This window comes from Gossypium hirsutum, chromosome D02 (assembly GCF_007990345.1).
Source record: "Gossypium hirsutum isolate 1008001.06 chromosome D02, Gossypium_hirsutum_v2.1, whole genome shotgun sequence".
Lineage (NCBI taxonomy): Eukaryota > Viridiplantae > Streptophyta > Magnoliopsida > Malvales > Malvaceae > Gossypium > Gossypium hirsutum.
The window spans coordinates 66,868,002-66,940,090 of record NC_053438.1 but is presented as its reverse complement, the minus strand read 5'-3'; the positions used below and the strand labels follow the sequence as shown (position 1 = coordinate 66,940,090).

General features: G+C 30.4%; 6 protein-coding genes and 1 pseudogene across 8 annotated transcripts in view; 5 read left to right on the top strand and 2 right to left on the bottom strand.

Annotated features, from left to right (window-relative positions):
* Window positions 1–4,748: 4,748 nt before the first annotated feature.
* On the top strand, window positions 4,749–6,235 carry LOC107909033 (uncharacterized protein At5g23160). Its single transcript, XM_016836398.2, has 2 exons — window positions 4,749–5,408; window positions 5,521–6,235. The coding sequence occupies exons 1-2, from the start codon at window positions 4,977–4,979 to the stop codon at window positions 6,007–6,009; spliced, it is 921 nt and encodes a 306-aa protein (XP_016691887.2). The 5' UTR covers window positions 4,749–4,976; the 3' UTR covers window positions 6,010–6,235.
* Window positions 6,236–18,216: 11,981 nt separating this feature from the next.
* Window positions 18,217–19,514, top strand: LOC107886896 (60S ribosomal protein L44-like). The gene is made up of 5 exons (XM_016810994.2): window positions 18,217–18,269; window positions 18,351–18,411; window positions 18,881–19,060; window positions 19,180–19,254; window positions 19,349–19,514. Exons 1-5 carry the CDS (start codon window positions 18,232–18,234, stop codon window positions 19,406–19,408), a joined length of 414 nt encoding a protein of 137 aa, XP_016666483.1. The 5' UTR covers window positions 18,217–18,231; the 3' UTR covers window positions 19,409–19,514.
* A 4,305-nt stretch (window positions 19,515–23,819) lies between these two features.
* LOC107886897 (uncharacterized) lies at window positions 23,820–27,180 on the bottom strand. The gene is made up of 3 exons (XM_016810995.2): window positions 26,492–27,180; window positions 26,154–26,284; window positions 23,820–24,900 (listed from the first exon to the last, which is right to left on the bottom strand). The coding sequence occupies exons 1-3, from the start codon at window positions 26,708–26,710 to the stop codon at window positions 24,096–24,098; spliced, it is 1,155 nt and encodes a 384-aa protein (XP_016666484.1). The 5' UTR covers window positions 26,711–27,180; the 3' UTR covers window positions 23,820–24,095.
* Window positions 27,181–29,830: 2,650 nt separating this feature from the next.
* On the bottom strand, window positions 29,831–39,914 carry LOC107886898 (photosystem II stability/assembly factor HCF136, chloroplastic). Its single transcript, XM_041089049.1, has 9 exons — window positions 39,416–39,914; window positions 39,095–39,330; window positions 38,681–38,811; window positions 38,169–38,301; window positions 37,566–37,688; window positions 36,869–36,943; window positions 36,319–36,434; window positions 30,265–30,349; window positions 29,831–30,077 (listed from the first exon to the last, which is right to left on the bottom strand). Exons 1-8 carry the CDS (start codon window positions 39,780–39,782, stop codon window positions 30,283–30,285), a joined length of 1,248 nt encoding a protein of 415 aa, XP_040944983.1. The 5' UTR covers window positions 39,783–39,914; the 3' UTR covers window positions 29,831–30,077; window positions 30,265–30,282.
* A 13,905-nt stretch (window positions 39,915–53,819) lies between these two features.
* On the top strand, window positions 53,820–54,954 carry LOC107887773 (L10-interacting MYB domain-containing protein-like; annotated as a pseudogene).
* Window positions 54,955–63,460: 8,506 nt separating this feature from the next.
* On the top strand, window positions 63,461–66,379 carry LOC107886899 (endoglucanase 5). The gene is made up of 10 exons (XM_016810997.2): window positions 63,461–63,690; window positions 63,796–64,008; window positions 64,134–64,334; window positions 64,410–64,496; window positions 64,586–64,750; window positions 64,869–64,992; window positions 65,077–65,574; window positions 65,665–65,706; window positions 65,792–65,836; window positions 65,917–66,379. The coding sequence occupies exons 1-10, from the start codon at window positions 63,493–63,495 to the stop codon at window positions 66,207–66,209; spliced, it is 1,866 nt and encodes a 621-aa protein (XP_016666486.2). The 5' UTR covers window positions 63,461–63,492; the 3' UTR covers window positions 66,210–66,379.
* A 4,161-nt stretch (window positions 66,380–70,540) lies between these two features.
* Window positions 70,541–72,089, top strand: part of LOC107886900 (MAP3K epsilon protein kinase 1) — a 17,497-nt gene continuing 15,948 nt past the window's right edge. For 2 of the 3 annotated variants that reach the window (XM_041089047.1, XM_041089046.1), the window contains exons 1-2: window positions 70,558–70,927; window positions 71,358–71,492. In XM_041089047.1, coding sequence (XP_040944981.1) covers window positions 70,868–70,927; window positions 71,358–71,492 — 195 coding nt within the window. In that variant the 5' untranslated portion in view covers window positions 70,558–70,867. Of the gene's footprint in view, window positions 70,928–71,357; window positions 71,493–72,089 lie in introns of all 3 variants that reach the window. The other variant, XM_041089048.1, reaches the window with a different exon arrangement.

Sequence of the window (72,089 nt, the reverse complement as noted above, 5' to 3'; positions counted from 1 at the left end):
TAATTAATTATGCCTTTAAAATATTAAAAATATTTCTTTTATAATTCTTAACAATTTAAATAATTTTTATTTTTAAAATTATTTTTATATATTTTTAAATTTTTAAAAATTAATTAATCACTGACGTGGCAAACATGCCACGTCAACAAAGTTAACAAATGTTAACTTTTCTATCCATTTTGGAGTACATGGACAAGCATCGTAAGTTTAAAGGCAAAAATTTAGATGGAAGGCTAAAATAAATTTCTTTTTTTATAAAGTTAGAGGGTTAAATAAATCATTATGCCTTAAATTAATTTAAATGAAAAAAATAGTATGAGCTTTTTTATATTTGGTAATTATATTAGATTTTATTTAAATAAAAAATTGAATTGGACTTTTATTAAAATATTATGAAAATAATTATTATTTACTAAATCAATATGAGTCTCAAATTATTTACCAAAATATTATAGTTTTGAACAATAACTTGAATTTTTATATATTTTTATATGATTGGTGACCATTTGAAATCTTAAAGTGAGAAAGATTTTATATTTTAACATACTATCAAATTTACTAAAATAATTTTCATTTCATATTATTTTGATAAATAATTTGTTTTTATAATATTTAGGTAAAAAAAACTCACGGGTGTTAAAATTTTTTAATATATTTTTTAAAAATTTTATTTAAAATGTATTATTTTCTACCCAATAAATAATAATAATTAAATGAAAAAATTAGGACATTTTAGTTTCATGTATAAACTTTGAATTTTTTTTTTACGATTTTGGGGTCAGAATTTTATTTTTTAAATTTGGGGTCAGATATTTAAACTTCAAAGATTTGTGTAATTGTCAACCATGATATATTGACATTAAAAATATTCTATTAATTAATCAACTAGTAATCTTCATACGAAGTTCATGAACCCACGCTTTTGACTTGACTAATCATGCATAATATTTTACAAAATAAAATAATTACATGTCTGAAAATGTAAATAAGTTCAGACAAAAAAGAAGTTTCCAAAGAAAAAAAAATTGTAGAAATTTTACGATATCTATATAAGAATTTGTTTTTAAAATCCCCATATTAACACTATCATATATATACGCCGATTGAATCTTAGTTCGACTGGTATTAGTATTATTGTCAGTGCAGGAGGACGTGAGTTTCAAGTTTGACTTTTGGGGTCATCTAGAGATGCGACCGCCTAGGGCCTAAGGCTGAAACTTGAAAGGGGTCCAAAATATTGTTTTCCAATTTTTTAAGAGGCTTAAAAGTTATTATTTTTTAACTTTTAAAGGTCAAAAAAAAAAACAATCAACTTTCAAGGGGCCAAAAAAAATTTTATTTTAGCTTTTACGGGCCCACAAATTATTTTTATCAGGTTTTAAGGGACCTAAAAATATTTTTCTCCAACTTTTAAGAAACATAAAACCCCGTTTTATTGTTTTGCCTAGAACTCTAAAAATGTCAAGAATGGGCTTGGTGGGTTCAAACGCATTATCCTCTTATTTAAGGGTTCGGGAGAAGCTATGGGTAATTTTAAGCATTATATCAAAAAGAACAAAAATTCATACATTTAAATTGATTGGTGAAAAGCTTAGGCTTCCTTAGATTTTATTTTCATTTTCTTTAACATGAAAAATATTGAAGATAATTGAAAGTTTTAAAAAATATAAATACAAATAAAAATATGTGAAAATTAAAAAAATAATTAAAATATTTTTTTCCATTGTTTTCATTAAAAATGTTTTATAAAACTAGTAAAATAATTGACATTGGTACAAACTGAGAAAAATATTTTCTTCAACAATTTTTAAATATCAAATCTATTATCTTAGTTCAAATCCATTTAAGTATAAAATCATTGTTATATTATTTCTCATGTTTTTATTATAGGAAATTAAATATCCAACATGTTTTCATTGTTGAAAAAAAGATTGTTTTTATTTTTATTCACTAAACATTATTTTTCAATTTTTTTTAAAAAAATATAAAATAAAATAATATTTTTAGAGCCTAAAGAATGCTTAATTAATTCAACCCTTCAACTCAATTCTTATCCGCCTAACTCAAATGAGATGAATAATTAAATAGATTAATCGGCATGCATGTCATCTTGAGGGTTCTTCCAAGAGATAAAAATTTAATGAAAAAAATCGAATATAAACACTTTAGATACAATACTTCCACCATTGAGTGGCGGATCAGCTTCCCTCAACATGTTTTACTATTGTAGTCAAGATTTATTTGTGGACTTGTAATTTCTTTAAAGCTTCATGTAATATATATATATATAGTTAAAGTAAAATCGTAATGGTTTTTGGTATCATATTTAGGCCACTCTTAATAATCTATCACATGGGTATTGGCTTCTAAAGGAAGAGGAAAGGCACCTAGCTACTATGCATTAAATTTCATATTTTTTAACATTTACATAATTATATAATAATCATAAATTTTAAAAAACAAAATAAGATACAAATCACAATATAAACAAACATTATACGCATACAAGACATCTTAAGTTCATATATAACGCATTATTAATATGTCAAAATTATAAATATATAATATTTAATTAATTAAAGAGGTATAAGTAATTAAATTAGAAGAAAAAAATTTGCGTAAGGAATGGCTTACATTAGGAAGATCCTATAAACTAAGATTTGTAGACGTCAATAAAATTTTGCCACATCATCAAATTTTAAAGACATGAAATTGTTATTAGACACTCATGTATAGAGAAATTATTTTATAGACCCTTCTCACCACACCATTCATGATCTATTTCCAATTATTTAATGATATTTCAACAATTTTTTTCATGTCATTGACTCATAATTTTGATAATTTTTTTTACCCTGAACCCCAAATCCTAAATTTAATACCTAAAACTTCAAACCTTAAATCCAAACTCTGAACTCCTAGCCCATAACTCCAAACTCCTGAATCTCAAACCTGAACCTTGAACCTCAAGGTTTGAGGTTTGAGGTTTAGGGTTTGGGATAAAATAATTATCAAAATTATGTGTCAATGATATGAAAAAAATTGTACAAAAATTTCTATTTTTTTCAATTTGGTTGCACAAAAATAAAAAGAATATTAACTTACGGAAAAAAATAAAATGATTAAAATTTGTAAAAGAATAAAACATGTTTGTTTATAATTTAAAAAATTAATTATTTTAAGTAATTTAACTAAAATTAAATTAAGTTGAATAATATATTAGATATAGATGAGTGTATAATAATATTTTGTTATTTCTTAAAATTTAATGATGTGGCACTATTTTATTAACGTCTAAAAACGATACTTTTTTAAAAATCATCATAATATAATTTATTCCCTACCTTTATTTTTAATAAAATACTTTGCAAAATTGTTGGCAACAAAAGGCATTTCATCGCCATCACTCTCGCTTTTTAGACGTGGGAACAACTTCAACTTCACGACTACTTTCACATTTGTTGATGTACGTCAACAAAGTGAGATGACATTGAGGTAAAATAGAGATTAAAGTACAAAAAAAATTGTATTAAAATGAATTAAATTAAAATTTGAACTTTTAAGAGGAGCCAACATTGGGATTTTTTTATTTAACAAATAGACTAATGGGAATTAAATTAAATTATTAATATTTAAGAGGGATTAAAGTTGAAATTGGGAAAACACCCCAAATTAAGCCTTTTACTAAATTTATCACATTTTGATTTTCCATGGTCAAATTTTTTAACTTTGATCTCTTATTTTTAAATTTTATTATGAATAAAAAAGTGAAGAAAATAGGGTAAACTATAAAAATAGTCATTTTTGTTTGCCTCAGATTATATTTTAGTCACTTATGTTTGAAATGTTATGTTTTAGTCACTTACGTTATCGTTTTGTTACAAAGTGGTCACTCTACCGTTAAACTTCGTTACCTCTCTAACGACAGTCTGACGTGACAGTCCAAATGGGTTTTAAATGCCAACTTGGATATCTAGTTGTTGGGATGAAATAGGTTTTAATTAAATAAATTTAATTTGGATTGCCATGTAGTACATCCAAGTTGACATTTAAAACCTATTTGGACTGTCACATAGGATCGTCGCTAGGGAGGTAACGGAGCTTAACGGTAGAGTGACTACTTTGTAACAAAATGATAACGTAAGTGACTAAAACGTAACATTTCAAACGTAAGTGACTAAAATGTAAAAATAAAAATGACTATTTTTATAATTTACCAAAAAGATATTATAAAATTTTCAATATAACAGTTTTTAATATTTTTTTAAAGATTTTAGCTAATTATAATATTTAAAAAAAATTAAAGTTATAAGCTCCAATTAAAATTGGTTATTTCACATGAACTCAACTCAAACTAATTAATTATTTAAAATAATTTAAGAAGAAATTTATGCATGAATTATATACGATGCCAATGCAATCAATGACGAAATTAACCAACATTTTCATTTTACTTTTACAAGCTACTTCCTATAATTTGGTAAGAAATGAACTTCTCAAAAAACTTCCTACATATATTTCACAAATTCCTTGTTAAAATTAATAAAAAATAAAATTACAATTTTATTATCCTACATGTTAAAATTACAATCTTAAAATTATCCGAATTGTAAACCATAGAGTTAAAACTTAAAAAATTCTGCTGTCTGAATATTAAATACTTTATGCTCGTTGATATCGATGGCAATAAAATAATAATTATTTTAAAAATTTGTATTATTAAAAAAATCAACATGGCATTTGTAATTGTTTTAGTGCAGAATGGAAAGCTGGCAATAGTAGTACGTAGAATTGGTGAAAGCTTGGACAAGGTGAAAACGTGTAAGAACAACGTCTTTCGACGGTTAAGTCCAACACTTCTCTTCCAAATCAAACCTAAATTTCTCATCATAAACTTAAACTAATCATATTTATTAAATATATGTTTTATTTTTTATTTGAATATTTTATTAAAAACAATAGAATAGTAGCCAATAATGTTTTATTTAGTTATAGCGACAGAGGGCCAAGACCGTTCCATTTGGGTATTCAAAGTCCTCCATGCCGACTCCATCTCCTCTATGTCTTCCATGGCGGAACCCCAAAAGAAAACCCACAAAACCAGTCGCTTTCTAGCTTGTTTTGGGTTTTCATGCAAGAAAACCCCACCGAAAAAGCCCATCCAAACCGGTAGCAAAAACACACCGTCGCTCTCTTTCCCGATGCTTTGTTTTAGACCCGGGAAGTCCCGGACCAAAACCGTTCCCGTCGATAACTCCGACAAGACGGACACCGGCGGCGAAAACCATACACCGTCGAAGCTGAGCAAGAAGAAATCGTATATCAAGCTTATCCCTTCACGTCAAAATTCAAAACCTGATCGGCAACTGTCGTTCCCCAATCAAGCTTCGAGAACGAGACCTAACGAGGTGCTTTTTTTTAAGCTAAATTTAGCTTTAATTACATCAGTTGCAGGCAAAAAGGCGATCCATGTCGTCTCTTACAACTTTTTGAGCCTTTTTTGTTTTTACTGCTTTGCAGGGACCTGAACCGAATATTCTCCTCGGGAACAAGAAACTTTCGGACCCGACAAGAACCGGTTCAAGCCTGCCGGGTTCACCGATAGTCAAGCCCAAAATCAACCCGAAAACACAGTCCAAGTTATCCCACACGGTTTCGTTACCGGTCCTAGAAGGCAACCAACGTGTGGGGAATCCCCGGAAACATGATCGGGTCAATTCAAAACAGCACCAACGGAAAAACAATGGGGTGATCGGAAAATTGGACTCCGCCATGGGTTTGTCCATTATAATGGTGACTTTGGTAATAATGTTAGTTTGGGGTCGATTATGTGCCATCCTTTGTACCTCGGCTTGGTTTTATTTTCGGTCTCGTTATCGAACCATTAATAACGATAACGATATTGAATCTATGGCGAATTCAAATGAATCAGATTTGAATTCCAAAGAGTACAAAAAGAAAATAGTGTTGGAAGGATTGTTGGAAAGGAATCACAGGGTTGGGTTATGAAACTTTTGTACAGGAATATTTTTTTATATTTACAATGTGCACGTTAGATGTAACTATATGTGTTTTGCTAAAGTGAACCTGTTGGCCATTTTGTGTAAACTAGAACTGAAAAAAGGGTTAATGTATTCTAGAATCATAGTTCAGTTTGGTTTAATTTATTCTACCAAGCCATGTACTCTTTGAAATTTTGTAATTTAATTTATCGAATTTTAAGTTAAATTGGTTACACATATTCAATTTTAATTTAAGCTAATTAACAATGTTATCAATTCGAGTTTAATTAAGTACCCAAGTTCGAGTCTCATTATGTATAATTACGATTTATGGGTATCTGTCCCATCATATGTGTATACCATGTGTAGGTTTTGTGCATTTGATTCCATACTATAGTTGGTTTAATATTATACTTGTATTGTATTTGTAATGCTGGAACTCTCCAAAAAAAAAGTAAAGAGATTAAATTCGTGGAATTAAAAGTAAATGGGCTAAGTTTCAAAAGTGTATAGAGTATAGGGACTGGGAGCAGAATTAAACACCTTAGTTGTTTTCCCCTTCAAATTTGGTACTTTTTTTTAATTGGGCAGTTGAGGATATCACATGATTGACATGAAGCACGTGCCGTCGACTTAGTTAATTACTACTAGGGTGATTTAGGGTGAGTTTGGATGGGTGGTGCGTTTAGCTGCGGTTAGTGTAAAAACAGCGGTGGCGGTGAGATTAGATACTGTAGCGATACTGTAGCGTGAGACAAAAAGTAAGTTAAACGCACCACACCGCAGTCAATCGCCCATCCAAACGAAACCTTAGACAATAGCTTGTGTGGCTTAAACATCGGCGGTCAGTTTCAGTTGTCTGCTTTTCCCTCACCTAACATTAGCGAGAGAATTTAAGAGACAAATAACTAAAAAAAAAAAACTATACTCCAAGAATCTATTTAAAATTTCAATTTATTTGACTAATATTTTTCTTTTCTCATCACTTATCCGCAGATAATAATAATTTATCCATTTTTTATTACAAAAGTTTAATGCAAAAACAATGGATTTGGTGTTACCAACTTCATTGTTTTTTTATTTTATGTTTCCTTTTTTTCCTCTAATAAATCACACATCAAGTAAATTTTATATTAAAATTAGAAAAAAAAATTGGGGTCGGAATTAAATTTTATTTTTACAATAATAAATATGTAATTTTATTATTTTAATAGACTACATCTTTATAATTTTTAAAGAATTAAATTAACTTTTTATCATTTTCTGAGGAGTTAAAATGTAGTCTTGTCGTTATTAATTTAAAATTTTATAAATTATAAATGGTTTAAATTAAAATTTTACTGTTTTAGAGGGACAATGGCCCAGAAACTCTTACAACATGTTTGGTTTGGTTCAATGTATTGCTAATCCCCCTCTAATCCGTTACTTTCCTAATCCCCGAAATTCTTTGTTTTGTAATCCCGGCCTTCTCCTCAGTTTACATCCGTTTTACATCTCACGCCCTAATTTTCCCTCCTAACTCGAAATCCACCTCCAGCCTCTCCCTCCCAACATCAAACAGAACCTGCGAGCGAAGTCACCTCCACCCGACTCCACCGTCTCAGGTCTCCGGCCCCATTGTTTTGGTAAGTGCTTCTTCACTGTATCTTTCCATCCTCTTTTTTACTGTTAGGAATTTTAGCTTTGATTTTTACTGGAAAATCCGGCAACTTCGGTTATTCCAACAAAACCACTCACCAGAAACCTACTAGACCTTGTAAATTTCCAGTCCACCAGAAACATACTATTAAAAGATTACTTGATCATTGCGGTTTCAGTTTCACATTTATAAATGGAACTTTTGAATTTATACTTTATTATTGTACTTTCTATTGCATTTTTAGCAATATAATTTGTGACTGAAAGCATGTAAAATAATTCCATGCCTTTCTTCTATGTTTAATATCCCCTTTTTCTCTTTTGCTCCCTTTCACTTATGGGCCTCTTCATTGCTATATGACTCATCTTTAAGACGTTGCTTTTCTCTTAATTTTATTGCCTTACTGTTTACCTTCTGGTCTGGAGTGTGAGAAAGTTATCTTATTTCCTTTCAGGAGGAGCTAGAAGGAAAATTCTTTAAAGACAGAAGACTTTTTGATTTGCAAGGTTGGTTTTGCATTTGTTTTCATGATGTTATTCTTTCAATCCATTGTCTCGAGGCTGATTAGCATTTTCATTAGATATAAGCAAAATATGCTTGATTTTAGTATAAATTCTCAAATAAAAATGAAATTAAATATTTTGCATTGTTAGGGGCAGATATTTGTTTCATTGAGCCATTTTCTTAATTTTTTTGTTGCATATGACACATAGATTCCTTTTCCATGATCTTTTAGTTCCACAATGCTAATTTTGATGGTGTCTATATAGGAAACCTACGTTGCGTGGTATAGAGACGTTTATTGCTAACTGTAAAGAAAAAGGTTTAAGGATGCGCGCATATTGAAAATATGGGGTTTGAAGATAATAGTTTAGTTAAGAAGTATGTTCAATCACTTCTCAGAATCCTGAAGAAACTGGTTTCACTATTAATGGATTGATGACATCAACCTAAGAGAAGTATGGGAATTTTGATATTAAAGAAGGTAGAAAAGAAATGGGTTGTGTTTGCTAAAAACTAAGCACAGCAATCATAGTTCTTAAGTTATTCTGGGGCCTTATACTATAATTGTGAATAAAAGAGCCAAACCATCAGGGTTTCTGGTGCTGACTATGCTGTACTGATGTGGTTTAGGGGAGAAAACAATAGCAATTAAAAGAATTAGAGCTGAACAAACGAATAGGAAAGATGGAACTCTAGAAAACTTAGGTTATAGAAAACCTCTAACTTTTCTATTAATTCAAAGGAAATAATCAGAATAATAATTATGGCTGTAAAGTCTAAAACTTATTTATATAGGATTTCTCTCTTGCAAGTTTCTAGGCTTACTTGCAAATAAAGTTTTATTCCTAACCCTAGCTTCAAACCCTAAAGATAACTAATAACCCTAGCCATCTATAATACATCTAATACTTAAAATAAATATTGTGAAATAAACTGAAATAATAAAATATTATAATAAAAATAAAAGCTGCTGCGTCATGAACTCTTCAAAGAAGGGTTTAGGTCGTTGAATATGAGTGCCTATGCTGATATAATGCATGCATATCTCAATAGATGGTTGACTGGTTATGTAGTGTTGGCATAAATGCCACTACATGTTGATTCAAATATGTGCTTTATTGGTTTTCAATTCTGGATCATGCCCCAATTGATTGAGACAAAGAATTGATAATTTGCATTTATTCAGCTGTATTTTTTGCCTATGTTTGTTTTTCATAGGCATGTCTGTCCTGAAACATTGTCAAAATTTCTTCCGATGAAATTAGGACATACATTTATTAGTTGCCCTTTTTTGCGTTTCAACTCTAAGCAAAAGGAAATAACTTTTCTTTGAAACAAATAGTTTAACCAGCCACAGACACATGTAGAAACCTATGATATCATGTAAATTTACTAAAATAAATTTGGTTTGCACACTGTTGATATTATAAAAATGCCTTTTTTTGGCAAAAAATGTGTAGGAGAGTCGATATACATATGTTGTTCTGTGCTCTTTTCAATTTTAGTTGGTAGTGAGGTTTATATATATATATGTTGCATAATGATAATGGGATCGTACCAGAGCAGAGAAATATGCATTCCTTAGTGAGTTTGAGAGAGGTGGAGGGAAGGAGGAAACTTGCTTACAAATGCATCCTACAGCAGTTGACCAAACTCATATTAACCACTGCTTCAAACATTTTAATACAACGTTATTCGAGTAAAAGCTATTTTAATAAGACATCATGTAATTAAAATTTAATTTAATGCTGACTTATCATCCACATGTATAACAAATGTTAACTTTTCCATCTATTTTAGAATGATTTGATAAAAAAAATACAAATTGGAAAAAATAAAAAATTAAATGGTTCGTAAAATTGAAAAGCGAAAATATTTTTCTTTAAGTTTCGGTTTTAATTCCTGTGGATAAGAGAGTTTTGTTTCGATTTGGAATCCAAGTCTACTCAATTCTAGAGTCAAATATAAAGTTACAATTTACATGCTTGAAACGTATGCCATTTATGACTACACTAGTGGCTTATTTAATTATTAATAATATTTGAGATTAGTTAAAATTTGATATCTTAATAAGATTTTATAATATAATTTGGTTAACATTAATATTGTTGTCAATATAAGAAAACGTGAATTCAAACACATTAATACGTTTTTATTTTCCTATTTAAAAATTAATAAAAAACCTTTTATCATCCATAAAAATTGTTGTTATATAATATACAAAACTAAAGACAGTGTTTAAAATGTTCATATCATATCCTATTTTAATTATTTTTTCTATTATGTTTATGTCTAGTATTTTATTGGGCTCCGAACTAGCATATTCATATACATTGCTCTAAAATATACAATGTTCATAAATTTGCATCTATAAAGTGTGAGGGGATTGATACTGAGTTCTAATTTTAATATGGTGCAGTAATGGCTCGTATGCCCTTAATTGCACAAAGTGTGAGGCGTAAAAGAATTGGTGCTGCATTGACAATATGGTTGGAAATTTGTAGAATTGCGATTTGGTTCTTATTTAGAATGGGTGCCAGCCTTAGCCTACATACTTATAGACCAAGGATTAGGTCCTATATTAGATTTTTATGCACAACGGGATTATGTGAAGAGGCTTGTATATGCTAGTGACGAGACTTGTATTGAACAAGTTAGGATGAATAGAACTGCCTTTTTTAAACTATGTGAGATGTTAGAGTCGATAGGGGGATTGAAGTCGTCAAGGTTCATGCTTGTTGATGAGCAAGTAGCAATGTTTTTACATATCATCTCCCATCACCTGAAAAATCGAGTTATCAAGCATCACTTTAGAAGGTCCGGGGAAACTGTAAGCAGAGCATTTCATAGTGTTTTAAATGCTATCATACGCTTACAAGATGTCTTATTTAAAAAGCCGGAGCCAATTACAGCCGATTCATCTAACACAAGGTGGAAATGGTTTAAGGTATTAGACTGAGTTTTATATATATCTTGTACAACATTTAGTTGACTTAGATTTAAATTAGTATTCTAACTCAAGGTTTTATATCATGTGATATAGAATTGCTTAGGTGCTCTTGATGGAACCCACATCAAGATTAGGGTGCCAACAGTTGAAAAACCTAGATATCGAACCCGAAAATGTGACATAGCAACAAATATGCTAGGTGTTTGTACACCTGAGATGCAATTTGTTTATGTTCTTCCTGGTTGGGAATGTTCAGTTGCCGATGGACGGGTGCTTCGAGATGCCATTAGTAGAAGACATGGACTAAAAGTTCCTCATGGTACAGTGTATAGTTAGTCTAATTTGAATTATTCATTAAGATCAAACTTTGTTTGCTGAATTAATCATTTTTTAAAAAAATTATTTTATAGGTTGTTATTATCTAGTTGATGCTGGATACACAAATTGTGAGGGATTTCTTGCACCATTTAGAGGACAGCGATATCATCTGAACGAGTGGCATCAGGGTTATCAGCCAAGTTCTCCGCAAGAGTTTTTTAATATGAAACATGCCTCAGCACGTAATGTCATTGAAAGATGCTTTGGCTTATTAAAACTTAGATGGGGAAAACTTAGGAGTCCATCATTTTATCCTGTAAGGGTGCACAATAGAATTATTATTGCATGTTGTTTGCTACATAATTTTATTCGAACCCATATGAGTATTGATCCCATTGAAGCGGAGGTGGGAGAAGGATTACCTACTAATGTGGTGGATGACGATGAACCGAATATCACAAATATTCATCCATCGGATGCTTGGGCTACTTGGAGGATGGAACTAGCCAACCAAATGTTCGATGAATGGCAAGCATCTAGAAATTAGTTAGGTTTAGGGACAAATTGAGTTTGAATTGATTTGTTGATGTTATTTTATGTATCTAGTTTATTAAACTTTTGTGGTCTTTGATTAAAATTTTGTATTGTACTAAACTTTGTTGAATTATAATTTAATTATCTTTTCATTCAGCATGTGTTATAAATTTAAATTTAGTATTGAACTACCGATATAATATTATAAACTGTTCACCTTTTGATTCATGATATTCAAAATAGTAAATAATGTTAATTTGTTTTTTTTTTTCTTACGAACAATATGTCAGGTGTTCCACCAACGGGTGCTTCTTCTCAAGCTTCTCGAGGAAGCAAAAGAAAATGGGTTCCAGAAGAGGATGCAGCCTTGGTTTATTGCATGGTGGATTTGCACAATGTAGGAACATTTAATGCTGATACCGGGTTCAAAGCCGGTTATTTGAACGAGCTAGAGAAAATGCTAGAAAAGGCTTTACCAAGAGCAATGTTGAAGGCGAGACCAAATATTGAATCTCGGATTAGGTGCCTAAAAAGGGAATGGTCAGTCGTCTACGACATGCTTAATGGTCAAAACAACAGCGGTTTTGGTTGGGACGAGCATAGGCAGCTCGTTGTTGCTGAAGATACAGTTTGGGAATCCTATGTTAAGGTAAAATGTATTTCAAGTATTTATTTGTTTTTTTACAAAACTTATAACTAATATGATTTCCTCGTTTTTTTTAGAGTCACAAAGAAGCCTCTCAGTTCAGACATCATTCTTTCCCTTACTACAACCAGCTTACTGCCATATACGCAAGAGATCGGATGACTGGAAAGACGCTCAAACAGCTGCTGATGTTCTTGAAGAAATACATGCTGAGGATGAACGTACTACAGATATGAATGAAGAGAGAAACACATTCTATGACTGCGAAGCTGACGTCTCTTTAGACGACATGGATGTTTCTGGTACGGATCCGCGAGGAGATAGAGACCAAGGGGGTTCCTCATCTTCAAACAAGAGAAAGAAGAAATCTGATGCTTGTGATAATGTGTATTCTTCATTTGATGAGGCTGCCACTTTGTTGGGGGAAAAAATCCAGGCCGTTGGCGATCAAATCAGTAGGAGTATTGCCTCCAAGGTGGTTGTTCAGCAGAAGTCAGAAGAACATCAAAAGATGGAAGAGAAAGCTTCAAATTTATATTCAGCCTTATGGTCAATTGAAGGTTTAACCGACGATCAACGGTATAATGCTTTGAGTAAAATTCCCGATCATCCAGCTCAAATGATCATTTTCTATAGTTTACCTTCTGTTGCCCGATTGGAATGGGTCAGAAGATTTCTTTCTCACCATTAAATATCAATGTTCAAACTTTTTGATGTTGTAAAACTATATAAAATATGGATTATGATGTATAATTTCATTTTCATCTAACCTTTTCTTAATATAAGTTAATTATGTTTATGCAGAATATAATTCTCAAGTTATATATTGATTTTAGTAAATTCATATAAAAAACATTTTATTATTAAGAATTTTATGAAATTATATATCACTATTAAATTATATTTAATATTAATTATTTTAAATTGTATAAATTCATATAAGAAAATTTATTATCAAGAATTTTATGAAATTTAATATTAATTATTAAATTATATGTAATAATTATTATTTTAAATTATACAAATTCATAAAATATAATTTATTAGTTATAATTAATTTAAATTATTTTAAATCATATATTTTAATTAAAATATATTTAATATTAATTATTTCAAATTTTCATTTACAGTATCATATATTATGATTTGAGTAAATTCATATAAGAATATTAATTATTAAGAATTTTATTAAATTATATATTTTAATTATAATATATTTAATAATAATTATGTTAATTTATATTTTACAGTATCATATATTATGATTTGAGTAAATTCGTATAAGAATATTAATTATTAAGAATTTTATTAAATTATATATATTAATTATAATATATTTAATAATAATTATGTTTAAATATGATTAAATTATTTATTATTGATATTAATAATCTTATTAAAATTTAAATAACAATAACAATAATAATTTACCAAAACAAATTTCTGCTAATTATAAGAATTTTATTAAATTATATATTTTAATTAAAATATATTTAATAATAATTATGTTTAAATATGATTAAAAAATTTATTACTGATAATAATAATCTTATTAAAATTTAAATAACAATAACAATAATCATTTACCAAAACAAATTTATGCTAAGGGTATTCTAGTCATTTTAGTTTTTTTTCATTATGCTATTACACCTCTATTCCATTCAACCAAACACGAGATTACTATTACGCCTCTATTACATTACATTCAACCAAACAGTTGATTTTCTATTACACCTCTAATCCAATACAACGATCCAAACGCACTCTTAGTGGCTCGCTCATATCTTCATTTGATACCCCTTTTATATGGTACCAAAGTTGATGTTTCATGTGATTCTTATACACATTTTGAGTTTAGAGGTGGTGCCAAAATTTTCTCTAGTCTTTTTTCTTTTAATGGACTAAAATATAATTTTATTAATTTTTAAAAGGATTAAAGTAAGAATTTTGTATTTTTGAGGAGCTAATATTATATTATAAATTTTACCTGCCTCTAACACCGATCTTATCTATATATTTTTTCTTATACGTGATGAACCCTTAATACCAAGATACAATGTGAGAAAAATAGAAACACCTTTAATTGCATGTTTGTTAAATATGAAAATATAATTATATTAGGGGCCGTTTGTTTGCATGTAAAATATTTTCTGTAAAACATTTTTATTGTTTTACGGTGTTTGTTCGATAGAAAATGAATTACTAAAGGAAATTATTCTCTAAAAAAGGGTAAAATCAAATCTTTTTTAAGGAAAATATATTATCAAAAATTTTTCCGTAAGACATTTTCTAAAATGATAAGGCTCTGTTCACTGTTTTCATTGTTGAAGAAACAAAAAGGGGAAACTTTCAGTGTAATAAAGGGGAAGCTCTCTTTACTGTCGAAGAAAACAATCCTTTATATTCTAATTTTATATTTTTAACAATTTAGTCCCTAAAATCCAAATTTTTACTATTCTACAATTTAATTTCTCAAAAATAGATTTTCTTATTCTACAGTTCAGTCCTAAACCTTGTTTTGTACAAATTTGCAAAACAATCCAGTTTCTAAAATTTCCAAATTTTATAATTTAGTCCTTTCAACTAAATTTGTCAAAATTTCCAAAAATTAGTCCTTGATTTTTGAATAGTTAAACTTTCATATTATATTTTTCAGAATTGTAAGTTCTCAAATAATGTAAATTAGTCCTAAAACTCAAGTTTTGAAATCTTTACAATTTAACCCATTTAGTTTCAAACTTTACTATTTTATGCTCAACTTTCCAAATTTTCATATTTCATAATCATATACTTTAGTTACTACATCAATGTTTTAGATTTCACTACTCAAACCCTTATAATTCAAAAATTTGCAATTTTTACAATTTGGTCCTTACTTCAATTTTTATTAAATTAAATCATTTTTCAACTTACTCATCCAAATAATATTCAAAATAAATATTTGCCACTTTCAACTTAATTAAACATAAATTTATAAATATAAATTTATATTCCCTAATGTACGAAATTAACAATTAAGTTTAGTTAAGTAAATTAAGATTGATTAAAACTAGAACAAGAGTAATTAAAATATAAATAAACTTTATGAAATAAATTCAATTAAACAATGAAAAGATAATAAAATCTCAAATATTTGTTTGTTTTATTGAAAACAACTTTTACGAAATATTTTCAAGAAATCTGCCAAACAACATAAAATATTTTATACAGATTGATCCAAACACTAGAAAATATTAACTTTTATAGAAAAATAAATCATTTTTCTGAAGCCATTTTCAGTGAAATAAATAAAGCCTAAATCATCAAGTTTCCTTCTTTACCAAAATACATTCTTTAGTTTTACTGCTCTTCGTTACATAAAATCCTTTAAAAAGTGATACAAAGATAGTTTTTTTTTTTTTAATTATCAACTAATAAAATCATAACTCCCCTGAATATCTTCAGATCATAACATTAAAATATAAAACAAGAAAAAAACTAAAGTTCATCAAACCAACCAAACACCAAAATAGCGCAAAGACAATACTTAGCAATAACTAGAACCAAACCAACAGCTCCAGCAGCTTCCCCTTTTAGCTTGCAACGCAACATATGTAGTCTCCAGCTCTGCTATCCTAAACTATTGCCTTTCTGGCCAAGTCTTTTACAAACCATTCATCAAGATCTCTATAAGCTTTGTCATAATCTGGTGTATACTGCTCATCTACCCCAAAATGCTTCTGATGATTACTGATGATGGCTAGATTAAAACTGAACTACTGACCTCGAATCAGGCTTGACACAAGAAATAGTGTATTATAGTCCTTAACTCTCCAAAATTACATCTATTCTTTGCTTCTGAAAGCTTGTTTCCCTAATGTTTTTCTCATTCATGAAGCATTTTTCTACCATTAGCTTCATCCTCTTTGCACAGTCAGTGTTCAAGAATTTTGGCTTCTTAAGCTCAGAGTAAGATCAACATCATTCAACCTCTTAGCAGAAGTTCATGACAATGTATAGTCCTTCACACACATAAATATATATATATATAATATTTCGACAGTTGTTTCCATTAATTTTGAAATAAAAGAATTCTTCTTATATGATAAAAGCTAATTAAAATAAAATTTTGATTTAGTTTAGTTTAGTTCAACTTATCTTCACTATAATACAATGTTTAATTGAGTTGCTGTTATGAATCAATTAGGTTCAACTAATTCAGTTAAGATATTATCAAAAATTTATTTCTTTTATTTTTATAAATGAATAAAAAATTATACGTGATTATATTTGAATTTCAAACTTTTAACCTAAGCATCATTTGGGTTCAATGGCAAATCCAGGCCCGACCCTCCTAAAATGAAAATTTTTTATTCAAGTCCGTTAAAATTTGAAATTTGTAATGGTAAAATTACACTTTGACCCCTAAAAATGATAAAAATTTGATTTAATCATTTAAAAATTATAAAGATATAAGGTATTAAAATGATAAAATTACATTTTTACTATCATAAAAATATATAATTTAATTTCAGCCCCTAAAATATTTTCTGACTTCGCACCTATTTGGGTTTTACATAAATTTTTAATGAGTATATTTATTGAATGATTTTTTTATACAAATTGTGGCATAATTTAATTACAACTTATTAATTAAAAAAAATAGAATGGTCTGTTTGATTGACGGAATTGATTTTTCGGAAAATCATTTTCAACTTTTCCAGCGTTTGATTGGCGGAAAACATTTTCCATTTGGAAAATGAACTCCAAAACAAGGGAAAATGGGTTACATTTTAGGGAAAATGTCTTACCCTTTCAATTTCCGTAAGACATTTTCCGTGCCCTCCTCTCTATCGCCTCCTTCATTCCTTCCTTAATTTCCGGTAGAAAATTGCTTCTGTTTATCAATTTTCCAGTAATTTATTTTTTTAATTATTCAATACTTATTTTTTTAACACAATTACAAATAATTTATTTGATATTAGTTTTTTTCAATTTATAACGATTAATATTGTAGCTTAATAATTGAGTATTATTATAAATAAATCATTGCAATATATGTAAAAACAATTTAAAATATAAAAATTTATTAATATATATTAATATATGTAAAAACAACTTTTCTGGAAAATATTTTCAGTAAATCTGCCAAACAGCAGAAAATATTTTCTAATAAATCATTTTACAAAAAAGTAAAACATTTTCCAGAAATTATTTTACGGAAAACATTTTACTCGCAATCAAACAAACCATTTTGGATTATTTATTCCCTCAAGGTTAAAGGAGTTTCGTCCTTCCAAGGAATTGTGGAAAACCAAGTAAGATATAACATGAAACATTTAGGTATGGATTAGTAGGAATATTGGCATTCATTTTGGATGGGTTGGCCCTATGGTTTACATGTATTAATTTATAGTTATGTTAGATCTTAGCCCACACTCGGATTCGCCTATTTTAAGATTCTTTTTTGAAAATCAAAGCTTACAAATATGAATAAAATTCTTTAATGAATCCGTCTCCGATTATATTTGTATCGATGAATCAAAATGCACGATGAAGTGAACAAAATTTGAGGAAGAAAATCGTGTAAAAATGTCTGCATGTAAAATTTTACTTATTTTAGGGTTGAATATTGATGATGGGCTTCTAATTCTTGGATATGTCGAAGACTAATTGGGCTGCTAAAGAATTTTCTGGGTTAGATCATGGCAATCAATTTTTGTTTTTGTTTCTAAGCCCAAAATCCAAACCCTAATCCAAAATCAATATATTTGTTAGGTTAATTAGCTGCCACCACCGGATCAAAACTGAAGCTTCTCGCTTTTCAGCCGCAGCCATGGTGCTTCCTCTTTCTTTTGTTTGGTTTGGTTTCCTTCATCTTTTGAGCTTATTTATGATCTGATTGTTTATGTTTTTGCCTGCAAAGTGCTTGTAAAATTGAAATAATCAAGTTTGTATGAGAACATTTGGGTTGGGGAGAAGAGGATCTAGGGTTTGGGATTTTTTTCCCAGAAATTTATTGGTGAAGTTATGATAGTTTTATTTTTCTTTTATGTGTTTATATTCAAGAAATGATCACTAAAGTTGTAGATTTTGCCCAGAAATCTGAAATTGGCCTTGAATTAATGACCTTAGCCGTGGGTTTTCCTCAAAAATCCATATATAAAATATGTGATGAGATTGTTGAATAAGGTTTAATTCTTTTTCCTTGGCAGTACTGTGTCTTAATTGTCGTCGATGAAGTGTTTGACGAAATGACTGCTATAAATTTATTGCTTTCTTAGACTAACTGTGACTGTTGTTTGAAGGTGAACGTACCTAAGACCAAGAAGACCTACTGCAAGAGCAAGGAGTGCAGGAAACACACTTTGCACAAGGTCACACAGTATAAGAAGGGCAAGGATAGTTTGGCTGCACAGGGGAAGCGTCGTTACGACCGGAAACAATCCGGTTACGGTGGTCAGACCAAACCAGTGTTCCACAAGAAGGTAATATTTTGTGTCACTTTTATCCCATGGATGGATATATATTTCATGTTTATTGTTGCTTGAGATTCTCCAAGCTTTGTACATGTATATATGTATAAATTTGTGTACCATTTGAACAGGCAAAGACCACCAAGAAGATTGTGCTAAGGCTGCAATGCCAAGGTTGCAAGCACGTTTCACAACATCCGATCAAGGTCGGTGCACCTGAAACCCCTTTCGTATTTCTGTGTTCTCGTTTTCCCATGTTTGATGAGCTAATTTTCGGTTGTTTGTTACCCGTTTTTGCAGAGGTGCAAGCACTTTGAGATTGGTGGAGACAAGAAGGGGAAAGGAACATCTCTGTTTTAAACGTGTTATTCATGGTATCTTGTTATGTTTGCTTTACTTTATATGGAGTAGTTTGAACTTACAAGACTGTAATGGAATTTTGTTAAATTTGCTTAGTTTCTTCTGATGATGTTTTGCAGTTTTCTAACTGTTACCAAATGTTTCACTGGCAATTTTGAGTTCAATTTGTTTTAGTAACTCTTGTTAATAATCTCCACTGTGTTTTTCTCTGAAAAGAGGAAATCAGCACCAAGTCATGCAGGTGGGAATGAATTAAAAGAAGAGAAGAAAACAAAACAAAACAAAAAAATTCAGAATTTTTACTTTACATTTAAGTGATTGTTTTTCTACCCTTTGCTAAAGGTTTGATTTTTGTTTTAATTTTAGAGAATTTTAAACTTTTGGTTGGTTTAAAATCCATTTTTGTTAATCGAGCAATGTTCATGAAGGTTAATATATTACTTGGCACTTGCTTAATTTGGTTTCAATGTTAAATTTAGTATTCTAGTTCTTTAAATTTGATATTTGAATTGTTTTTCTTCACAATTAATTAGTTTTAACATTTAATTTGGTCAAAAAATTTTTATTTCAATATGCTTTCTTTTAGAGCTCAAATGCGGTTTGGGTCAGATATTCGGATATCAAATTGCACATTGAAATTAAAATGATGACATTATGAGGGAATTTTTGGTATTAATTAATGAAGTTTTTAAAGTGTTGTTTGTTGAGTAGATGATGTGCTCATTTTTCACTTTCCTTGCTCTTTCTACGACGCTCAGCCTGAAAAATCTTGAAACATCATTTAAAGGACTACAATTATGCCTCGAATCTTTGGGATATCTTCAAATACCCTTCTGGGTTCTGCATGCTTTCTCTGTTCCCTTTAGCGACTGGTTACGCATCAATCTTCATCACCAACATCCAACATTCCTTGGTACTTAGTGTTTGTTTATCTTTTGAGGGGAAGTTGGCTTGGTGGGAATGGGTTAATATTCAATAAACCTATCCGCAAGGAATCCATCGTCCGAAAGGCTATTCCTCTTGCTGTTAAATATCATGCAATGGCAAGCAATATTAAAACATCATCAACATCCTTCTATTGAAATTAAATGGAAGCCTCTATGAGGTTTAAAAAATAAATTTGAATTATAAAAAGAAGATAAAAGTGATGGACTAAAAGTTTAGGGTTGTGAAATAACACCTAATTTGGGAAGTTGACGAAAAGTATACGTAAGGTTTTTGTAAGTGTATTAGCTGGTTGATTGACCTCAAAAGTCTTTCGTTCAACATGATTTTAGATATAGTGAAGATCAATTTTGAGGTGCTTCATCTTGCTATGCAGAATAGGGTGTTAACAGCGACATGTGGCCTCAAGAATATCGCAAAAAAATTGAGGAGTAGAAGAGAGGGACTTGATGCTCTTACAAGAGATGCAACACCCAAAGTGTTTTAGTAGCAGTGACACCAACAACCTTATATTCAACTTCAAGGGAGGATTTGGCTAGTATGCTCAAATAAGAGAATACAGTCAAGGGTGGAAGCACGATCTATGGGGTTCCTAACCCAATCCACAACTGTATATATGCTAAAAATGTTTTTAGAGTAACGATTGACTCGTAGGTCATAATCTGTAATGTTTTCAAGTATGGAAGATTCGCTAGAATATAGCTAGTGATGGAACCATGATCTTTTAGGTCCCCAACCCAATTTGCAGTTGCATATATTGTAAGAATGTTTTCAGAGTGGCAATTGATTTATATGCCATAATCTGCAATTTTTTTCATGTATCGGAAGATTCACTTTACTTCTTTCTAGTGAGTTTTTGTAGGATAGTGCATATTATTTCCAAAATATGTAATATCCGAACGAGTGAAGGAATACTCTATAGCATCAATAAGATTAGTCTCATTATGAAGAGTTCGCTACTGAGGAAAAGGTAATTGAAGAGAGCACACCTTTACAGTCTTGCATATTTGTTTCATTTAACAAATGAAGAAAATACTTGGATTGGGTTAAGAATTAGTTAAACTTTTTAATTTTTTAACCAAACTTTTTAATCCTTTAACCGTTAACTAAACCGAAATTTATATGTTTATGTTTTTGTTATTGTTAAAATAAGTATAAAACATATAAAAATAAATAAATTGATAATGTTCGTTTGACCGAATTATTTGAATTAAAACTACGTATAATTTGTATTATTAATTACTAAGTTCGATTAATTCGGTTAATTACCCGATTTCAAACCGAATTAATTGATAACCGAATTTTTAAAAAATTATTAACCAACCTCTGACCGAATTAAATCGATTAACCAACCGAATTATATTGATTCGGTTGATTAATTTAATTTTAACCGAAATTTTAACATTCCTATTCATCAACACCCTCCCCTGTAGGTTGGTTCAGTTTTTAACTTGATTGGGAATATTGGAGTTGCAAGTGCAAGGGCGATTGTAATGGAAACTGGATGATAGGTGCACATCATTTCATTGGGACTGCAGCCAACAGGGTTGCCAAGCAACACGACGACCTTTCCCTTACTAAACAACTGAAGTGGACGCCACCTCTATCATTAGCTGTATTAAGAATATAAATTTGAAAATTTTGATGTTTGATCCTATTGTTATTGATTGTAGGATTTTGCTGAATGATTATATAAAAACCACGAATCATGCAAAAATATAAATAAAATTAACTACATCATATAATGGTCCAATATGCATGCAAGAACATAAATTAATAGAAGCATTATATGAACTACAAATGAAATTTAATAATAAAACAAATTAAATTAAAGAAAGGGACTAAATTGAATGACTTAAATCCAAATTAAGGATCAAGATATAAACGCTAAGGTAGGGAAGGACATAATTGTAAACATATAAAATTGAAGGTTTTAAAAAAACAATTGTTCCCAATATCATTCAAATCCTACAAGTTTAAATTAATTTTAAGTCTACCTAATAATTATCAAAACTATCATTTTATCATTACACCACAAACTTTTTATTTGATCTTTAGGAGTTACACTTAAATACCAACCTTTAAAATTATTGTTTCAAGCTTAGGTGGACGTTAAAAAATAAAAAAAAAGGGTTTGATTGAAATGACAAGTCATAATGTCACGAGCGGCAGATCAAATCCCATGACGAATGCACAATAACTATTCTAGGCAATTGATCAAATGAGGCTTATTTGACTCACTTTAATTAGTCTGATTCGTACAACCTATGAAAAAATTTATCTACTTGAATTTTGGTGGCCCAGTGAAGCATTTTAGCATAACTAGAGTTATCAACTGATTATTGTAAATATAAAGGATAAAAATGTATAGAGTTTAAATCCCTTAAGAATCTCATCTTACAAATAGGCACTACTTTTAACTGATAATGTAATTCAATTTTATCGTTAGATCTAGGAAAGCTTAACTATAAATAGAGGTCTTCCCTTGATTTGTAATATTCCATTGTACTTTATTGTTGAGCTAAAAAATATATTTGAAAGTGTGCTACTTTCTTATGGCTTTTTAGTTTTTTCATTTGTTTTCGTTAATTTCGATGGCTTAAAGTTAAACTAATTTAGGTATATTTAAAATAATAATAATAAATCTAAAATTATATGGTTTACCATATTTAGGTTTTAATCCCATGACACCAACACCTCGTTAGATACGCCATTATTTTAAATTGACTTAATTGTTTCTAACATGGCGATTGAAAAAAAGATATTATATCCATTTTAAATTACATTGTGAGTGGTTTCGATTTAGTTTTGCTTCAATAAAAGTTTGCACATGGGTTGGGTTTTGATTTGATTGTAAAAAAGAGAAATTCAGGTTTGAGAAAATCAATCTTCTCTTTTCTCCATATTTTTTTGGTACAATGTGATTAGACTATACACGGACTCCATCAAGCAATAATTGAGCAGTTGCATATGTATTATCTTTTACCTTATTACTCTCCCTAAACCCATGTTTAATCTATAGTAAATAATTTTATTTTATTGAAATAAAAGAAAAATCTCGAGAGAGAGCGGACAATTGACAGTTTGGGATAAACCAACAACATTTCTTTACCCAAATGTAAATAATTATTTGCTTTAGCATTGATCAGTTTTTAACCACAAATAACCACATAGCATCGTTTGTGTACTCCAAAGCAATTGTAAGTGATTTCAGGACAAACCCAAGTCTCTCACCGGCACACAACAAGGGAAACTGAGATATCGCGTAATGAAACAGAGCCAATCATTTGAATTCACTTTAATCTATTTTATTATTTTATATACATAACCTGGTCCAATCATTACCGTTCTTTTTCAAGACCAAAAATCAAAAAGCATGTTTATGAATATTCATTATTTATTATTAAATTTTAATTTAACATAACACAATGATTGGAGAGTAAAATGTAAAATTGTCTAAAACATATCAAAGAAACAGAACTGGTTCAACCATTACCACCCTACAATGAAAAACGGGTCAAAAGTGGAGCAATATATTACACAAATTACATATATATATAGTTCATATTAACTATGTCAAGAGAAGCTGTTGTATCAATGGACTTCATTTTTTTTTCTTATTGTCCTTTTCTTGTATCTGTATAAACCCCTCGAAGAAGAACTAGCAATGGAGGCCTCATGAATTGCAGTCAAAATTTGGTATATGTAAATGGGGAACACAATGCAGGCGAGGAAAAGGGAGCTAATCAAGTGCTGCTTTGTTTTTACGAGCAGATATTGGCTTTGGCAATCCATCAAAAATGGGTTTTGTAATGCTTACCGTTGAGAGTGCTTGTAGATCAGGCTTCAAGTTCCATTTGGATGTTGGCCATAGGGATGATAGGCTACTACTGTCCTGGTCTTGTAAGCTCGACGTGCTTGATGACTTCCTCACTGCAGTAAATCCATCGACCACGTAACCATCTCCGAGGCCTGTTGCTGTGGTGTTGAACCCAAATACTTCGGCATCGGCTCCTGGATTAGTGCGAGTTGCTGCCTTGGATCTCTGAGCCAAGCCTTTTGCCGTTATTGTTGAAAATCCTCCATTACTGGTGTTATCCTCTTTCAATATCTTTTCAGGAGCACGGGGATTAAAGTCGGCCTCGGATTTCTGCCGTCTTCTTATCAGTTTGTCATTTGATTTATCAGGGTCATCCTTGACTTCTGCAGCAGATATGATGTCTGCTGCAATTTCACCATTCTCGTCATAAAATCCGTTAGTCACACTTCTACATTTCCGATGAAGCTTCAAAGGTGGATCAGAAGCAGAGGAGCGTTTAAGTGATGGACTATCCTCCAGATAATTACCTTCTCCTTTCCTGTATACAGCCATCTCAAAACCTTCAGATGCCACACTTTTTTCTGATGGTTTAAGGCCATAATAACCTTGTAATGAGCTCATTGCTGGAGAGACCCTTCGAGGAGGAGTCTTCAGTCTCAATGACTGGAATGAGCCACGCAAATCAGAAGGCAAATTTGGACCTGGGGACTGGTTGGCACTGCTTTGTCTGCAAAGAGTTATCTGTCATAGTAAGCTTAATTGAGAAGAACAGATCAGAATTAAGAACCAAAGAGATCAGAGATGCATCTTGCAGGATTTCAGAGGTGATAGAAATTAGAAAGAACTTTTAACAACTCATTGAAATATTGACTATCAAATTCTTAAGAACAACCGCCTTCTTGCATAACATTTCTTGTATGGCCTAAAGTGTTAAATCTAAAGGGTCATTACTATCTCAGAATCTTGTCCCCGGAAAAAAATCATATCAAGCAAAGCAGCAACAAATGAAGATTCCTAGCATGCATTCAGCAAATCAACTGAAGAACTGCAGTTCGATTAATTTACACACGGGAAGCCAGCTTCCACTACAGGCCAGTAATCAGCTGTAGGATAACTGTTGTCACAATCTCCTCCAACCACTTTGTAGCTCATGGCTATCTATGTTATGATTAGCATCATGTGAAAAATAATACCGTTTGATGCCATTTACCACTTCTAATAGTGAAAACTTTCAATGGTCATGGATGCTAGTAATAATGCCATCCAACACCAAACCACTTAAAACTCGATTTGAGATCAATTCTTGAAACGTAACAAATGTTTCCTCGCATAAGATAGCAAGTCATAGGCTTCAGAATATCTTCTCTCCAGAACTATATGCATCCTTAAGGGAAAGGAAACGCTGCTTAGATAAGGAATGTTCCAAAAAAGCAACTACTATGATGTAATTAACATTTGAATGGTAATCTTTACATGCAAATTCCAGTTGGTTCAAACAAGACTGTTATGTTGGATGAGTAAGCATTCATTATCAGTCCTGATGTGAAGGTCAATAACTTCAAAACTTAAAGAAAAAAAACATTGCTGGAATTAAAATATTAAATAAATCCTTGTAAAAGTTTGTTCTCAATGCATTAAGAATACAGCAAGAGTGGCAATTTCTTAATGACCAAACTACAAAGATGTTATAAAGAGAAAGAACTTAGTTACGTTTAACATCAAGATGATTACTTAAGGATCTCACAACTTTGCTATAAGTATGATGAAACAAATAAAAAGTGCATCGATAGTCTGAAGAAGGCAAACCCAGAAATAACAACTCAAGTCATAATCATAAGAAGACACTATGAAGCTTAACACACGCAGGTGCCAATACGGAAATGTGTATAGTAACCATCTTAACGCTGAAGTTAAGGGAGTTTTAAGTAAATTTCACGAGTGATAATAAAAATAGCATTAGCATTAAAGAAGATATAATACCCTGGCGTTTCGGAACCATTCGACAAGCAAGGTGATGGCGGATGCCGCCCTGGTAAAGGGATCTGAAGCGTCTTAAGAGCAAACATTTGAAGATCAGTAACCAGACCATTCATCTTTTTTATGTCTGCTACCTGATTATTTCAAACCCATAACAACAATTTGTCAATAACTCCAAAAAACCATAGACAATAATGGTATACTCCGATAAATAATATAGATGTAACTTCTAGGTTAACATTGGTCAATTTCCCCAACTAACTTCCCATATTATACAAGCATGTCCACTTGTAAGGAGGAAAAAAACCCTAACTTATTAAAAGAAGGATGAGTATAGTTACCTCAACACCATACTTGATTGCAACACCGGCAAGAGTATCGAACCGGGAAACCGGATGTTCGATAAAACCGGCACTGGGTAACGAAGAGGAGGGCAAGCTTTGATTCTTTTCATTCTCTGAAACACTGTAATCATTGGAAAACCTACTGTATTTATCATTCGTATAACAACTGTAGTCTCCATTCGCAATGCTATTCCGCCTCTCCCTTTCCATCTGCATAATCCCCCCAAAAATCCCCAATTTTTTACCCTAATTTCATCGATCCACTGTAATCGACCTTTTTTTCTTCTTCTTTTTTCCGATTCAATCGAAAATTAACAAGTCTAGAGTATCGAAAGAGAGAATCCAAATGAATTTCCCCCCGATCGAATTGAATCCAAATGGAATCGAAATGAATAAAAAGCAAAGCAACCAAAAAAACCCAAACTTTCGAAAGTAGTAAAAAGAGAACAAAATTGGGTTCAAATAAGGAAACGTAGATCTAAAGGGAAAGGAAGGATCGTGAAAAGGAAATGAAAGGGAACAATGGGTGAAAGATCAAAGATCCTCGCGTTCAATATTTTCTGCAAAAATAAAGAAATTAAAAGAGTTGTAATAACTGGCTGGCGTTGTACGTGTTACTATAGGAATGCTCCCACTGTAACCTAGCCTCCCTTTTTGGCCAGCTTGGCTATCCCTTTTTGTCGGTCGGTAGTATTTTTTTTTCGTCTTCTTCTCTTATACTATTTTTTTCTCAACCGCACAAAAGTAAAAATAATAATAAAAAATTAAATAATTTATTTTTTATAGTATATTTTTATCACGTTTCATGAAAACTAACTGGCTCTAATTTTATTTTATTTTATTTATCCATTCTGTTTTGGGTAATTATTTTCTCTAACTGTCAAAATCATTAAAATATTTGTCATATAAGTTTACATAATTTTTTAATTTAAAATTTAACTTTTGTATTTTTATTTTCAAAAACGTAATCTTTTTATTTTTTATTTTTAGATATAATTATTAACACAATTAAATTTATTGATTTGATATTTTTAAATAAAAATATCGAGTTAATAATCATCTAATTAAAATTATCATGTTGTAAAGAATATAAATTTAATAAAATAATTTTAATAATGTTAATATTTGGACTTACATTTTTAATTCGAAAAGTAAAGAGATTAAATTTATTAAAATGAAATTAAAATAACTAAATTTTAAATATACAAAAAATACAGAAATTTAAAGTATATTTTTAACATTTTTTACTTTACTAATAGTAAATAAGATAATAATCTCTTCTATTATTATATTAAAGATAAATTATTTATCATTTAATGAATCTCCAATGAATGACCAGAATTTTATTGGTAAAGAGAGTTTTAGAAGTTTTCCTGTTTGAGCCTCATTATGTTAGGGTATGAAAATTGATAATTTTTAGGACAGATGATTGGGTACCAAAATAAGGGACTTTGATCTCTTGTTACCTGAACCCACCTCATAATTTTGAATTGATTAAAGTGTTTAAGATGACTAATGGGATTGCCGATTGAATCTTAACTTGACTAGCATGGGTATTGTTGCCTATTGCAGGAGGAAGTGAATTTGAGTGCGTTGAAACTCATTATCCTCCTATTTATGGGGTGGGGAAGGGCTATAGTTAGTTCTAGGAATTGTATAAAAAAGAATAGATATGATCAGAACTTATAATGAAATTGTTAAAAGAAAATGTTGCAATAGTCAAATGACCAATGATCCTTCCTGTGGCATTTGTGAGTATGAGGAACAAACATTCAAACAATAAGACGGGTGGTTGGTGTCTTCCTCCAGATGTTAGGTTAAAGTGAATGTGGATGGAGTAGTTGATAGGACAACCGGCAAGGCTGCTATAGGTGGTGTTTTCAGGGACTCATATGACTTTTGAATTTTAAGATTTAACAGATGCATTTGGAGATCACCAGCACTAGTGTCAGAGCTTTGGGCGCTGGTTGAGGGTTTAGAAGAAGCTTGGCAACAGGGTTATAGGCTTGTCATTATTGAAAGTGATTGTATGGATGCGAGACAATTAGTCAAAGGAACAACGGACTTATCTCAGATTCACCACAAAAGTAAATTGTTTTGCCCAACTTAAAGAAATTTTGATAACTACATCAACATTCCAAGAAAGACTTTGAAAGATGAAAATGTTTTTATTCTTCCAAATATGCCGAATTAATCTTTTTATTTAAATATAAATTAAAGAAAAAGTGGTGAACAAGATAAATAAATAGGTAACTACTTATCATTAAATTTGTTAAGTTAATTGTATGTTTTTTAAAAAATAATTTGAAATAAAATGAAAATTACTATATTTAATTTTCATCCAAAACAATTCAAAAACACAAAATATTAAAATAGTAAATTAAAAATTAAAAATATCAACATATATTTCTACCAAACAACATAATTATACTTATCACTTAAATTTTGTTAATTAAATATAAATCAATAATTAAATAAATTATCTAACAACCAATAATGTTTTAACAGCATTTACATTTAGGGTTTGAAAGTCTTTCAACTTTTGACCTTTTATCTCAGTTTCCTAATCAGCTTTTTGTTGACTTTTTTTTCAAACAAATCCCAATGTTTTCACCAACTGGGAAAGTCGTCTCATGGTGGACAATGGAAACAAACCAAGGAAATTTTTTATTATTAAATGTTAAACATTATAACATGACAACCAAGCTTAGAAATTAAAAAAAAAAATAGGACCAAAGGGTTGTTAGATGCTTAAGAAAATAAATATGATGTTGTTCAGACTAAAAAAGAAAAAATTAAAGTATAAAATTAAAGAACCAAATTGCCTTTTTTAGTCAAAGCAAGGACTAAACTAATGCGCCGATGGCAGTGTGTAGTCTGAAAACTTGCCACAATTTTTTACGTCTTAAAAAGATTTTTTTTTCTCTTAAAAATAAGCTCAAAATTTGAGAATAAAAATATTATGAGAATTCTTATAATAAGAATCCCGTAAATTGATATTGTTAAAAATTTTATTAATTTTTACCATTAAAAATTTATCCTTGTACATTAAAGCATCATATACATGACATGTCATGTACCATTATTTAATTGTTCCATTAAGCATGTTAATTTTTTACAATACAAATAAATAATTTTTTTATAGAAAAAATTAATTTACATTTTTATTTAATGTACAAAGACTAATTTGTCTATTTTTTTAAAAAAATCGGGATAAAATACAATCTAAGTCCTAATACATGAACCTCTATAGTACTTTTACTGTTAACAGTCATGTTATCTATACGAGTATGTTTAACTTTCTTATTAACTATTTCATGAATTTAGAGGATTATATCACAAACTGATATCCATGCACATATATGAATTTTCACTTTGACAGGTATAACATTTTGTTTCTTTTCCATTTAGCAAAACATTTGCAGGAACCTAATGGAAGAGTAAAATATATAATCACATTGACCAAAAAGAAAAGCAAAGGAATAACATAATCACATTAATGGAATTTTTTTCCCCTCTCAAATATCACCACCAGGAAAGTAGTTTACATCAGCTATACAAAATTGCAAGCATTGTCGGACATCTGCAGAAAATGAAATGCAAATACCATTAATTTTGATGCTAAATCCAAAGTTTACCATGAACTTGTGAATTTTTGTTTTCCAGGGGAAACACTTTTAGTTGAGCTGTTAGAATATGTGATGCATAGACTGTGAAATGATAAAACAAAAATCATGTTTAAAATGTAAATAGAATTTGCAATTGATTACCATGAATGGATAACAGCTTTATCCAAGATACCGGAGCAAGACGCCGTCATTACCCAGCACAAATCCCTTCTTGTCATTAATAAACCTGCATATAAGATTTACATATTAATTGGACTGAAGGATATGAAACTTGAAAGATTTAAGGGAATAATACTGGCTTTGGACAATTGATGTTACTCTCTTTTTCAATTTTGTTGAGCATCCAACATAAAACCAACTGATCCCAACTTCAATATAAGACCATAGGAAATCTAATACTTAACAGATGTGGGCCTACTCGTGGACAACCTCACTAGGGGTTGTCAACCTCACATAGGGTTAGTGATACGAGTCACAAAAGCCCAAATTCTTGAAGGCGAGGCCCAATAAGCAAATTCCCAGCCCAATCAAGAAATCCATCCATACTTAGTTGAAAATCAGGCCAAATTGTCAAAGTGGCCCAAGTTGTAAAGTTTTATTTTTATTTATTTATTTATTTATTTTACTTAGTTTAAATTTTTATATTCAGTCCAAGAGTCCCAAATAAAAGACCCTTGGCCGAATTTCCATATTAAAATAATTAGGAGTTTTTTTTTTAGTTTTAGTTTTAGTGTTCTAATTAAATTAGGAAAACATTTGAAAGGCCTATTTATATGGCTTGGCCAGCCACCCTACATTACATTACAATTACATTGAAAATTTCAGATTTGATTTGAGTGAAAATTCTCTTTGAGTTCTTCAAGGATTTTCTCTTGAGTTTTCTTTAGAAGTTGTTTTAACAATCTTTTTGATTGTGGGAGCCATCTTCAACCTTCTTCTTGCCATTGATATTCTTTGGAGGGGAGATTAGAGCCGTTTGAAGGGAGTTGTGAGATCTTTCGAGATTTCAAGGCTTCTTAGGACTTATCTTTTAATTTCTTACTGTCAATTCTTTCTTTATTTCTACTTGTGCTGAATCATTATCTAATCTATTTTCTGTTCTTATTGTGTTTTCAGCCTTTTTCTATCTTAAGGAATCAGCCCAAAAATCCCCAATTTCTAGGGTTTTTCCATACTCTTTTTGGGTGAAATTAGATTGTCGAAATTTGGGGAAAACTATCTTGGTGTTCAATTGGGCAGAATCACAATCTCCTTGAGGGTTTCAAGAACCCTAACACTTATTTCTATTCTCAATTTGATTCTTTGCTGATTTGGAGATTTTATTTCAGATCTGAAAATTCAAAAATCTAATCTTTTAATTTTCTGTTTCGTTTCAGATCTAATTGTTTAGGGTTTTCGTAGGAGTTTCTCGTGACTTGGCAACTCGATCTTGGTCCGCGCGCAACCCCGTATCATTTGGTATCAGATTTTGGGCGTTTTGGGTGTTCTTGGTTGATTTCTAAACTGATCTCTATTTTTTAAATTACAAACAGCAGTTTTACCCAGAAAAATTTTCGAAAAAAATTCATTTGAGTGGGTAAACGTTTTCTGATTGATCTGAAATTTTACATACATATTTTTGGCACTGTTATTGAATATACAAAAATATTTCCCGCAAAAATATAAGTCGAAAAAGTCAAAAAATTGAAAAAAGACGAAATCCAATAAAAAATTAAAAAAATATTCAGCGGGTTGAATTTGGTGCCCAAATTTTCCAGATCAAAAATTAAATATATAAGGACACTCCAGATTTAATTTCGTGATTTTTGGAGATCGGGAACACCTCGAACGAAGTTGTCAAGTTACTCCACAGTTTTTCGGGTTTTCTGTTTTCAGCAATTTTTATTGATTCTTAGCTGTAGGTTTTCATTTGTTTACCTTTATTCTTCCTTTACGTTATCTAACACCTTCTTGTTTCTTGTGTTAGTAGGATTTAAACGTGTGCACAACTTCTTCCTCGGTACAACACGAATCAATTGGTGTCTCGTCAGTTTTTGGCATCCTAGTGCAAATTAGGATTCTTTGGTAGTTTGGTTCACACTCTCTAATTGGTTGATATAAACTCTGATAAAGAACTCACAAGATTGAATTCGACCTCATTGAGAATTTGATTTTTCTTTTTGAGTGATTAATGGTGAGGTTTGCTAACTTTTATTTTTGAGTGTTGAGTGTTTATTTTTTACAGGTTTTGAAGATGTCTAAAGGTGATAATAATGATGCGCTTATGAAAGTCCAACAACAGTTAGACAGACATACTGCTGCAATCACACAAATAAATGCTACACTTCAAGCATTGAATACTACTTTGAATGAGGTACGAGTGAATCAAAAACATCAATATCGAGATCCAATTAAGGAAGATAGGGATAACCAGCCCCATAGGTGCAACCCTCAACGTGTCCCTAGAATGAATGATGATTGTCATGATCATGGACAATCATCTTTGGCAAAACCAAAGAGCGAGCAGCAACGAGAACATCTCTTTCATACTCGCTGCCATGTACAAGGTAAGCTTTGTAGAGTTATTATTGATGGTGAAAGTTGCTCGAACGTAGCCAGCACGACGATGGTGGAAAAGCTTTGCTTAACCACTACCAAGCATCCACGACCTTATCAACTACAAGGGCTTAGCAACGAAAGCCAATTTAAGGTCACTCAACAAGTGCGCATCGCCTTTTCTATCGGTAAATATCAAGACGAAGTCGTGTGCGACGTAGTACCTATTCAAGCCTGCCATTTATTGCTAGGAGAACCATGGCAACTGGATCGAAAAGTCACTCACGATGGTCGTACCAATAGGTATTCTTTCAAGCATCAAGGAAAGAAACTTACCTTAGTGCCGCTCACTCCGGAACAAGTCCATGAGGACCAAATCAAACTGAGAAATTCTGTTAAAACAAGTGAGGAAAAAGAAAAAGAGAATGAAAAAGAGCAAAAAGAGATTGAGAGTGAAAAGGAATGTGAAACAGAAAAGAAAATTGAAAAAGAAGTTGAAGAAAGAAGAGAAAATGAGTTAGAAAAAGAAACAAAAGAAAAAGACGAGGAAAGGCTAGTGAGGAATGTTTCCACTAACCAAGATATGAATTTTTCTTGTGTTGCTACTTTTCAGGTTCCCGAAAGATCGAAAGATAACTTTCAACTTCAATACCTCTCAAATGAAAGACGCTTTCATACGATCAACTTAAGCAAAGATGAAATCACACTACATGATCTCGAAGGTAAGCGAGGTAAGGAAATTTTAGAAACCGAGTCCAGTGCAGATTTGAAAATTATTGATAAAACTTTTGGTGACTTAGTTCTTAAAAGATCCCATCATTTTGATCCGATTAATTGTTACTCTTCGATTGTGGTTGATAAAGTCATTACGAAAAGAAGCGTGATTTGTTATTCTCTTGATTTACCTTGTGTAAAATCCTTGAATTTGTCCAAATCTGTTTTGGAGAATAAGGTAACGAAATTTGCCAAATTTGTTTTCAATTTATATTCTTGCCTTAAACAGTTTATGTGGTTGTACATGAAGTTTCAGTTCCATTTGACAAAGGTTAACTCAACAACGGAGATTCGACTACACTATGCCCCCGATGAACGAAGGTTTGTTTTAAATGAAAAAGGTAAAATCGACCCTTATTCTTTTGCTTATCGAGGTAAGATGCTTGAAACCTTTGAAACACTTTTGTACTCCTCGGATAGTGATAAAGATCGTGTTGATGAACACTTAGATCGAAACATGCTTGACTGTCCTATTTTATTTATTGATGATCTATCTGTTTTGATGGTTGATAAAAAGATTCTTGTTTTTGATAATGCATGTGTGAGTGAATCTATAGACCGTCGATTAATGCATGGTATGATTATGCAACTCTGTGAACCATGTGAATCTTTTCAAATACCTACTTGTGACGATTATGTTTACCATTTGATTTATTACTCGCAATTTATTCATGGTTTGTGGGAACAATGTGAGACGACTGAATGCCTTAAAACATGTCCATCTTTGTTTCAAATATTTGACGAGGCAGTGGTGAGTAAATTAGATTGTTTGCATGGTAATCTGAATCTGTCCATTCACATGCGTTATACCTGTTCTATTATGCTTATAATTGGACTACAAGCTTGTTTGTGTTGCTATTTACTATTTCATGGCTATTCTTTTCAGTGGACTCAATTGCCATTACTCCCGTTCGATAGAGGAAAGTCGAGTTCATTTGATTTTTCAGATTCGAGGACGAATCTTTTTGAGGAAGGGGGGAATGATACGAGTCACAAAAGCCCAAATTCTTGAAGGCGAGGCCCAATAAGCAAATTCCCAGCCCAATCAAGAAATCCATCCATACTTAGTTGAAAATCAGGCCAAATTGTCAAAGTGGCCCAAGTTGTAAAGTTTTATTTTTATTTATTTATTTATTTATTTTACTTAGTTTAAATTTTTATATTCAGTCCAAGAGTCCCAAATAAAAGACCCTTGGCCGAATTTCCATATTAAAATAATTAGGAGTTTTTTTTTTAGTTTTAGTTTTAGTGTTCTAATTAAATTAGGAAAACATTTGAAAGGCCTATTTATATGGCTTGGCCAGCCACCCTACATTACATTACAATTACATTGAAAATTTCAGATTTGATTTGAGTGAAAATTCTCTTTGAGTTCTTCAAGGATTTTCTCTTGAGTTTTCTTTAGAAGTTGTTTTAACAATCTTTTTGATTGTGGGAGCCATCTTCAACCTTCTTCTTGCCATTGATATTCTTTGGAGGGGAGATTAGAGCCGTTTGAAGGGAGTTGTGAGATCTTTCGAGATTTCAAGGCTTCTTAGGACTTATCTTTTAATTTCTTACTGTCAATTCTTTCTTTATTTCTACTTGTGCTGAATCATTATCTAATCTATTTTCTGTTCTTATTGTGTTTTCAGCCTTTTTCTATCTTAAGGAATCAGCCCAAAAATCCCCAATTTCTAGGGTTTTTCCATACTCTTTTTGGGTGAAATTAGATTGTCGAAATTTGGGGAAAACTATCTTGGTGTTCAATTGGGCAGAATCACAATCTCCTTGAGGGTTTCAAGAACCCTAACACTTATTTCTATTCTCAATTTGATTCTTTGCTGATTTGGAGATTTTATTTCAGATCTGAAAATTCAAAAATCTAATCTTTTAATTTTCTGTTTCGTTTCAGATCTAATTGTTTAGGGTTTTCGTAGGAGTTTCTCGTGACTTGGCAACTCGATCTTGGTCCGCGCGCAACCCCGTATCAGTTAGGTAGGCAGAGCAACCAATAAAACTTGAGTTCTGAAACCGTGTTAAGCATTCAACTTAAATCTAACTGGTAATAGGTGAAGGGACCCAAATTTACCGTAAGATCAGGGCAAATCTAATACTTAACAAGACCACTTAAAAATTTTCTTTTCATGGTAATTAAGTTTGAAGACTATGAATCGAGGCAGGCATTTAATCTGTAAGCTTAATCTAAGAATAATGCTGATCTATGTTATTTGGACTTTATTTTTCATAAAAAAAAAAACCAGTCCTACGTATATTTGGACATGGGTATGGAGGTATGATCCTTCAAATATATGGAAGTTAAGCATACCTATGTAAGGTGCATAAAAATCCAAGTAAGATGTTTAGAAGTTAGAACTGGGTCAGATTTCCTAGGTTTTTAGCAATTATTTAACTCTAAAACGGTGAAAACCTATTTGGGTACCCCCAAAATTGAGAATTGATTATCTTTATCCTGATCCCCCCACATAAAGTTCTTTGCTTTGCCTCTGTTAAGGCATAAGCTGACTTTAGGTAAAGTTAGAAAGTAGGTTTACTTACATTTTAAAAAAAACACTGAAATAACCAACATAAGAGAAAACAGATGAGAAGGGCAAACTAGAGAAAATTCAAGCCTAGCTGATGAATTCCCAGTACTTTTGGCTTTGTTTATACAGGGAAGGTTTACTTTTCAGGAAGATATGCTAGACTTCATCAATGCCTCGCGCATGGTCATGGGATTAAGTTTACTAGGATAAATGAAGTTAAAAAGTGCCAACATTAACTACCAAAAGGATCATAGCAGATACTAATGATAAGGGCAATAGAAAGTTAACCATGAAATGATGCACATTCAGAACAAAATAACATAACCAAAGTGGTCAAGCTTTTAGTAAAGATTAGACTCACTTCACTGAGTATAGATTAGCAGCAATATTATCAGCTGCCTTGTCACGGGTCCAATTCTTCCCACCATTGGTAGTTCTCAACAAAACCCCACTGCCCCCTGCTGCCCAAGCCTCTTCCTGAGCAATCAAAATCCGGTTAGTATGCAGTAAAGAAGTGTGAAGGGTAAAAAGAAGAAGCTTATAACACTATATAAAGCACCTTAAAAAAAAAAATTGGTCACACCATGGGAACAATATTCCAGGACAATGATATTCATGTAATCTGCTAGATGGATATACAACATGATCCTATCATCTTGATATGCAGGTATCATGTGATAAACCAGTAATTTCATATCAATGGACAGGCCAGTATACATGTGCACATATATGCATAATATATGCAAAATGTGATTTGCATAATATCTAACAAGCATGGGCATGTTTCTACATTAGATTTACATGAGTGACAGGAAACAGATGCAGCAATCGCTCGTCCAGGTCTCCTTTGAAGTCATGCAGTAGAATTAGATAAAATACTGTTGCCAAATAGCTAATGATCTAAAAATTACCTCTGATCGATAGCCAACGTCAAGAATGCCAAAGCCACGACTTTGTACAGGAACTTCTTCAAAATCTTCAGATATCTGGAACATCAGAAATTAAAATGAACAAAAAAATCAGGAGAAGTAGGGATTGGTGGCAATTCAAAAACCCTAAACCAAAGAAGACGATAGGTGCTTGTTTTATGAAGGTATTCAGACTCTGTTACTAAGGGCGGTGCAAAAGTTAGCAAGCAATTACATTTGTGACAGAAAGTCATGGCGATTCATTCTTTTGGTCCATCAGATTCGGTGGGATATTAAATCAGGCATTCAGCAGTTAGGAATTACATCCTTTAGGAAAAAAAGCATGCTAGTTTTTTAAGTGTCTTTAATTAAAATTAATATGGAAAACATTCAATAATTACCAATGTTTTCCATTTTTCCCACTTCTGCATTCTTTCTAAGCCTAGTATAACGGTCAGAGTCGCATTTTAACATGGGAAATAGCTATTAAGAATGGAAATCTTGATTCTTATCTTCTTTTACTAGTTTAATTTTTCCCAGGTTTTCAGCCTTCTGGAAGTTGATAACTTTTTTTCATATAAAACTGCTTTTCCTAAGCTATATCGAGAAGTTCTTGTGAAATTGTATCTTATTATTACAGTTCTTCAGGATAATTTTAACTGTGTAAACTAAACAATGGGGGAAATATCACATTTCTTACCCCTGTGCCTTTGCTAAGAAAAAGCCCTCCTCCGCGGACAAGAAGCCAAAGACCACCATCAGCCCTCCATCCCATGTTCTGTATTCTTCTTGCAATTGCTCTATTATGTGGTTGCCAGAATGGCTGAAAATGGTAGAATCAAGTGCTCATTAAGTATGCTGCATTTGCTTAATTAAAACTTGAGAATAAGAATTAGCAACAAGACACATCATTATTTACAAAACAGAGACCAAATTCTTCTGCTCCTAAAATGTTGTCCACTACCATGATCATGCAGATCATTAAGAATGAAAATACTTAAGTGCATGACGCCTCATATCTCATCAATGATGAATCAATACTAATGCATGAGGGACGAGTAAGATGACACAATGGTTTTTGTAATGTGCCTGATAACATAGAAAAGCATGACTGCTAGCAATATGTTTCAAGTTTAATAATATTGGTTATGAGGAAGCATTCTCCTATTACTTTTTTTTTTCTCTATGTAGCAATAATATTTTATGTTTCTTTGCATGCATATGTATAGCATGACTGTATAAAGATCTCAAAAGAGAGGCAAGTCCCATGAATCCTCTGTAAATAACCATGAAGGAGTTATACCTGTCCAGGCTCCCATGTAAGATAAAAGTTACCACGGCTTGAGACAGCCACATATCGTCCATCCGGAGAGCGGTTCACAGTGTTAAAAGTTCCGGTGTAATAACTTGCCCCACTAATACCACTAGAAACTGTTCTGCAGAAGTAACGGAGCAGTGTAAGTATTTTCTCCTACATACAATTAATAATCTGATGGAAGTTCTTCTAGGAAAGAGCCTATTGCCTACTTAATTTCATGACAATCCAATTTGTTTAAGGCATGTTGACTTCCTGTAGTGCATTGCTTCTTTGGAATTCTAAAGGGGATATGATAATACTATCGTAAACTTGAATGAGCACATCAACATAAAAATGAACATGAAAGCAATGATCTTATTTATTTAATTTTTTTACAAGAAATATATATTTTTTCAAAACCTAGCTTCTCTTCCACTGGTTCATACCATAAAGTCCTCTACAATAAAGCTTATCTGAAACAGCATTGCACTTAAACTTCATTTTAAATAGATACACACCTATTCAGAGTAGCTGAGACGGTCTCTTGAACAGCAGCTCTCCAGTTATAGCCCCTGTTTGATGTAACATATATTGCTCCTTGGTCAGTCACCATTTCTGCACTCTTTTCACCAGTTGCTTTTATATATACCTGCAAGAACCCAGATCATTTAACTCAGTCATTTAAATCACTGATCTTTTGAATAGCCATATATATTCCCACGCATGCACACTCAAGAGTTCAATCTTCAAATCCTAGCAAATAGATTGAAAATAACAGTCTCAACTGAAAAATCATGACATTCATATGTAACGACTGCTGACAGCCTGATAACAAAGTACCCATTACTTGAAATGCATAATATGGGGCAAAACAAGTTTAAGTGAAGGCCATAAATGGCTGGTACAATGATGTAAAGAGACAGAGAGCTGACCATATCACCAGGAAGTTGAGCACTTAATGGAATTCTTTCCCAGCTTTCTCCAGCATCTGAAGTGTATAACAAAATTGCAGGTTTACCAACAATCCAACCTTCTTTGCCTTTGAAGCTAATAGAGTTAAACCTATAGTTGAAGTCTTCATCCTCAGCTGAAGGAATTGAACGTTGAGTCCATGTATTTCCCCCATCTTTTGTCTCCAAAATAGTCTGCCTCGTCCCCAGCAAAAATCCTATATACATATATAAAATAAATAAAATAAAACCCATAATAGGAAATTAAATATGCAGTGAAAAAAGAAAGAAGAGAGACCAGACCATGGTTTAAGTCATCAGGGACAAAGGCGATGTCTAGAAGGACAACACCGGGATCGATGGGAAGGTAGACTCTTTCCCATTCCGACAAAACTTCCTCGGACTTAGCTGGCAATGGGAGAGACGAGAGAGTTGCGAGGGACAGAGAAAGCGACGCCGTTTGGGAAATGATTTGTCTCCGGTTGACGAGTGACGGCGGCGAAGAAGAAGAAGAAGGGGAAGAAGGGTGGTGGAGAGAAGCTTTGGAGATGAAACGGGAGTGGGGTAGCGATAAGGGGCGGTGGAGAAGGCGAGGAGGGAAGAGAGAAGTTAATGAAGGTATAAGGTTGGAGCAATCAGTGGCTTGAAGATTGGGCGTCATCATCGCCATTGTTAATTCAGTGTTGCAGCTCTCTTTCTCTTGGCTTAGCTTTTTTCTTTTTTGTTGGTTTTTTCTTATCCGAATGGTGGTATCAACGGCTACGCGGGCAGTTTCGAGCGTCAAAATCTTTAATGGATAATATATGCTAATTAAAATCCTTTGCCATATGGGCTTAGCCTGCGCCGTTGGTCCACCCCATCTCTAATTTCTTTTTTTACTATTTACTTTGGATAATAATAAACATTAAATCTAAATAAAATATTTTCATAAATTTAGTATCCATTTATTTATTTATTTTATCATTAAAATAATTAATCTAATATGTTTATTAAAAAAAACCTATTACGCTTATAAAAAATGGATTTAAATACAAATAAGGCTTAAAATGAGGCTTAGGAAGCAATTTTACCCGCATTACAGTGCCTTTAAATTGCCTTTTAACCCCAATCTCACCAGACCAGCCCATGTTCATTTTTTATTCCTTTTTCTTTTGCAAGTGTAAATAGTAACAAACCCTTTATATTTTTGGGTTATTTAATAAACATATTCTTTTAATTAATTAATTTTATTATTGTATAATAAATTAATAAATAATTTTTTAAAAATATTGTAGGATAATATGTATTAATATTTTAATTGAGTAAAAACATAATATTTTTAATATTATAATTTTGTAATATCATTCAAATATATATAAATATTTTTATGTACTGCCCTTCATTTTTAAAATTTTAAATTATTTACTTTTATTTTATTAATATAATTGTAATATATAAAATTTTAATTACTACTAAAAATAAAAATGATTTTGTTATATAGTATATTGATACAAATAGAATTGTATAATCTTCGCTACACATTATGTCTATAAAGATCATTTTTTATTTTTACCTCGCCGCTATAGTTACATTTAAATCCAAACACATATCTCACCATTAATTTTAATATTACCACTACAATATTCAATCTCATAATTACAGTAACTAATTTTACCACTACTGTTATTTTTAATCTCACCAAAAACAAACTAACTGTCTAACTAAATGGATCATTAGGTTCCAACAAGCTTAATAGCTAGCTCAAGCTTTTTAAGGCTTAAAAGTTCTCCAAAAAAGTTTTAAGCCTATACTCGTTTAAAAAAGATTGTTTTATTATTAAAAATATATAATATTAAAGATATACCTTTTATATCAATACTCTATATATTTATTTATAAATAAATTTAAATTTAAAAAATATTATTTAAATTTAGTTCATATCAAACTGAAACAAAAAAAAAATCATTATCCAAGCTCGACCTATCAGGTTGATAGTAAAAACATTAAGTAATTAGATAAAATAACTTGTTATTCAAATAAGAGTCAAAATTTCACCTACAAATAACTATTACTTAAATGCTTCATTACCTTTGACATAATATTTCACAATGGTAAACAACATTTACAATTATGCAAATAATGGTAAAAGTATTGAATATCAAATAGTAATAACTAAACATCTCGAATAATAATGAAAACCTTTTTTTTTTTTGCGATGGAAACAAAACCAATTAAATAAGGTTAAATATTAGTTTTAATTGATATATAATTGTAACACTAATTGCAACCCTAAATCATACATTTTTAATTACATTAATTAGCATAAAATAATATTTCTTGTTTGAACTATGAATGTAATGACTTGATTTTTAGTGGTATTAGAAATTACGATTTTGAGACCTCGTTTCCGTAAACCGTAATTATATTTACGGAGTTATTATATAGGTGAATTAAATTTTGGATGGTCAATTTGGCCGAAATTGTGATTAATTAGGACCCAAGGATTAATTTGTAAAGTACAATCGCTATAGATTTTTAATTGGAAAATGATTTGATGACTTAAATTGCAATTAACAAAATGTCCAAAATAGAAATTAGACCATGCTCAAATATGACTTATTGGACGGGATTAAATAATAAAATTTAAGGTTAATTATAATTTAAGCATTATTAATTAAAATTAATCAAAAATTAAATCAAGTATAAATACGCAAATTTGGTGGAAAGAAAGAGAAAATAAATCACCTTTCTTCTTCACCAAAACTGACCACCATTGTTGAACTTGAAAAACCTCTCAAGCTTGAAACATTCGACCATAAATTGGTAAGTTCATTTAGGTCCTTTTCTTGTAATTTTTGTAGACTTGAGGTCATAGGAGCTTAATTTAGCTAGCTCATGTACCAAATTGCGAAACTATTAAAGTTTTAGAAAGTTACCATTGTTTAAAATTAGATGAAATTAGTGTGAAATTGCTAGAAATTAAGGTTGGATAAAAAAGGACTAAATTGTAAAGCTTAATGGTGAGTTTTGTGCATTAGGGACAAAATTGAATAAAATGTAAAATTTTAATGGAATTTCAGTAGTAATAGGAAATATGAGGTCCCAAATGAATAATTGTGAAATCGGATTTCAATTTGAAGCCTTGATTGAAAGTTTTGTTTATCTTGGATTTAAGGACTAAATTGAATAAATTGTAAAATATGTTTGATTTTGTAATTGATTTCAATTTGAACTAAATTTGATAGTAGTATGTGGTTATGGTCTTATATAGCTAACGTTGACACGAAATAGTCAAGAGGGAAAGGAAATTCGAAAGTTGTCGACGAGTAGCTCGGAAATTCGATTTGTATTTCTATAATTCAAGACTACTTATTTTCTGCATGTGCATGTCATTGTGCATTATATGGTGTTGAGGTGAGTTGTTATTGGATTATTTAATTGAATTGCTATGATTTAAATTGAATATTGAGATAGTGACTAAATTGAATAGAATAGAAAGTTATATGAATTGATTTATATGTGATAATTGGCAGGAAATTGAGTTTAAATATGTTGTTTATATGAGGATTTGACAATTTGATGGTTTATTTGACTATGATTAAATATTATTTGAACTTTATATAATGAATTGAAAATTTTGTTACTCTATTAGCTATTTGAATCGAGTTGGATATAGTTGGCATGTTATAGGGTTATGATATTGATTGAAAACTATCGTTGCCGGACAACCCGAGGTGGTAGATTGTACACAGTGAGTCATTCGGGGTGGTAATATGTACATATATACCATCATCGTTGCCGAGCAACTAAGGGTGACAGATCCTTATCCGTTTTGAGTTCATGTCTAGTTAATAGGGTTATAAACATGAAAATTGATAAATGATATGTAAATTGATAAATGACATTGAAATCCAGTATGTGACAATATGCGAAATAAATAAAAAACAAGCCCTAGGGCCCGATTGAACATGAATGAGCTGTTGGGCTCGTAAATTAATGAAATGATCAGATGAAATTTTAGCATAACTATAGGTAAGAAAATTGATGATTGTATATGATTATGAAAGGTATGTTAGATACTTATGTATTGAATGGAAAAATGAAATGGATTTGTGCAAATTAAGTAGCATTGTAAGTTTTGGCATGAATATACATATGAATTGGTTATAAGTTTGGTCACGTACGTGGTAATTTAGAAATGGAAGTGTTGTTGCATGAAATGCCATGAGGTTAGGTTATGAATTGAAATTAATATGGATGTATGCATATGTTTAATTTGTTTATATTAACATGAATCATAGAAATACCACTGAGCGTATTTGCACAGTGTATGGTTTGTTTTCTCCGTGAGCAGGTATAGTGAATTCCTGGTAGTTTGAGTAGTTGATCCAGCATCCCAGAAGCAATCCTGACTCAACAAAGTTTGTATAAGTTTTGTTTTAGTGTCAAGTATGGCATGTACCTAGACTGAGTCAAATTGATACAAAACTATGTTTATATACACTTTTGGTTTAAAAGGTTAATGTATAAATTTGGTTAATTGAATATAACATGTAAATGGATCCAAATATGGTTGTAAATGGTATGAAATGTTGTAAATACCAATGACCTTGGTAAATAAGTATGTTTGTTGAAGGTTTGGAATGATTTATATCAATTAGTTAACTTATAGGTATCATGGTATTGGTATACCATTGCCAAAGGTGCTTTGTTATGTTTGAGACTTAGAGATTACATGCTTTGACTGGAAATGTGGTTTGATTTTGCATGTATATTTGTTTAGAAAGTGCATGGACAGTTGCGACGAGACTAGTCAGTATATTGTGTCGTGATGAGAAACCCCCAAACGTCACGGTGTCAACTTGAAACTTTGTAACAATTTAGTCCTAATTCAGTCTTAGGTTAGCATTAGAGCTTTCATAAGCTCATATAAGACCCGATAATGAATGTAAAACACTTGTATAGTTAATTTGCTTGCAAATAAACGTTTAATGACATGAATAAGTTTATAAATTGTTTGTAGAGCTTTCATAACTTTTTTAAACTAATAATTGCAATTTAAATTATAATTATATTTAAATGTGTACTTCTATTAAATTATAGTTGTTTTTAAATGTATAATTATCACAACTTTCATTTTATTTAAACTTTTTAACTAATAATTCTAAATTAAATATTATAATTATTTTTAAATATGAATTTAGTAATATGATAGAAAATAAAGGGTATTCTCATCAGTTCAAATTTTTTTCTAAACTCGTGCTTTTATATATACTAGTTTCTAAACTAATTTCTAATTAGTTTTTAAATAAAGTATTTTTAATTATTGCAATTAATTTTTTAATTTTTTATTTGAATGGTTAACCATAATTAAAATATATTAACTCATTTAAGAATTCAAATATAATAAAAAGAAATTTTCAAATATCATGATATTAAAAAAAATTCAAATCATAATTAAAATATTTGTACTATTTTCAATATACAATATAATTTTACTTCATGTAATCGTTAATTAATAAACTATATTAAAATATATTAATTAATTTGATAATTCAAATATAGTACTACTAAATTTTTTATTATCAGAGTATTTGTAAAAACAATAAAAAAACAACATATTGTAAGTAAACTCTTTACTATTCAATTTTTTTATTTTCTTAAAAGTCAATAAATTTACTGTAATTAGATGGTGATTTCTTAAGTAGAGTTATGTGATTTTATTGTTTTCGCTTAATTCTGTTTGTTTCTACTAAAAAAAATATCAAATTAAGAAATAAAAAAATTATTTAGATTTTTTTTGTAAATTTTAAAAAACTTTTTATGTTAACTTTTACTTCAATTATAATTGTTTTAATTAAAATTTTTAAATTAATAAATGTAAATGTAAATCATAATTATCACAACTTCTATTAAATCATAATTATTATTAAATATATAATTATCATGAATTCTATTTTATGTCAACTTTTTTGAATAATAATTCTAAATAAAATATTATAATTATTTTTAAATGTCAATTTATTAATATGATAGAAAATAAAAGATATTATTATCAATTCAAAAGTTACATATATATATAGGGTAAATTACACCCATGGTCACTTTTATTTACATCAGGTTACATTTTAGTCAGTTACGTTTGACATGTTACGTTTTAGCCACTTACGTTATCATGTTGTAACATTTTAGTCATTGAGCCATTAATTGCTGTTAAAAGTGTAATGGTAAGCTGACGTGGCACGTTAAATTATCATTTCAAACAAAAAATTTAGGTTAAATTATACAATTGGTCTCCATATTTTTTTCATTTTGAGCAATTTAATTTTTTATTTTATGTTCTTTTAACTTTCTTTTATTTTATTTTTCCATTTTCTTCTGCTTCCCCCTCTGTTTTCCTACCTTCTCCATTTCTTTTAACATATCAAGAAGTCGAATTGGCAGTGAAGAAAGAATCATGGTATGATTTTATGGGTTTTTATTATAGGCAATGATGGCTTTCGACTTCCTACTTCTTTCTTCACTGCCAATTCGACTTCCTGATATGTTAAAAGACATGGAGAAGGTAGGAAAATAGAAGAAGAAACATAAGAGAATGGAAAATAAAGAAAAAAAAGAGAGAGAGTAAAGTTTAAAGGACATAAAAAAATAAATTAAATTGCCCAAAACAAAAAAAATGGGGATCGATTGTATAATTTAACCTAAAATTTTTGTTTGAAATGATGATTTAACGTGCCACGTCAGCTTACTGTTACACCGTTAACGACAATTAACGGCTCAGCGATTAAAATGTTACAACACGATAACGTAAGTGACTAAAATGTAATATTTCAAACATAAGTGACTAAAATATAACCTAAAGTAAACAAAAGTGACTATAAGTGTAGTTTACCCTATATATATTATAGATTATAGAATATTAATTTGAGCATAAAAAACCATATCGAATCATAACTACTATGTCCTTTAATGACTCTTTTCTCTTGCAAAGAGCTTTATAAAGGGAGTAACTTTCTGTATAGAGCGGTGACTAAAACTTTCTTTTTACATTCATTTAATATAAATTTAAATCGTGTTATCTTTATTCTCTATCTCTAATATTATATAAAACAAGTTCGAAAAAACTGAAGAGGGTATCTCGTAATTCCCATATGGTAAACAGTGAATCCTTATTACTAACCCAAATTTAACATTTAGTAGTTATTATTAACAATGATATTAAAATTTAAAACAATTAATTGGCTTTAGCAGCAGCCAGCCACAATAATTATTTTTTTATCGAGAAAAAACGAAATTGTGAGGCGCTATTGTCAGTTTGCAAAAAAAGAAAACAAAAAAGAAGAAGGAAGGAAACTGTGATGTGAGGTCCGAATTGTTTAAAGCTTAATATGCAAAATGATTTTTACTACAACTGTTTTTGAGTCGGATTATTTGCTCAGGTTGAAAAGCTTATTTGAAAGTTAGACAAAATATTATATTTTGAAAATGAGCTTACATAAAAAAAAATTAGGTCGGTTTAAAATAAAGATTAAATACGAGCTTGAGCATTTAAGTCCTGAGCCTGATCCATTTTTATGTTTATAATACTTTATATTATGTTATTTTTATATGTTATGTAATTTATAACATATTAAAAAATTAAATATATACTAAATATATAATATTATTTTAATGTAAATGTTAAAATAATATTAAGATGATTATAAAAAAATTCAATAAATAAAAAAACATAAATGTTTTTAAAAAAATAATATTGACGGAGTTAAAATGAATTTGAGTTAATCTTTTGCAAATATGAGTAGGTTTGAACAAAATTTTAGATTCATATTTTGCGTCAAATTTACACCGACATAAAATATGTTAATATCATATTTAAGCCCAATCCAAACCTAATTTTATCCTGCCAATAAACCCTTCTAATTGCCAATGAACTGGTTTTGACTGTCGTTTAGAAGCAATGATTTACTCGGAGCAGAAAAACTACTTGCCTGCCTTAACACTTGAATTAGATGAAGTTGGGCCGGCTAAAGACACTTACACCATGTTTGGTTTGGTGTATTGGCATAACCAATACACCCCTAATCGGTGGGCCCCACCTAATCCCTCTCTAATCTGCCGTTTGGTTCAATGTATTACTAATCCCCCTCTAATCCGTTACTTTCCTAATCCCCGAAATTCTCTGTTTTTCAATCCCTGCCTTCTCCTCAGTTTACAGCCGTTTTACATCTCACACCCTAATTTGCCCTCCCAACTTGAAATCCATCTCCAGCCTCTCCCTCCCAACATCAAAGAGAACCTGCGAGCAAATTCACCTCCACCCTCCACCGTCTCAGGTCTCCGCCCCATTGTTTCGGTAAGTTCTTCTTCACTGTATCTTTCCATCCCCATGTTTGGTTTGGTTCAAAGCCTATTCAAAGCCTAGATTTCGCAAAGTAGTAGTAAAGCCAGTAGCTTTCATATAAATGATTCTTTTCTCTGCTTGGCTAAATGCAGTATTATTCGAACTCGTGATTTTAGAAGGGTTTTCTATTAAAAGTTTAAGAATCTATGGATGGGGTTTTCTTGCTGAGCCAAAGAAAAAAGAATTGGGATTTTTTGTTTTTCAATATTTCTTTAATAGCTTAATGCAGTATCTTTGGCTATCAATTTATTCCAAGAAATGGGATTTTTATATTCACTTTCTTCTTTCTGTCCAGATGGTCTTTGTGAATTTCTATTTATTTATTTATTTTGGTTATTTTTGTGAGAACTTTGCTATCATTATTACACTGCTCTGTTGAGGTTTACTGGTTTTGCTTTTGTTCCGACCCCCGGCCGATCGGGTATTTCACTTTCCTGCACCACATCACACAGCATTGTACTGGTATGCTTAGATATGCCAAGAGTGTTAAGTCCTGGTATTTGTTGAACATTGGCTGGAGTGACCATTGATCCTACTTGGTTGGATGTAATTCCTCGAATGTTGAGCCCTGAAATATATTGCAAAGATAAAGTTTCAAAGAAAACAAAGAACTAAAGAACACACCACCATATTTAGTATCATTAAGTACCAAACCTAAGCTCGATTAGATTCTTCTAAGAATTGTTAGTTTATGAGGGGTGAGAAATCTAGTTCGAAAGCATGTCTATTTATAGATTCTAGCCACACTGCAGGTCCATTATCATTTTCATTCTTTAATTCCATTTTTAAAAATGGAAACAGATGAAAGATTTGCCAAGGCTGTAATGAATTACTGTTTTCTAAAGAAATGTGAATGACTCATTCTTCGATCACTATGTCCCATTATACATTGCAATGGAACTGGTCTTCTTTGTTCTCTAAATACTCTATTGACTTAAAAAAAATCCAATTATGGTGTTTCCACTTTCTAGCTTAAGTTTTTGAACTGGATTAGGGTGTCCATGTATATCTTTAGGTTGAACGGTTCATAAAACCACAAGTATTGAATCTTTCTAAGGTCCTTTCCTGCAAATACTTCTTAACTCAATCCTGCTATTTTATTTGAATTAATTAATAGATCCCAAAGGTGGTTAATAAGTAGGCCTGGAAACACAATTTCTCGAATTCGTTGTTACAATAAAATAGAGGTAAATATACGTTCATACAGTCTTGCATGCATGAAAATCCTTACAGGCCAGCATCCTATCGTAAGAATGACAGTAAAATATGCAAATTCTGTATTTGAATGAAGGGATTATGTTTGAACACTGCCAAATGGCAAAATGTAGTCAACCTGGACGTGTTAACATTACTTAAATTACATTTTTATATGGCCTGGAGTGATATTCTTGCTAGAGCCAAAAATGGAACTGGGAAAACTGCAGCATTTTGCATTCCTGCATTGGAAAAAATTGACCAAGATAACAATGTTATTCAAGGTTAGATTTCATCTACATTTAATTTCTTGATTGTGTGTGTTTGTGTTACCAATTCAAGCCCAATAAAATGGTAGTGGGTACTGAAAGTAGGATTCTTTGGCCATTTCAATTATTTATTATTCTTCTAGTTGTCTGATCTGCTTGTCAATCTGATATTGGAGAAGTGTGAGTGTCATTTGTTTCATTTCTTTTAACTGATATTTGAATTATGGGCTTTGGCATGGACGGACTTAGTTGACTGACGATCAAATCTTTGTAGCAGTTCCTTAAACATGTGCATTAGGTCCTCCATTTTGTAAGTTGGTGCAACTTTTTCCATCAGTCCAAGCAGAAATTTTCACTCATCTTTCTGAAACCTTCCAAATTAAGTTCTTTGTTGACCCTTATGCTGTAATTTGAAATATGAGTTATATTAGGTGCAATGCCGAGGGATGTTTTCAACACACTACCACCGTTTAGCTGTGGACTATAGGAACAATTCCAAGGTGTGTCTGCTTTCTGTTGGATAATATATTTTTTAAACTGAAGTTTATAGCATTTATAATTGGCAAATTATATTAGGTGCAGATAGAGTGAATGAGATATTTTGAGTTGTACAGCATCAGTTTGAAGTCTTATCTGCCAATTTGTTTAGTGAAAATTTGTAAAATGCAGGGCTCATTGCTATTTTAGTGTTGATTTTTCCTTGAATTTAGTTCATATTCTCAGATTGTTGAAATGTGCATTAATCAATACCTTCTGTTATTGAGAACCTTTAGGACAAAAAGATGTAGATATATTTTGTTGTATTTATCTACATCTTTGTTTATAGAGAATCGACTGAATTGCAAAATTTTAGCATCTGCTATGATGAATGTCACCTGACTGGTAATCATTTCAGGGCTTCCTGACTCAGTACTACGAACAACTGCCAGTAAGTCTAGAGAATTTGAGGTTGTATAAGGGAAACACCGAAGCAAGGGATCTGAAGACAAGTTGCCAATGCAAAGTAGTCTTGTAGTTTTTATTCGGGAACTAATCAGCCTTACACGCTTAAAGACATGCGAGGAGGGCACTTGTATTAGGTCATTGACTCAACTTCAACAGAGGGCAAGGATGCTTCTACATCAACATTGATTGAATGAAATCCATGTAATATTTGTAATTTTTCCCAGGGTCATTCATTTTCGGATATAGTTAGTGATGTGAATATGATTGTGACTAATATGCTATCTAGCATTTTGTAAAGTTTGGGTGGGCTAGAAAATTGGAAAACATATTAGTTGGTAGCTGGAAGGTTGAAATGATCTGACCGGCATTTTGTACAATGCAGTTTGAATTAAGTAATTAACAGTATTTGTGAAAATTTGGGTGATCAAGTTCAACATTGCTTAAAGGTCATAATGCTTGGCACTGGTTAAATGTATAAATTATATATCATTATTAAATTATATTTAATATTAATTATTTTAAATTATATAAATTCATATAAGAAAATTTATTATCAAGAATTTTATGAAATTATATATCATTATTAAATTATATTTAATATTAATTATTTTAAATTATATAAATTCATATAAGAAAATTTATTATCAAGAATTTTATGAAATTATATATTATTATTAAATTATATTTAATAATAATTATTTTAAATTATACAATTTCATATAAGAAAATTTATTAGGTATAATTATTATAAATTTTATTAAATCATATATTTTAATTAAAATATATTTAATATTAATTATTTCAAATTATATTTTATAGTATCATATATTATGATTTGAATAAATTCATATAAGAATATTAATTATTAAGAATTTTATTAAATTATATATTTTAATTATAATATATTTAATAATAATTATGTTTAAATATGATTAAATTATTTATTATTGATAATAATAATCTTATTAAAATTTAAATAACAATAACAATAATCATTTACCAAAACAAATTTATGCTAAGGGTATTCTAGTCATTTTAGTTTTTTTCCATTATGCTATTACACCTCTATTCCATTCAACCAAACACAAGATTACTATTACGCCTCTATTCCATTACATTCAACCAAACAGTTGATTTGCTATTACACCTCTAATCCAATACATCTCTAATCCAATACACCTCTAATCCAATATAGCGAACCAAACGCACCCTTAGGCTGTGTTCTTCGTTGCGGCTGAAATGGGCTTTTAGCTAAAAAAGCACTTTTCTTTTAAAAGCAATAGAGAACACCTTTCATTTGATAGCGAAATATCAACTTCTTAAAAGGACTTTTGGGCAGATTTGAAAAGTAAATTTTTTTAGCTTTTCAGCCAAAAAGTACTTTTGGGTTGGTTACTTTACCTTTTTAGCCACACGACGCTGGTTCCCTCTGCTGCTACACTGCTCTCAGCTCTTTGCTCTTTGCTGGTTCCCTCTGCTGCGCTACGCTGGTTCTTTGCCCTCATCTCTGCCCTCTGCTTTGTGCTGCCCTCTGCTGGTGAGTTTATCTTTGTCTTCTCTTCTTCTGTATATTGATTGATTTTCGTCTGGGATTGATTTTCCTGAGGATTAAGTTGGATATATATTTTTTGTTGGATATATTTGGTTGAACTTATGTTGCTGGATCTTTAAGAAGATAGCTATGATTGAAAACAAAACATTGAAATAAATCACAACCAAATAGGTACCAAACGAGCTACACCTTCTTTCCTGTTCGAACTATCCAAAATCGAATTAAAATCACTGGCTATAAGCCAAGGCTCATTAAAAGATTCAACAATTAGGTCCAGAACCTTAGCTTGAGGACTCGCAATAAACTGCTGAACACATGAAAATATTATCCTTTTTCTTGCTACAAACTCTTATGTGGATCACTTGAGCATGAGGAAATACCCCTAAAAAACCAATAGATTCAATTCGAAATGAATTTTGATATCTCAGTCTGCCAATTATATCTTCAGTTTTATTTTCACTGATCTGGGTTTTCACAAGACAAAATAAATCAATATAAAAATCTCGCATTTATTCCCTCACAAAATTATGAAACCTAGGATCACCAGTACGCATGCAATTCCAAAACATAAGACTTGTGTCCATAAAAAAATATAATGGTAACAAGTCAACAAAAAACAAATCAAATTACCAGTTAATTTCTACTTGCCCGCCCACTGTTTTAGCCAAATCTTCAACCACCATTGCTTCTTCAGTAGCTTGTTTTCTCAGCTTGTTGTCGTGCATGTTATCTAAAATCCAAATGGGTTCTCACCAGCCAATTCTAAAACCTTACCCATTTTTGCCTCATCATCCAAACCCATCACCAAGAGCTTGGTGTTCCCAACAGAAAAAGATCGCTTGTGATGTACTAGTGGAAAGGGGGTTAGAAATAGATTTATGAAGAGATTAGAAATAAGAAGTGAAGATGTAAAAAGTAAAAGAGATTAGAATAAGAAGCTAATTATATATATATATTTTACCTGGATAATAAGTCTCTTAAACTCTCAAATCATGTCCATCATAATCCAGTGCTTTCTTTACACTCATTATCACTATCTTAACATATTTTTACCTGGATTCAATAGTAGCAAACCAATTGGCGATGTGAAATTCAACAAGATTTTGGTGGACTATTTGTATATATATATATATTCTTAATTTCTAGTGATTATATATATCTGATTTTATGTATATTATTGGTATTGTTAACATGTGCTAACAAGTTTTCATTTAATTCACTTTTAAAAAGTTTTTATATAAAATACTCTTTTCTATATATATATAATTAATTTATATTTTCGTGTAATGCATAGATTGATTATGTGTATTAATTTAAATATGTTATAATAATACATTTAAATTACTATATATTTTAATTTTTAACTAAAAATATAGCGGAAATTTAAATTAACACAACCAATTCGTACTTCACGCTAAAATACAAACTAATATTATATATATTGCAACATCACAACCATTATCTAGTCTCAACCACATGTTAGCAATACCAATAATATACATAAAATCAGATATATATATATATAGATTTATGGATGAAATAGAAGAAAATTGAAGTAATTTTAATTTTCTTTTTTAACCAATAACTAATCATCTAATTCGCTTGATGTTGGTCAAAAAGAAATTAAAAATTTTCTTCTTATTCATCTCCTTTGTGTCTCAATTTTTTTTAAAGAAAGAAATTCGTAAAAAGGAAATGTAGGACTAATGCAATTTAACCTTAATTTTTTTGTCTAAAATAATATATAACATGTCATGTGTAACTGACAATTAATGGCTCAATGATCAAAATACAATAAATTAATAACATTAGAGATCATACCATAATTTTTTTAAAAATTCGATGATCAAAAAGTATTCCAAAATTATCAGAACATTGTAAACATTGAAGTCCATTTGCCAATAGAAAAAGAGAACCTCTAATCTTCTGGAGTCATTGGTGGCACTTTCCAAAGCCTTGCTGATCACATATCAGAATTGAAATGATGATTCGACATCTAATTTCTCAGCTCTTTGAAGCTTGCTTTTCCTTGGACTTCTGGATTTTCAGAACCTTCTTCACAATTTTCTGCCTGCTTATTTCTCGCCTGCTTATTTTATTACAAATACAATATGCGAAAGAATGTGTGTTGTGCTAGTTATAAAGATTGAAAGCAAAGGCTTCAACTTTTGCAATAAATCCAATAGTTTAATGTGGAAAAAAAATGACCCTTCCCCAAACTGGTAGGCAATAAGCTTCATTAATACTGTTTTTTGTTCATTTATATAGTTAAATTTTTGATACACAGGTAAACATATATATTTATGTGACATTTGATTTTCTTGATTGCTTTAATGGCTGAAACGAATCTGTTCGTATACACAATAGATGAGTACTTCGGCGATTGAAGTTAGTGATGAAAAAGTGAAAGCAATGTGGGATAAGAGATTGACAGACATATTTTGTGATATTTGTATTAAAGAGATATTAAAAGGCAATAGGCCTGGTACTCATTTCACAAAAAATGGATGGTTGAAAATAATGACCAACTTTGAGAAAGAAACGGGCAAGGGTTTTTCATAAAGACAACTTAAAAATAGGTGGGATGCCCTAAAAAAAGAATGGAAAGCTTGGAAGAAACTTAAAGGCGATGATACTGGTTTAGGGTTGAATCCTCTAAAAAGAACCGTTGATGCATCGGATGAATGGTGGGAGAGTAGGCTCCAGGTACATTAAAAATTCTAAATATTTTTTATTTTTTTATTTATGAGGTTATTGCCAATTACTATTATTAAACAATCATTTTATATGCAGGTTGTGCCTAAAGCTAAAAAATTTAAAACATCGGGCATTGATCCTAAATTCGAAGGGAAGTTGGATCAAATGTTCATGGGGATAGTTGCAACAGGTGATAAAGCATGGGCACCTTCTTCTGGTACACTCCGTAGTGATTTTTTTGAGGATGTTAACAACGAAATACCTGAAGAGAGTGAAGAAGAAAATATGAGAAATGATGTTCACATTTCAAATGATGTTTAAATTGATGGAAACGATCAAAAAAGAAAAAATCCTGAGACGTCAAGTTCACATTTTAAAACTGGAAGAAAGAAATTCTTAAAGCAAATTGAAGGGGCTGCAAGATTGTCCAGTCAAATAGAAAAATTATGCAATGCAGCTGACAATATGAGTCAAGCCACATCTAATTTGACTCCTATTATGGATCCATATGGTATTCCACAAGCAATCAAAATGCTTGACAGCATGTCGGAAGAAGTTCCAGAAGCTAGTCCGCTATACTTTTTCGCACTTAGATTATTGCTTAATAAGGACAAGCGAATTATGTTTTTATCAATTAATCCCAAGATTAGAGCTTTGCGGCTTAAGACAGAAATGGAGGATAGTTGAAAATTTTCTGATCTTCTAGGGTTCAAAGATATCTATTTATGTAATCTTCTAGTTATAATGGCTTAAGCGAAGTATGTTTTTATCAATAGTTATTTATGTTTAGTTTTTGGATACTGAATTTATGTTCTACTTATTTATGTGTAATCTAGTTTTATTAATAGTTGTTTATGTTTGGTCTTTAGATATTGAATTTATGCTCCACTTTTTTTTTTACTAAATTAGTTTTATTAATAGTTGTTTATATTTGATTTTGGATATAAAATTTATTCACAGGTGATGAGTATAGTTGAGGATTATAGTGGTGATGAAAGTGATGATGAAAAGGAAAAGAAAGAGATTTTACAACGCATGGAATGTTTTAACCGAATATTTGTTGTTGTATCTTCTTCCGTGCAATTATATTACGAGAAGTATATATTGAGGCAACCATGCACGGATTCAAAACAGTCAGGTGAGACATGGATCTGAGAGATCTTTGACGGTCACGAATCACGTTGTATGATTAATTTTAGGATGTCTAAAATGGTATTCACAAGTTTGCTGAGAGTTTTGGAGACAAGATACAGTTTGTAAACTTCAAGAAACATATCTTCTAGTGAAATGTTGGGAATTTTTTTATACATCTTGGGCATCGGTGCAAAAGTTTCCCAATGTCGAGAAAGATTTCAAAGGTTTGGATCAACAATAAGTCGATACTTTGCAGTTGTGCTTGAGAAAGTTTCAAGGATGGCCACTGTCACAGCTTGATTTCGACCCTAATCGGACATAGTGGTTTCGGGACCACGAATCCGAGTCTAAAAAATATTTTAATATTATTTTCTGTGTTTATTATGTGTTAATTTACATGTGTGAAAGTTTCGTGAATTAATTTTATTGTTTGTGTGCTTAATTTAATAAAAGGACTTAATCGCGTAAAATGTAAAATTGACTAATTAATGTGTAAAGTGCTAACTTGCTAATGTCTTTATAATGTGAAGTCCTTAATAGGAAATTAGGCCATTAATCATGATAGTGGACGGCATTATGCTTATAATTTATAGTTTTTATTATGTATAAAGGTTATAATAATATATTATATTATAAAATTAATATATATTAAAAGACAAACAAATTAAAAGCCACATTTTCATCTTATTTTGACCGAAACTAGAGAAAATAGAAAGAAAGAAACCTAAGCTAGGTTTGGCCATCTTTTGAAGCTTAATTCAAGGTTAGTTTTTGTTCGGTTTTTGATAATTTTTACGTTTTTGAGATCGTTGCTTTGAATTCTTCAAAACCCATGTCTTAATTTTGTGAATTGTTGATGATTTTGAAATGTGCCATTGATGAATGCTTGAGCTTTGTGATAGCTGAAGATGAAAAATGAAAGATATGTGAAAGATTAACATGTTTTGTCTTTGAAATTTTGGTGAAATTGAGTAATTAGGGCTAAATTGTGAAAATAAATTTTTGAGAGACTAAAATGTGAAATAAATGAAATTTGTGGACTTGTATGAACACTAGGAACATTTGGCCCTAGTATGGTGTGATTAAATTTTGTGTATTTTGTGTTTTGTGCAAAAGGACTTAAAAAAAGTGTAAAATGTTAGGGGCAAAATGGTAATTTTCCCATTTATGTATTTTTGGATTTAATTGAATGATTTGATGGATAAAAAGGCTAAATTTGAATATGTTTAGATCAAGAAACGAAGAAAATGGAATTGGATTGGGGAAAAACAAAAGTAGTCGAATAGTTGAACGTCTTCGTCTATATCCGAGATAAGTCTATTAGCTATTTAATGATATTAAATTAGTATATATGTATGTATATCGATTGTAGTTGTTGTTGAGCTTTAATTTGAAGTAATTTGATTGAATAAATTAGAATTATAAATGGTATATATATGTGTATAAAGTGTTCGAATATATATATATATGCTTATATAAATTTTTGAATTAAGTTAAAGTGGGAATGCTATAAAAGCATATATATATAAATATATAATGTATTAATATTTATATATGTATCTATATGAATATGTTCTGAATTTAATTGATTGTATGAAGGTTATATATATATACACATAAGATTCGAATATGAGAAAATAAATACATGTATAAATTCTTGCTTTGATTAAAGGTATGTATTATACTCATATATACATGGGTTTTCGAATATACATATATATATATGTAAAAGCTTTGGGTTTGATTAGTAATATGTATATTGTAATTGTATAGGTAATTTTTTTTTAAATAAGGTGATTATATGTGATATGGAACATTTATATATATAATTAAGTATTGATTATATTATAAGATATGAATGTTAAGCATGTATGTATAGTTTTGAATATGTATGGATCTACATAAATATGTTTTCATATTGAGCTTAGATACATATATATATATGTTATGCTCGAATAGGTGTGTATACATAAGTACATATAAATTATTTGTATTAAATTTATTTAAGTATATTTATATATACATGAATAAGTTGTGAACTTAGGTAAAGGCAAGAATGCGTATATATATAAATTCATATAGGTTCGAATATAAATAAACATACTTGTATGGGCTTTTAATTTTTATTTAAAAGGTATAAATGTTAAATATGTATACGAGAGTTTGAATATATCTATATGTACATTTGTGTACAAGTTTTTAGATTGAATTAAAACATAAAAGTTTATGTTTTTATAAATGAGGTTCGAATATATTTATATGATTATAAGTTATTAGTACTTGAATTGGATTGAAAATATGATTTGCAAACTCATTTATGTTTGAGAATGGACTACGGTGAATATGTGTTTGCTATTAATAAATATTTGAGGAATTATTCTGTATATGAGAAATTGAAATTTTCAGGTTTTAAAACCTAGCAGGCTAAGTGCCGGTGATCTGAATCAGGCTATAAGCCTAGCAGGCTAAGTGCCGGTGAACTGAATCAGGCTATAAGCCTAACAGGCTAAGTGCCGGTGATCTAAATCAGGTTATAAGCCTAGCAGGCTAAGTGTCGGTGATCTGAATCAGGCTTTAAGCCTAACAAGGCTAAGTGCCAGTGAATCTGTTTAAATTAAGTGATTATTTGCATTGGATATATATATGATTTTGGTTATATGTAATGGATAAATATATGAACATTTGTTTCTAAGTATTTGATGAGCATATAAACGTTCGAATCTTTGTGTTTAGTGAGTATATATATGTTGGTTATCATGAAATTCTTGGATGCATATATGTGTATGCACTCGACATATGTGGATTATAGTAAATATATATATGTGCATCCGGCACATGTGGTTGATAAGTATAAGTATATGCTTTTGGCATATGTATTTGAACAATATATATGCATTCGATGAAGTGCAAGCGATAAGCACATATATGCATTTAGATATATGCAGGTGATAAATACATATATACATTTAGTTATAATAACTGTATATACATTTGGAGCTAATATTTGTTAAGCATATATGTATATAAGCATTCGGCTATTCATGTTTATGGTGAATTTACATTCGGTTTTAAGAGTTGATAATTAAGTATGCTTTTGACTATATGTAATAGTTACCATATATAGTATTTGCGAATTCATTAAGTGTATCAAGAAATTACATAATTATTTTTATAATTTCTGTTATGCTATAGACTTACTAAGCTATAAAAGCTTACTTTGTTTGTTTATGTCTTTCTGATTTTTAGACTTAAGATCAAGCTTCAAGCTCAGGGATCGTCAGCAAGTTCATCACTCTATCTACTGTCTCGGTATTAAACTGTTTAAATTTTAACTTTGGCATGTACAGGCTAGATAAATGTTTTGGAAAGTCGTACTTTGATATATTGTTTATGAAATTAATAGCCATACGAAAATGGCTTATTTTCTTATGGTTTAACGGGATCAAAATGTTATGTTTTGTTTTAAAAAGGTTAAAGTAGAATTTATAATTATACTTACTTAAAATTTGGCTAAGCTTAATATATTTCAATTTATATATATACAATGCTTATATTTTGAATTAGAAATAGTTGATTTAAACCTGTATTCAAACGAATTGCATATCAATGTTAAATTCTTGAATTCTATTGAACATTTGTATTAAGGTGTGTTTTGTTCAATAATGCCTCGTAACCCTAGTCCGGTGACGGATACGGGTTAGGGGGTGTTACAGCCACTGATCTAATTGCACCCGAAGATCCTTTCTTTAGCTCAATACCTGAACAAATACGTAATGATTCTAGATATATGCCGCATTTTAAGGTTAAAATTTAATTTTATATTATTATATTTTAATATATTTGGTCGACTAAAAATATGCACGAGAGTAATATGATTATTTGTTCAGGATTGCATAGGTGTAATTGATGGTACTCACATTGCGACTATTCTTCCACCAAATGAACAAATTCCCTATATTGGAAGAAAAGGTATCTCGACTCAAAATGTTATGGCAGTATGTGATTTTAATATGTGTTTCACATTTGTCATGGCTGGATGGGAAGGACCGGCATATGACACTAGAATATTTCTTAATGAAATTCGAGATCCAAAATACAAATTTCTGCACCCTCAAAATGGTTAGATATTTTATTTATATGTGCTTTTTTAAATAATAAAGTATAAGTTCTTTAATTGATTTTTTTATTAAAAAATTTATTGAATTAATTGTTTGTTATATTATGACTTGTAGGAAAATATTATCTTGTTGATTCTGGATATCCTTCAATGAAAGGTTATCTTGGACCATATAGAGGTCAACGATATCATTTACCTGACTTCCGAAGAGGTAGACCGATATCTGGTAAAGAAGAGATATTCAATCATTCACATTCATCATTACGTAGTGTGATTGAACGAACTTTTGGTGTTTTGAAAAAAATGGGTCATTTTAAGGGATATGCCAAGTTATAGTTTTGAAAAGCAAACGATGATCGTTGTTGCTACAATAACGATACACAATTTTATCCGAAAACATGTCAGTCGAAATGATGCAGATTTTATGGAATACGAAGATATTAACTCGGCATATGAGAATAATATTGATTCAGAAAATGCGCATGGTCGAGAAAGTGATGATGATGACGACGACAACGATGATAGTGATGATGACGGTGAATCAAACAATTTAAGTGGTTTTGAAATGAAATTAACAAGAGATGCTGTAGCTTATAGTTTAATGAATTCACTTTAAATTGTAAATACTATTGTAAAAGTTTTAGTATTTATATTTGATATATAAATATTAACCCTTTTTAAAACTTCAATCCAAATATATGTAATATTTTAATTTGTTAGGTTTATGTTTTCTATGTTATGTTAATATCTAATATGAGTTATATATTCGAATACATTTTAAAATAAAATAATAAAAATGTGTTAAAAGCATTAATTAAAAATAAAAAATAAATTTTATAATAATACAATTTTGTCAATATCTAATTACAAATATTTAATTATTATATTTAAATATTTAAATATAGTTTATATATTCTAATTAAATTTAATAAATAATTAATATTAATTACTTAGAAATATTTAAAATTAATATTATATATTTAAATATTAACAATAAGTTATAATAAATTATTTTTTTATATTTTTGCTAAAATATCATAATATTAACTAATTTGAACATTATTTAAATACATATTTGTTACTTTATAATATCATGTCTAAAATGGACATTTTATTCTTCAAAATCACTTTTTGACAGCAATATCAAACACTCAAAATTTTCAAAAGTACTTCTCAAAAGCACTTTTCAAAAGCAATGAAAAACTAGCCCTTACTATACTTGAACAAATAATAGACTGGTGATGGACCGAGTTTGGGAGAGTCTGGACATAGCTTTGCTTTTTCCAATGCATAATTTCTTCGGAATAGAGAGCTTACCTTAGTTCATAATTTGCCTCTTCCTTGCTTGAACCATGGTCCCCTACTTGTTTCTACTGAATGTGTTTGGAAATCTTCAAGAAAGAAGGAACAGAACTCAGGCTAACTTAGGACTCTTTTGAATGGGTATTTATCTTCAGTATGGTGTATTTAAAATTTTTTTTACGTTATAGTATTATTATCATATCTAATTTTACCGTCACTATTTTTTTACACTAACTGCAAATAAATACATCGCTCATTCAAAAGAGTCCTTAAGACATGAATGATAATTGTGCAAAAGAAAGGAAGATAAAGAAATAAGGTCAACATCTTAGAACAACAGAAACAAATTCATTGAATGCAAAAGTCTATGGTCCATTTGATGATTAAAGAGTTAGAAATGTACTTGCTCATGTGCTAGGCCACCCAGCCCGACCGAAAAATGAGAGGGTTTGAGTAAAAATATAGACTCAAAAAATATATTTGAGCAAAAAAAAGGTCTGTTTAGAAAACGGGCCAAGTCTCGAGTAAGGCTTTTTTCGGCCCGGGCTCGACTTGGCCCAAATATGTAAGTTGTTTTTTACTCTCTCTTTTTTTTGGCTATTTTCTTATTTTTTTTCCCACTATTTTACTACAATTTCACTATTATGTTGCTACTATTTTGTTGTTATTGTATAACTCTTATTTTATTGTTAATTTTATTACTATTTTAGACGCATTTACTTGTAAGGTTACACCTATCTTAGTGTTATTGAAGTATAAATATTTTTTTATTGGAAACATTTATTTTAATGCTTTTAGTATTTTTGATGTATTATATATATATTTTAAAAATATATTTAAAAAAATGGGCCGGGCCAAGTTTGGACATAACAAATAGGCCTAAAATTTTGATTGGGCCTAACCCGAACTCAGCCCATGAGTACCTCGAGTTAGAAATACTAATTTTTTTATGCTATCACTAAAAATAGATAAGACATATTTTAATTGTTAATTAAATCAAATTAATTCTGATTTTAAATTATGTTGTAATTATTTTATACGACTTTGTTCATAAATTAATTTTAAATTATTTAAGTTTCAATATATGTATATAAGTTGTATCAAATAAATTGGTAGACTATTAAAACATATAACGTGAACATACTATATATCAATTATTTTTCCATTTAGGAGAAGGTGTAATTAAATTTGTGATATTATATGTTTATATATAAACTGTTATGTACTCAAACACCCATTATAATGCACTAACAAGGCTGAAAATTTTATGTAAAAATTATATTTATAAAAGAAATTTTCATTAAAAAAATAAAGAGATAAATATTAAAATTATATATTAACTTTGGTTCAATGTGCAATTTGATTTTGATGCATGAATTTTAATTTGGTATAATTATGTATATATAATTTTAATTGCAGTTCAAACGTATACATGAAACTTCAATTTTAAGTCGATTGTATACATCTAAAAAAAATACATTAGTTTATTTTTATATTTGAATAAATATAATTATTTGTGTATGCAATATATTAACGTAAAATAATATTATATCGTTAATTATATTATTGATTTGTAAAAATTGAATCAAATTAACATTAAATATATAAAATTACACAAAATTAAAATTCATATATAGCATTGCACATTAAACTAAAATTAATATATAGTTTTGAACTTTACTCTAAACATAAATGAATATTTAATTGAAACAATATAGTTTTATATATTTATTTTGGATTAAAATTAAAAAGATAAAAAGTTCAAAAACTTCACAATAATATTGATTTGTTCTCTTCCTTCATATATATATATATTAAAATTTTATCCAAAACTCATAAAAAATTATTGTATAAATATTATGCTGCTGTCTTCAAAAGAGACGTCTGAACTTTAAAAAAGAAAGGATGTTTTTGTAATGATATTATTGACAAATATATATATATATATATACATTTAGAAATTATTTTATGTAATTTTCTCGGCACATCATTTATAGTCTATTTCTAATTATTTAATGATATTTCAGTAAATTTTTTTATATTATTGACATATAATTTTGGTAATTTTTTTTACATTGAACCCTGAATCCCAAACCTAAAACCTTAAACTTTGAGTCTCAAACTCAGAACTCTAATCCTGAACCTGAGGAATATGTTCGAGGTAAAAAAAATTACTAAAATTATGTGTCAATAATATGAAAAAGAAATTGCTGAAGTGTCATTAAATAATTAAAAAAGGATTATGGATGATGTGGTAGTAAGGGTCTATAAAATAATTTCTCATATCGGTATCTGTTTAAGAAATAAGAAATCTAAGAATGTCTGAAAAAAAATCAATATATAATTAAAGGTTGACAAAACAAACATTTTATTAATTTAAAAAATCTCTCTCAAAAATAATTAATTTAGAAAATTCTGATAATGTTTTGTCGGAAAGTTGGCAACCAATCGTGTTATCTCAAAGCTTGATTTCCGGTCCAGGATCTTCCAAAGAATATATTGCACTTCATTAGTTGTCAACAATAATTGTCAATCTTTGTATACGTAAGTCTATTACACGTACAATTATAATTTATAAAATTTATAATGTAGAACGTGAGAAGCTCTACTCCATTGTTGGAATTAAAACGTGGTGGCTACCACTATCACCATGTAATCAAATTTCAGACAAATTTTCAAACCTGTTTTTTTTGTTCTTCATTGTGTATATCTATAAAAGCAATGTTGAGATGAGAAGCATAACAGCTTTGCAAAAGAACATTGTTTTGTGGCTTAACATTGAGTTTAATCATGAACAACTTCAACATTGTTGCTTGCCTTATCCTGCTGGGATTTCAGGCAGCCATTGTTCTAGCCGAGTTTAACTACGGTGAAGCCCTTGACAAAACCTTCATGTTTCTTGAGGCACAAAGGTCCGGTAAGCTACCGTTTGACCAGCGTGTCAAGTGGCGGGGTGACTCCGGCCTCAAGGATGGCGCTCTTCAAGGGGTAAATTAAAAAGATTGAAGCTTGCCCTTTATTTTTCATTGATGAATGGAGCAGGAATTTGTGTGTTTTGAACTTGTGTTTTTTGGTGATGATGGAATATTGCAGGTGGACTTGGTAGGAGGATATTATGATGCAGGGGATCATGTGAAGTTTGGGCTACCAATGGCATTTAGTGTGACAATGCTTGCATGGGGAACTATTGAATACAGGAAGGAAATCACTAATTTGAACCAAATGGGACATACTTTGTGGGCTATCAGATGGGGCACAGATTATTTCATCAAGGCTCACACTCAACCCAATGTTCTTTGGGGACAGGTGGGAGATTGTTGCTTATGACAAAATTTGTAAGAAACAGGGTTTAGGGAACCCGTTTCATGTTACTTTACATGTATTTGCCACTGTTTTTTATGAAATGGTATGATGATGCACAATTTGATCAGGTTGGCGATGGGGACTCTGATCACTACTGTTGGGAGCGTGCGGAAGACATGACAACTCCGAGAACAGCTTACAAGCTCGACGAGGCTCATCCAGGTTCTGACCTTGCCGGTGAAACAGCTGCTGCTTTGGCTGCTGCCGCGATAGCTTTCAAGCCTTACAACTCTTCTTACTCGGAGCTCCTCCTAGTGCATGCCAAACAGGTAAATAACATCCTGTCAATAGAAATGTGTTAAGGGAAACAGTCCACATTTTCACTAACATTTCGATCTTCGCAGCTTTTCTCGTTTGCAGATAAATTTAGAGGCTTATATGATGATTCCATCCAATGTGCTAAGCAGTTTTATACATCGTCGGGTTACTCGGTAAGTAAATATCATACCCCAAGTATGTTCATCACCTTCCTCTGTATGAACAGATATTCACTTTCTTCTCGTTGAATTTTCCTTTGAAGGATGAATTATTGTGGGCTGCAACTTGGTTATTCCGAGCAACCGGCGACGAGCATTACCTGAAGTATGTCGTAGACAATGCTGTCTATATGGGTGGAACTGGATGGGCTGTCAAAGAATTCTCTTGGGACAACAAGTATGCTGGTGTGCAAATCCTTCTTTCAAAGGTAAAAGAAGTTTGTTTGTTTTTCAGTCATCTCGTACTCGAATGATGCGAACCTATCCGACATTTTGAGTAATAAGTACAAAAGAATAGGCAGTTAAAGATCGGTGGCGCCATTGCAGGTGTTGATGGAGCAAAAAGGTGGTGCATACACTTCGACACTAAAGCAATATCAGGCCAAAGCTGATTATTTTGCCTGTGCTTGTCTGCAAAAGAATGATGGCTACAATGTCCACCTTACCCCTGGTTAGCATTGTCCCATCCAATTGTTTTTTGCCCTTTTATTGTGAAAAAAAGTAAATATTTATATGCCTTGTATTTATAAACCAGGTGGCTTAATGTATGTACATGAATGGAACAATCTGCAATATGCATCAGCTGCATCGTTTCTTCTTGCTGTCTACTCTGATTATCTCTCTGCAGCAAATGCTAAACTTACTTGTCCCGATGGCCAAATTCAACCACATGAAGTTCTAAATTTTGCCAAGTCACAGGCCGATTACATTCTAGGCAAAAATCCCAAGTCAATGAGCTACTTGGTAGGTTACGGACCAAAATATCCGACCCACGTTCACCACCGAGGTGCTTCAATCGCCTCAATCTCTGTTCTTCCTTCGATGGTGAGCTGCGTCCAAGGATTTGAAGCCTGGTACCGCCGCCCTGAAGCGGATCCTAATGTCATATACGGAGCTCTGGTGGGAGGACCCGACCAGAACGACGGCTTCAACGATGATCGGTCTAGTTACGAGCAAACTGAGCCTACACTTTCCGGGTCTGCACCTCTTGTCGGCCTTTTCTCTAAGCTTGAAAGCCTATCTGGAAATAAAGGTAAATAAATGCTTTTCCCATCTTGCCTTGCTGAAAATTATTTGCTGCCATTATTGTGGAATTCTAAATTTCTTGTACTGAATTTCATAGGTCCGTACCATAAACGGCCAACAACCGAGCAACCATCACAAAGTCAGTAAGCAAATATTATATATATAAAGAAAAGAAAAGAAAATGGCATGCAAATCTAAATAATCATATTTTTTAACCTCTGCAGATTACCATCACCAGGAAACATCGGTTCCTAGCACAAAATCTCCAGGTGAATACAACAAAATTATGAACACCAAATTTTAAATATATTATTATTTATTCATAAATTCTGATAATCTGAGTTTGCAGGCGTCCCACCAGTTAGGTTCCTTCACTCGATAACCAACACATGGAATGTGGGGAAAACGACTTACTATCGCCACAAGGTTGTAATAAAGAACACATCTGAAAAGCCAATAACAGATCTGAAGCTGGTGATTGAAGATTTATCGGGTAATTTATGGGGTCTTTCTCCGACACCGGTCAAGAACACCTACGAGCTTCCACCATGGCTTAAAGTGTTGAATCCTGGTTCCGACTGCAGTTTTGTTTACATTCAAGAAGGTCCTCAAGCCAAGGTTTCAGTTCTTAGCTACCAATGAGTTTCAGTACCCCACCAACACTTCGAATACAGTCCCAGATACTATATATCTTGTAATATTGTTGAAATTCTGATGGAAAATTGTAATTTACTTGCTTTGCTTTTCGGCCAACTGTAATTTACTTGTTTGTAATATAATTTTGAGGATGATTTTGAAAATTACTCAATTAAAAATGAAGCTTTCTTTTTTGGACTTAATGATATCATAAGCCCTGAACTATTCCAAATAAATCAATTGAGTCCTTGCAAACTTATTGCACAAAATTGGACCCTTCAACTAACAAAACTAATTATTTGGTTTAGATAGTAAATACTAAATGCGGCCTTTTTCTTCTTCTTCTGTTACTTCTATATTTAGCTTTATCTAGAAAATTAACAAATTATTAACCTCCAACGTTAACAAATTATAAACAGATTTTTATAATTTTTATCTTTTTAAATTGTTTTATAATTTTTAATGATTTTTTAATAATTCTTAAAAAAATTTATTATCTTTTATAATTTTAAAAATTATAGCCAAATAAAATGAATTTGGACAAATGATTGTCTAAGATTTAATTGAAACTAGACAATCATTTATCAAGTTAATTCTTGACTTGAATTTTTAAAATATTTTTAACATTTTAATTTGTTTTATTTTTCTTGACATGTTCCTGCCACGTTAGCATCTTTTAGCTGACTCAATAACCGTTAAAGTTCGTGCTAGTGATTTTATTAGAACCTAACAATTAATGCCAGTCAAAAGGTTAAATTAACTAATTTTATAAGTATAAGAGTTCAATCGGGTGCAAAATGTTGATATAGCTCAATTGATTTTTCTAAATTGATTTAGGGCCTCATGATACCATTAAAACTTTTTTAGGGTTTAGTTGGGCGTAAACTTTGATATATGCCTTATTTGAGTTGGGCTAAAATATTTTGAATTTTTTTATCATTACCAAATAAATGTGTTTATTTGTTGGATGCGACTAAACTGTATTTGTTTTCTGTTAAATTCATGTATGATGTTAACATCAAACATACTTGCTTAAATTAATCTTAGACTGAAATATAAATTACAAATTTTGTCTATTTAACTCAAATGTGCATATTTAATATTTTTAAACATTATTTATATTTAATATTTAATAATTTTATATTTTTATTGAAACTTTAGCAATAAACAACTTAACAATTTTCTAATAATTATACTAAAGCATCATATGTTTAATTTTTTTATACGATGTGAATTATATAATATGAAAATAACATATTATAAAATTAAAACTTAGTCCTAAATTAGATCCCTATTTTATTAATACGAGGCTGTGTAGGACTTGGGGAATTCTTGACTAATGTATCTTGCTTTTCAACCACCAATTAAGTAGCTTTGATTTTGATGTATCAGATTACTTTCTTATTTGGATAATATAAAATCATTTATTCCCAAAAAACCAAGTAGTAATATTATAATCTTATCAGCATCCTTAATTTTAAGAATCAAAATGCTACAACATGTATACAAAAGATGATTGAGATTAAGGCCGAACAAATATATCTGCACACCTATTATTTTCTCTACTTAATTGAGCATTGATGAGCATCTGAGCAGCAACTATTAGTGATATGTTTTCTCAATAAATTAGCACAATCACATCATCAATTTCCACTGAGCCGCTAAAGTTAAGCCATCTCCAAGTTCCCAAGATTTTGCCTCCATGTTCGTAGTCACTAGTATATGTCTACATGTTCTTAACAGTCACCCAAGCTATTTCGGATTAAGACTCCGACATTATGTGTTTACTTGCGGTTAATGTAAAAATAATGGTGGTGGTGAGATTAGATACTGTAACGATACTATAGTGTGAGACAAAAAATAAACTAAACACACCGTATTGCACCTCACCGCCCATCTAAGCTTACCTTACCTTTTCTTAAATTACCAATGATTGATTTATAAGAAATCAGTACCAACTTTGAGAGGGAATTTTTTTCATACGGGCAACGTATAATAACCCTCTATCTTATTTATTACGCCTTGGCATTTAAACTATATTATTAGTCTTTGAATCAGAATAAGAATCCACTAAGTAAAAGAAATTTAAATTATTATTCAGTGCTATATGTTTGAAAATATAAATCTCATTTGCGATTAAATCTGTCAATTTCAGTGAGTAAAGCAAAGGTGAGCATTGACTTGTTTAATGTGATGGAGCACGTTGATGTGGTTTTGTGCTGTCCTTTTCGCTAATTCGGCTGTGTTTAAGCTGTCCCCTGGTGGCATCCAACCAACCCTTCTATTTGTAGATAAATTGATTCTGTTTTTCTTTTAACCTATTCCGACCTTTTTGAAGGTATCATTTGTTGTGATATTTTACAACTTATCCTTTATTCGTAGAATTTACAAGTAAATCCATAAAATATAATTATAAATATATATCTAAACAACTATAAATTATAATTAAATCAATATTCAGTATTTTCAGGGGCGAAATCAGAAAATACTTTTAAAAGAGGTCAAAATTAAATTGTAATTTTTACGATAACAAAAGTGACATTTCATCGTTTTAATAGTCTATAACTTTATAAATTTTAATTGATTAAATCAAAATTTTATATTTTTAGGGGGCAAAGTGTAATTTTACTTTTATTAATTTAAAATTTTAAAAATTTTAAAAGACCTAAATAAATAATAATTTTCCATTTTAGGAGGAACCGGGCCCTACTAGTCCCCTAATTTCACCCCTGTAAACAAATTAAAAACTAAAATAATTCGGACTAAAATCCATGTATAACATTACAGATGATGTGACTCAAATATGGATATTCAAAGATTCAAAGCATTGGACTTTGTTACTTAACTTTCAAAAAATGATTTTTTTTTAATTTTAGTTCTCTAATAAATAATAAAATTAAAAGTTAATATATAGTAAAATTATATTTAACCTTTTAGCATTTTATAATTTAATTTCAATATTTTTTTGAATTTACCTCTATTTTATCAACAACGTTTTCATAAAAAAAATTTTAAAATGTTAAAGGTGGTATACTCATTTATATCCTAAGATTAATTTTAATATATAACACATGTGAAATTCATGATTCTTATTTTATGGTAAAAAAAATATAGAGTAGATATATCTAAAATCTCAATTAATTGTTTAAAAAGTGATTCAATCGGATTAAATATAAAATTATTATTATTTAATTTGTCTACTTCTCTCAATATTTAAAGTTTTTTTTGTCCCAAATCCTCGAACTTTTTTCTATCAACTAGTTTAATACTTTTTTTAACGCCATTAAATTTAAAACATGTGGCAAAATTATATTGTGACACGTGGCATGATTGCATCAAACAATTTAACTAGCAAAAAAGATAATTTATTAAAATTTTATAAGTAATGGAATTTAAACCTTTGGTATTTTTAAATTAAAGCTTTTACCTATTTTTATTAACCAATTGGTCTAGTGGCAGAGCCACTAAGAGATCGAGGGCCATGACCTCCTAAAATGGTAAATTTTCAATTTAGACATTTTATAATTTATAAGATTTTAAATTAGTAATAGTAAAATTGTATTTTGACCTCAAAAAATGATAAAAGTTCAATTTAAATATTTAAAAAATATAAAAATATAGATTATTAAAATAATAAAATTACATTTTTATCGTAAAATTATACAATTTAATTTAAGCTTCCTAAAAAATTATGATGTGTGATGAATTTCTTTTTCTTAATTTAATGTTTGATTGTTTATTCATAGAAAAATGACTGAATGTCCACGTCAAGTTCCAAGTGTAATTAATGTTGGATAATACATCACCCGAAAAAGTGACAAAGAAAAAGTTTAATTAAAGGTTGGAGATACAAAACTATTATTATTTTTATTAAAAACTAAATTATTTTTTAGTATGAAATTTATTGTGAATATTAATTTATACATTAATGATATACATTAAAATTCAATTTATTATAATTATTAACCACAATCAAACTTTTCAAACACATTCTAAAAAGTGGCAAAAAAAACTTAAATTTTTATTAAAACATGCTAAAAAGTTTAAAAATATAATTTGACTCGAATTGCAAAAGAGAATATGATAAAAAAATTCCAAAAAAAAAATCAAAATTTATCCAGAATTGTACCTAAAAGGTATTTTTTTTACTAAAACTATTAATTTCATCTCATTTTATAAAAAAAAAGCAAACATCCAATAAAAAGATGCCACATTTCAAGTTTTTCGTTAGCTAGCATTGTGGAATAAAATAACCATTAAAAAAAGCCCTTTAAGTACCTAAATGAGACAAGTAGTACAATTTAAGGTCAATTTTGCATTTAAGCCAATTTTGTTTTCACGCCAATACAGTGTTTGTCTTTCTATTGGTCGTTTCTCTTTCATTCTTTCACTTTCTTCCTTTTTTCGTTTCTTTTTCATTTCTGTTCTTTTATTTTCTTTTGAATTCTTTCTTTATTTTTTCTTTTGGCTTCGCAGGAGCTATGGCCTCGTCTCTGGATTCCTGCGATTCTAAACCCTAAATTTTTTCGTCAAAAGATGGAGCATTTCTTCTTGTAGGGTTCTTTTAAACAGTGACCGATTGCCTTCGTTTCTCACTCCTTAAAACAAGCAAAAACAAGGAAGGAGGAGCTGAAGCTGCAAAATACACAAAAACACAAAAGTAAATGTCTCGCCAAGCAGCTTCTTCCGCTTTCCACAAGTCTAAAACTCTCGACAACAAATACGTAAGTCCGTTTCCATAATTCGATCTATTTTTCCTCGAATTTCTACTCTTTTACCCTTCCTATTGATTTCCGTATCATTTCTTTTCTCTGTTAATTACGGCTTTGGTCGGTTATAAAATTGAGTTGATGAAAGGAGTAAAATGGCAATGAAAATTAAGATGTGAAAGTTTTGTTCGTCAAATGCTCCTCATTCCAGCGAGTTGATGACAAATTGGAAGGAAAAAAGGATATAGGAAAGAATTACACACTTCCAATTTCCCATTTTCTTTTTACTTTTTTTTGTTGCTTTTGAGCTCTCCTTGAAAGCTGAATTTAAGTGTTTTTTTTTTCTATTTTCCCTGGTTAATTATTTGATGTAGGAATAGAGCACACACCTGGGAAACATATAAAGTAGATTGAAATTTATGTTGTCTTCTGTTTTCTTGTATAGATGCTTGGAGATGAAATAGGAAAAGGTGCATATGGACGTGTTTATAAAGGTTTGGATTTGGAGAATGGAGACTTTGTTGCAATTAAACAAGTGTCTTTGGAGAACATTGCACAGGAGGATCTCAATATTATAATGGTTCGATTTTAATATTTTAATTTTGCTCGAGTTTCTAAATTTACGTATTTCAAATTGGTACGGAGTTTCACTAAGATGGCTTGCTAGATATGGGCAGTTCATTAGTAGTTGTGTTTCCATATGCTAAATTACATTAAGGTTCAATCACTTTTTGCTTCTTGATTGTTTTTAGATCATACCATGTTTTCTAGGTGTTTTGATAGATGAATGATTGTTTGAAAATGGAGCCTTTTTGTTGGTTGACATGTTTCTTAGTTTCTTTCAATAAGGGGCTTCTTTTCTCATAATAAAGCATCCATAATATACTTACCCTTATATTTATAATTGACTTATGTTGACGGGCTACACATTTTGTATCCAAGCTACTTAGGACTTGCCATTTTGAAGTTTACTTGTCCTAAACCTCTTCTGAGGATTTATTGATTGATTTTAGAGTACTTGCAAATGTTTTTATATGGTGCCACCTATGCTTACCTATTTTAGAAGATCACATACATATGGGAAGAATCTAGCTAACGTCTTACATGGGGTTTGACTTAAACCTTGATCTTGTGGAGAAGATTGCGGCTGAAATAGTAGGATGATTCTCTACTATTG

Excerpts from the sequence above, each read along its gene's own strand:
- LOC107909033 (XM_016836398.2), top strand. The coding sequence starts at position 4,977 with ATGTTTTATTTAGTTATAGCGACAGAGGGCCAAGACCGTTCCATTTGG. Across the intron at positions 5,409-5,520 it reads CGAGAACGAGACCTAACGAG|GGACCTGAACCGAATATTCT; the intron begins GTGCTTTTTTTT and ends ACTGCTTTGCAG.
- LOC107886896 (XM_016810994.2), top strand. The coding sequence starts at position 18,232 with ATGTCGAAGACTAATTGGGCTGCTAAAGAATTTTCTGG. Across the intron at positions 18,412-18,880 it reads GCTTTTCAGCCGCAGCCATG|GTGAACGTACCTAAGACCAA; the intron begins GTGCTTCCTCTT and ends TGTTGTTTGAAG. Across the intron at positions 19,255-19,348 it reads TTTCACAACATCCGATCAAG|AGGTGCAAGCACTTTGAGAT; the intron begins GTCGGTGCACCT and ends CCGTTTTTGCAG.
- LOC107886897 (XM_016810995.2), bottom strand. The coding sequence starts at position 26,710 with ATGCAGATGGAAAGGGAGAGGCGGAATAGCATTGCGAATGGAGACTAC. Across the intron at positions 26,285-26,491 it reads CAATCAAGTATGGTGTTGAG|GTAGCAGACATAAAAAAGAT; the intron begins GTAACTATACTC and ends TGAAATAATCAG. Across the intron at positions 24,901-26,153 it reads AATGGTTCCGAAACGCCAGG|ACAAAGCAGTGCCAACCAGT; the intron begins GTATTATATCTT and ends AACTCTTTGCAG.
- LOC107886898 (XM_041089049.1), bottom strand. The coding sequence starts at position 39,782 with ATGGCGATGATGACGCCCAATCTTCAAGCCACTGATTGCTCCAACCTT. Across the intron at positions 38,302-38,680 it reads GTCTCAGCTACTCTGAATAG|AACAGTTTCTAGTGGTATTA; the intron begins GTGTGTATCTAT and ends TTACTTCTGCAG. Across the intron at positions 36,435-36,868 it reads ACGTTGGCTATCGATCAGAG|GAAGAGGCTTGGGCAGCAGG; the intron begins GTAATTTTTAGA and ends TTGATTGCTCAG.
- LOC107886899 (XM_016810997.2), top strand. The coding sequence starts at position 63,493 with ATGAACAACTTCAACATTGTTGCTTGCCTTATCCTGCTGGGATTTCAG. Across the intron at positions 63,691-63,795 it reads AGGATGGCGCTCTTCAAGGG|GTGGACTTGGTAGGAGGATA; the intron begins GTAAATTAAAAA and ends GGAATATTGCAG. Across the intron at positions 64,497-64,585 it reads ATACATCGTCGGGTTACTCG|GATGAATTATTGTGGGCTGC; the intron begins GTAAGTAAATAT and ends TTTCCTTTGAAG.